At 34.6% G+C, this 65,806-nt stretch overlaps 2 protein-coding genes and 1 long non-coding RNA gene across 8 annotated transcripts; 2 read left to right on the forward strand and 1 right to left on the reverse strand.

Moving 5' to 3' along the window:
• Window positions 1-6,475: 6,475 nt before the first annotated feature.
• On the reverse strand, window positions 6,476-41,697 carry LOC120331872 (P-selectin-like). 4 transcript variants are annotated; one of them, XM_039399036.2, is made up of 17 exons: window positions 41,544-41,697; window positions 41,279-41,364; window positions 34,276-34,377; window positions 32,592-32,703; window positions 26,900-27,004; window positions 26,406-26,630; window positions 23,206-23,332; window positions 22,329-22,438; window positions 21,491-21,725; window positions 20,795-20,967; window positions 16,836-17,064; window positions 13,701-13,873; window positions 10,465-10,677; window positions 9,812-9,917; window positions 9,220-9,380; window positions 8,395-8,555; window positions 6,476-7,153 (listed from the first exon to the last, which is right to left on the reverse strand). In XM_039399036.2, the coding sequence occupies exons 1-17, from the start codon at window positions 41,611-41,613 to the stop codon at window positions 6,962-6,964; spliced, it is 2,580 nt and encodes an 859-aa protein (XP_039254970.2). In that variant the 5' UTR covers window positions 41,614-41,697; the 3' UTR covers window positions 6,476-6,961. The 4 variants fall into 4 exon arrangements, 3 of the variants coding, with proteins under 3 accessions (XP_039254970.2, XP_039254971.2, XP_039254973.2); XM_039399037.2 differs by lacking the exon at window positions 34,276-34,377; XR_005568027.2 differs by lacking the exon at window positions 9,220-9,380 and having other exon boundaries at window positions 7,014-7,153.
• On the forward strand, window positions 34,718-36,681 carry LOC144424620 (uncharacterized). 3 transcript variants are annotated; one of them, XR_013476845.1, is made up of 4 exons: window positions 34,718-35,450; window positions 35,772-35,920; window positions 36,054-36,175; window positions 36,356-36,681. It is a non-coding gene; the product is annotated as an uncharacterized LOC144424620 (long non-coding RNA). The 3 variants fall into 3 exon arrangements; XR_013476844.1 differs by having other exon boundaries at window positions 35,786-35,920; XR_013476843.1 differs by lacking the exon at window positions 34,718-35,450 and having other exon boundaries at window positions 35,471-35,920.
• A 2,609-nt stretch (window positions 41,698-44,306) lies between the features above and the next one.
• LOC120331119 (E-selectin-like) lies at window positions 44,307-58,153 on the forward strand. The gene is made up of 17 exons (XM_078113854.1): window positions 44,307-44,505; window positions 44,975-45,063; window positions 45,255-45,356; window positions 46,175-46,286; window positions 48,681-48,785; window positions 49,097-49,187; window positions 50,130-50,260; window positions 50,631-50,766; window positions 51,247-51,359; window positions 52,319-52,496; window positions 52,748-52,911; window positions 54,388-54,579; window positions 55,084-55,320; window positions 55,856-55,973; window positions 56,224-56,393; window positions 56,944-57,104; window positions 57,443-58,153. The coding sequence occupies exons 1-17, from the start codon at window positions 44,448-44,450 to the stop codon at window positions 57,668-57,670; spliced, it is 2,385 nt and encodes a 794-aa protein (XP_077969980.1). The 5' UTR covers window positions 44,307-44,447; the 3' UTR covers window positions 57,671-58,153.
• The last annotated feature ends 7,653 nt before the right edge of the window (window positions 58,154-65,806 follow it).

Consider the following 65,806-nt stretch of genomic DNA (forward strand, 5'->3'; position numbering starts at 1 on the left):
CAAGTTACGAGGGCGGATGAATCGAAACTGCAGTTTCTGTTTTGGGGGATCCCCTAACTATCGCTCGATAACTCTTCGGTTTCCAACCGATATTCTCGTTTACTATTTTTAAGCGTTTTAGCGGAGTTTTTGGTGTTTTTAGACGGTTTTTTTAACTGTTTTTAAGCGTTTTAGCAAGGTTTTCGGTGTTTTAGATGGTTTTTCACCGTTTTTTATCGTTTTAGCAGAGTAATTGGCGTTTTAGACGGTTTTTCACTGTTTGTAATCGTTTTAGTAGGGTTTTTGATGTTTATAGACGGCTCTTCACTGTTTTTAAGCGTTTTTGGTGTTTTTAGACGGTTTTTCACGATTTTTAAGCGTTTTAGCAGGGTTTTTGGTGCTTTTAGACGGTTTTTCACGGTTTTCAGGCGTTTTTGCAGGGTTTTTGGTGTTTTCACACGGTTTTTCACGGTTTTCAGGCGTTTTTGCAGGGTTTTGGTGTTTTCACACGGTTTTTCACTGTTTTTAAACATTTTAGAAGGGTTTTTGGTGTTTTTCGCTAGTTTTCCACTGTTTTTAAGCGATTTAGCAGGGGTTTTGGTGTTTTTAGACGGTTTTTCACTGTTTTTGAGCGTTTTAGTAGGCTTTATGGTGCCTTTAGACGTCTTTTCAGTGTTTTTAAGCGTTTTAGCAGGGTTTTTGGTGTTTTTAGACCCTTTTTTACTGTTATTAAGCGTTTTAGCAGGGTTTTCGGTGTTTTAGACGGTTTTTCACTGTTTGTAATCGTTTTAGCAGGGTTCTTGGTGTTTTTGGACGGTTTTCCACTGTTTTTAGGAGTTTTTGATGTTTTTAGACGGTTTTTATGCATTTTAGCAAGGTTTTTGGTGTTTTCACACGTTTTTCACTGTTTTTAAACATTTTAGAAGGGTGTTAGTGTTTTTTGACGGGTTTTCACTGTTTTCAAGCGTTTTAGCAGGGTTTTTGGTGTTTTTAGACTGTTTTAATCATTTTAGCAAAGTTTTTGGTGTTTTTAGACGGTTTTCCACTGTTTTTAAGGATTTTAGCAGGGTTTCTGGTGTTTTAGACGGTTTTCCACTGTTTTTAAGCGTTTTAGCAGGGATTTTGGTGTTTTTATACGGTTTTCCACTGTTTGCAAGCGTTTTAGCAGGGTTTTTGGGCAAATTATGTCGTAAAATTAGCGAGTTATCAATCAATTATTGATATAGTGATCTAGATTTTTGTAAAGCGAGAGAATTTTGGGGTCCCTCCGAGTGTGTGTGTGCGATGCGCAGTGCGCAAGTTACGAGGGCGGATGAATCGAAACTGCAGTTTCTGTTTTGGGGGATCCCCTAACTATCGCTCGATAACTCTTCGGTTTCCAACCGATATTCTCGTTTACTATTTTTAAGCGTTTTAGCGGAGTTTTTGGTGTTTTTAGACGGTTTTTTTAACTGTTTTTAAGCGTTTTAGCAAGGTTTTCGGTGTTTTAGATGGTTTTTCACCGTTTTTTATCGTTTTAGCAGAGTAATTGGCGTTTTAGACGGTTTTTCACTGTTTGTAATCGTTTTAGTAGGGTTTTTGATGTTTATAGACGGCTCTTCACTGTTTTTAAGCGTTTTTGGTGTTTTTAGACGGTTTTTCACGGTTTTTAAGCGTTTTAGCAGGGTTTTTGGTGTTTTTAGACGGTTTTTCACGGTTTTCAGGCGTTTTTGCAGGGTTTTTGGTGTTTTCACACGGTTTTTCACGGTTTTCAGGCGTTTTTGCAGGGTTTTGGTGTTTTCACACGGTTTTTCACTGTTTTTAAACATTTTAGAAGGGTTTTTGGTGTTTTTCGCTAGTTTTCCACTGTTTTTAAGCGATTTAGCAGGGGTTTTGGTGTTTTTAGACGGTTTTTCACTGTTTTTGAGCGTTTTAGTAGGCTTTATGGTGCCTTTAGACGTCTTTTCAGTGTTTTTAAGCGTTTTAGCAGGGTTTTTGGTGTTTTTAGACCCTTTTTTACTGTTATTAAGCGTTTTAGCAGGGTTTTCGGTGTTTTAGACGGTTTTTCACTGTTTGTAATCGTTTTAGCAGGGTTCTTGGTGTTTTTGGACGGTTTTCCACTGTTTTTAGGAGTTTTTGATGTTTTTAGACGGTTTTTATGCATTTTAGCAAGGTTTTTGGTGTTTTCACACGTTTTTCACTGTTTTTAAACATTTTAGAAGGGTGTTAGTGTTTTTTGACGGGTTTTCACTGTTTTCAAGCGTTTTAGCAGGGTTTTTGGTGTTTTTAGACTGTTTTAATCGTTTTAGCAAAGTTTTTGGTGTTTTTAGACGGTTTTCCACTGTTTTTAAGGATTTTAGCAGGGTTTCTGGTGTTTTAGACGGTTTTCCACTGTTTTTAAGCGTTTTAGCAGGGATTTTGGTGTTTTTATACGGTTTTCCACTGTTTGCAAGCGTTTTAGCAGGGTTTTTGGTGTTTTAGACGTTTTTCAGTGTTTTTAATCGTTTTAGCAGGGTTATTGGTGTTTTTAGACGGTTTTCCACTGTTTTTAAGCGTTTTAGCAGGTTTTTTGGTGTTTTTAGACGGCTTTTCACTGTTTTTAAGCGTTTTTGGTGTTTTTAGTCGGTTTCATACGGTTTTTAAACGTTTTAGCAGGGTTTTTTGTGTTTTTAAACGATAATGTTCTTTCACACTTGAGGACACCATTCCGCAATCTTTAGGTCGTTTTTTAGCGGTTTCACAATATTCTTGCACTTAGGGACACCATTCCACAAGATTTATATCGGTTTTTCGCGGTTTCAAAATGTTTTTGCACCTAAGAACACCATTACAAAAGCCCTAAATCGGTTTTTGTCGGTTTTACAATGTGCAAGAACATTGTAAAACCGTCGAACACCGATATAAAGCTTGTGGAATGGTGTCCCTAAGTGCAAAAACTTTGTAAAATCGCCAAAAACCGATTAAAAGCTTGTGGAATGGTGTCTCTAAGAGCAAAAACATTGTAAAACTACCAAAACCGATATAAAACTTGTGAAATGGTGTCCCTAAATGCAAGAACATTGTAAAACTACTAAAAAGCAATTTAAAGCTTGTGGAATGGTGTCCTTAAGTGCAAGAATATTGTAAAACTTAAAAACCGATTTGAATCTGGCGGAATATTGTCCGTAAATGCATGAACATTGTAAAACCGCCGAAACCCGATTTAAAGGTTGTTAAATGGTTTCCTTAAGTGCAGGATTATTGTGAAACCGTAAAAAAAATGATAAAAAACTTGTGGAATTGTGCCCTAAGTGCAAAAACATTGTAAATCTAATTCGTGCAAAAACAGTAAAAAAAGTTCAAAAAACACTAAAAACCTTACCAAAACGTACAAAAACGGTGCAAAACCGTCAAAAACTAATAAAAAACCTTGTCAAAACTTGCAAAAACGGTGGAAAACCTTAAACAAACACTTGAAACTTCGCCAAAACGTGCAATAACAGTGAAAATCCGTCGAAATACACTTGAAACTTTGCCAAAACGAGCAATAACAGTGTTTTTTGACATTATTGAACTGTTTTTGCACGTTTAAGAAAGGTTTCTGAGAGTTGTTCGACGGTTTTAATCGTTTTTGCACGTTTTGGCGAGGTTACTAATGTTTTAAGGTTTTTCACTGTTTTTTCCACGTTTTCCAGAATTTTGACAGATTTTCAGTGCTCTTGCAAGGTTTTAGGATTTTTTTCACTGTTTTCGCATGGTTTTTGTAACATTTTCAGGAGTTTATGAATGTTTTTGCAAGGTTTCAAATTGTTTTTATTGGGTTATTACGGGTTTTCACTGTTTCTTCACGTTATTTGTGTTTTTGCAGGATTTTGACGGTATTTCACTGGTTTTGCACTATTTTGGAAGGTTTTCGTTGGTTTGTTAATGTTTTTCATCATATTTGCCAAAATTTTGTTGAATTTTGACGGGTTTTTAATGTTTTTGAAGGTTTTAGTGGTTTCCACGGCTTTTAACTTTTTTTGCAAGGTTCTAGATGTATTTTCACAGATTTTCAATGATTTTGCACGTTTTTGTAAGGTTTTGACGGTTTTCTATGATTTGGCACTTTTTTGGAAGGTTTTTGTTGGTTTTTCAATGTTTTTCATTGTATTTACCAAAATTTTTGTTGAATTTTGACGGGTTTTTAATGTTTTTGAAGGTTTTTCACTGTTTTTTTGCAAGGTGTTTGGTGGTTTCCACGGTTTTTAATTTTTTCTGCAATGTCTTAGATGTTTTTCCGTAGATTTTCAATGATTTTGCACGTTTTTGTAAGGTTTTGACGGTTTTCACTATTTTTGCAAGGTGGTTTTCGAAGTTTTATACTGTTTTTTCAAGGTTTTTGGTGATTTTTGATGATTCTTCGCTGTTTTTGCAATATTGATGGTAGATTTGATGGTAGACAGTTAGATTTGTAGCGTTTAAGACAAAACGCCATATTGCGGGACAAAGATTTTTATCATTTCCTCATCTATTAAAACCATTTTCTGCCCATTTTAAACGGGGATTTTTCACCATTACACTGTTGAGTCTTGGACATCACGTTTTTGTATCTTACTACTTGCAATAGATGCTCCGCGTTTCGTTTATAAAAATGGCCGGTGTTTTCTAGATGTCCAGCACATGTCCATTCGAAAAACACAAATAGGGCAAACTTATACGATCTTAAGTTGAAGGGCATTGATTTATCATTCATATGAAGTTTATATTGACAAGAGGAACATACTTGGTATTCAAGAAATACAAGAAGTACGAAACGTTATTTCTTCTGGTGGTGCGTCGATTTAGAACAACGGAGAATGTATTTAGGGTTGTCACTTTTGGAACTTAAAATAGAATCAATAACGTTTTTATCGTCAGTCTGAATGAAAGGTTTTAATTAAAATACCAGCAAAACATGATTTTAAAAACTCAAAAAAAGTTTCATATTGTATCGTCTGCATTTTAATAGTCAACTACAGCAACACTTCTAACACCATGTTCGTGTTATTTAGACCTACATGCATTTTAAACAGATTTTCAGTGTGGCAAGTTTCAACAAATATAATCTTAGTTTGAAAATTACCAATGGATTCTGCTCGTTTCAGTTTTATTTTTTGTTTAATCCTAGAGACATGTACAGGATTAGGCAAAGTCAGAACAATGGTTCACTCAAATAGTAAAGACAGTAGCCTACATTGAAAACATAGATTATTGTGTATTATAAATGCAAATGAACAGGTTCTGTCTTTTGATTGTTTTTTATCAAACGCTGTGTCCGTGATTACTTGATCATTTTCAAATCACAAACAGGAAGTATTCAAACTTTACCAACACACAAGATTTACTGTTGTCATTATTCTGCAGTACCTTATAGATATATACTGTGACCATTCTATCTTGTCCTTCCTTTTTTGCAATACTATAAGGCGTGCTATTATATCAAGCTTGATGAGTGAATTGATAGAGTATCAAGAACGGCATGTGATCAAATCTTGATTGTTCATCGAAGTACCACGTTTTTTCATTAAGTACAAGTCTGGGACCAGAATGATGCACGACGGCTAATGGCCAGAAATGAATTCTTGCGATCTACTTGTTTTCTCATAATTCAGCAAACCTGACTTGAATCCAATTTACAACGAGGATGAGTATTTTGTCAAAATTACCGCATTTCTAGATATGAATGTGACTTGAATGGTTTCGACTGACATTATCTACCTGAGGAGTATGAACGTCTCAATATGTAGATTCTCTATTATTTATATTAATATTGACTGACACCGAACACCTTTGTCCACTTGACCCAAATCGGTTATTTCCCGTCTGTTCTTTATGCAGATGTACTACCGTCATTTTTACCAACAGTTAAACTCAAAGACACTAACTAACATTGATTTGGCCTGTCTAAATTATAATTCGAATTTTGTTATTTTGGCCTGTAGGCTATACACTTCTTTTTAAAGTCATTTTTTAGTCGAGTTTATTTACCCAAACTTTGATTGTATAGTCGAGTTTTGAAAAATTTTCGACCAATGACATACTACTCTTTCTTTGACAAATCACAAGATCAAGAAGATATGCATTTTCCTGTTTTCGTAGTTCAGTGAGTTATTTTTGATTAATCTGTAGTTTAGCACTTTTTGCTTTCTGATTGTAAATTGTTGGATTAAAATGCCTTGGGTTTACCACCGTAGTCGAGTTTCCAATTACTCAAAATTTGAATACGGCTTCGAGTTGACCAATGACATACTACATATATTTACGTTATGCGAATAATCGTATCCTGGAAATATAGGAATTTGGTCTCTCGCAAATGGAGATACTGTTTTAGTCGTGAATCTTAGCAATGAGATTTCTAGATTTTATATTTCAAACAAAACAAAGTGACATAGCTACCTATCTTGTTCATTCGACTGCCCATGTATAGTGCATTCATCTTAACAAAATTATGGCATTTCTTCGATACAGTCCTCAATATTTTACAATTCAATTTTTTGGGTATACGTTATACGATACGATTTTTAAACATTATGTTCCGCAAACTCTCCATATTATTTTCGAAAAAATGAGAAAAGTGTTTAATGCATGACATTTTTAAAAATTTATTTGATAGAGCAAAATTTTATTCTTTAAGTCAATTTACAAAAAAACACATTTTCATGCGCGTGCTATAACTATGGAACCAACGATAGACTTTCGTTGCAAACAACACGTAAAATCTAAAACGATATATGGATCGAACTCCATTTTTACCAATCTTTAAAACAGCGAGTTTCCAATTTTTTCGAACTACAAAATATTGGAAATCAGCGCGACAAAATTGGAACATTATTGGACATAGTGAGTACCTACTTGGCAGTATTGTTTGAAAAAAAGTACTTAGGTATTTTATATGAATATGTGGTTTCATAAATACTGAAATCAAAAACTATCTATTAGTTGAAATTATTTCGATTTAGAGTCTTCGAATTTCGTGCGTTATGATGATAAACATGCTCAAGTATTAACAAGTAGGAGTACGAATGTCACAATACGTATCATATGTTTTTATTCCTCTTGTGGCAACTTCATAAAAGTTTTCCACGGACTCGCTGTCGACAATTGAGTTTTCTTCACCCCCGGTTATTGCCTCAAATGCTGCCTTGTTTTTTCCTGGGTATGCAGTGTAGAAATCAGTGAATGGCACGATGCGAATCTATGAAAATAGCAATACAAGGTGGGTTTATTTTTTTAAATTGATAAATTTATTGAAGGTGCTCATTTGAATGGGAGTTGTTATATGTTGTGTTGCGTTTATAGCTTCTGTTACTATAATTAAATAAGAGCATTTCAAAAACGATGAAGTAAAGAGTAGGGACTTCCGGTTAGGGGCGTCACATACAATTTAAGCGCATTTATAGGAAAAGAAATTGAAAAATTGTATTGATATAATTTTTATGATGTAATTTTTGAAACAGTATGATAAATATGCGAGGGAAAATAAAAATCAAACCTCATTTATCGAGTCAGTGGGGACATGTGACGATTTAATTTCCTGCTTGTTTACTAACGCTTTTGGATTTAATTGTTACTACAGCTACAAAACGTTTCTATTTTCGTATTCTTCGAAACGTCACTGTATTTTTGGTACCATGAAGTTTTATTACAATCTTGGACTCCTTAATGTTTTACATTCAAGTTATTACCAACAATACTTGCTTATAACAGCATTCTAATAAGTTAAAAATTTCGAGAAAAACAAAATATTATATCGTATTATCACATTACAAATTTTTCAATGCCTACTCCTGTGTTCACCAATAGGCGGCCATTTTACGAACTTTGGTATGTTAACATTTTCAACAATGGTAAACACACGAATATACCATTACTCCATGAAAATAGCATTGAAAAAACACACTAAATTCTTCTGACTTTATTTAAAACATATGATTCATATTTCTCACCCAAGCTTTCTCAACTAGTTTGGTGATTTTTGCTACCGATTTGAATAATAGATGATTATTTTGAATAAAAAGCTCAATCAACTCGTGTTTTCTCGGCTGAGTTAAATACAAAATATGGCATCATATCGTTACAAAATCATGCGTACGCGTCCAATACCGTATGCATTGGTTTCAGAAGAAAATTAAACATGTATGTATTTCATCACGTATAGTAAGTAACGGACCCGCTATAAGTTTTCTAATCGTACGCCGAGATTTTTACCTAGCACCAAGGCACCTAGCCCATATGAAACGTCTGCTTTGAAGACGTCCAAAGTTAAAATGCTATTTTCGATACAAATGTTCAACAAAATAAACTGTTAGCACAAGTGAGTTTAATGACACGCCATTCGTCTGATTCACCAATATTCAATAAACAGCACAAATCAGAAGTAAAAAAAAACAAATTAAACCAAAAATTTTTACGCCGTTTCAAAAAATATTTTCTTACATGTCCTCTCTTGTCTCTTATTCGTTTGGATTCAGTGAGTGCTAGTTTACTGTCTACCGGTTGTTTATTGGACAGGATAACTATCAAAGGAACACTTCCCACTTCCAAGTTACCAATTAACACATCGTTTACAAATTGAAGAGCTTTTCCAGTATTTGAATCTAAAAAAGATTACAAAATATCACTTTTTGTATTGCAAATCATTAATATATTAATTATCGATAAATTTCATTGAACGATTGTCTCTTCGAGCTACCATATTTTACTCACGCAAGTATTAGTAATACGTTCTGAAAATATCAAATCGCTGAATATGCTAACAATATGTTTTTTTTCAATGTAGCCTTTTATTAACTTTTTTACTGATTTAAAGTATAATTTAGTTCTTACATTATTAAATATCATCGTAAAATGACAGCTGTCAAACGGCGCTTGATATTTTCTTGTTGTTTATTTGGTCGAGATAACTGATTACTTTGAATTTTGAAATATTTTGAGTAAAATTTGCGAACATTAAACGGCATTTGTTACCTGGCCATTTCATATGACACAAAGAATGCAAAAATTCGACCTTTTGTGCAGAGTCAAGTGTAAAATACGCGGTTTCAATGACAATGTACCACAACTAGCAGATTGGAATATACTAAAAATGTTCTAGTTTTTCGCAGTAGGGATACAAGGCTCGTTAAATATCATGATATTTTTGTATATCTCTGAATATATAACGGAATTCATTTTAAATACTGCTCCAGAAATGTCAATTTTTAATCGGTATACTTGTTAGGATTTAAAAATATCTCTATTAAACAAGATAGTTTGTTTTACCTCCACGGCCAGCAAATGGTATACTATCCACCAAATCATCCAGTATTTGATAGTTATCAAAATTAATGTTAGAGGCTTTGACCATACTTCGATTATCTACGGACGTAGCATATGGTACTACAATAAAGTTTAGTTCAAGTTTATAGTTCTCTGCAAGATACCTAAGAATAAAAACATTTTTGAAACGGAGAAAAAGATAAATTTACGTAATATCAAATGCCATGCATCGATGATGTATTGTAATTTTTATATTCAGAATGAAAAAAGATAACTGGCAGGATTCTAGGTTTTTATCAGACAACTCATTAAAAAACAATACACCAATATCAATTGAACCTCTTGTCGAGGGAAATTTTACCGGTAGTGAATAACCGGTAGTTTTGTGCTCTTCGTTCTGTATTTAATATGATATTCGATTTTATTCATTTTTCATTATTCGTGCAAACTGGGTTATTATATCTAAGTAGACTATCTGGATTACACATTTCAATTATGTAGTAATTTGTGGAACAACCACGTTATATATTTAATCACAGTATTGCGCGAAAAAAACATATTTTTTACTTCAAAACGCAAAATATAAAATACTCACAAGGCAAAATCTGCATTGAATGTTTTAGAAACTTCCCACAACTCGTAATCCACGTAGGAAGAATCCATCAATACAATAATGTCAAGTCTTCGAGTAGATAAGCATACTGGAAAGTATAATTGTAGTTTTGTAGGACATGAATTCTAATTTCGCTTTGACAATATGTTACTTCAATCAGCAGTAAAACTACTGTTTGAATATACTGCCTCTTATATTTCTTGATTATTATGAAATATATGATATATAAGAATAAATATTTATTGCCGATGTGAACAAGCACGTTTTGTTTATGAACTCGATTCCTCAAAATAAATTCATATCCAGTTGAGCAACATGAAACACAAAAAAAATCTAATCATAATGCATGAAATGCAATTGGCCGTCAACAACCGAAGCGCAGTTTGGTGGTGTTAATTTGTTTAAGTTTTGTTTATGTTTATTGCTGAGAGATATTTTTGTATAATCAGCATATATAAATGTTTTACTATAGTTCGGTAACAATATTACCTGTTACACGTTTAAAATTGCTACTTTGTGTTGAAAGTTTAAAATGTAAAAAGTCTCGATGAATAAAAACAAATATGTTATTTCATTTCTTTTTCATTGGGTTTATGAAGTACTGTTGACCAATACACAAATAACATGATGCTAACCATCGCAGCACAATTTTCCTATCCATATTCCTCCGCCACATTGGATTTTAGAGAATTCGCCGATGGGTGTAACGAATGAACCCGCACAAAATAATCTGCATGCACTTCCTTCCAACCAATGAGTCCCGTTGGTTGATGACATTGGTTCGCACCTGACTTCACCATTAGCGACAGAATTATAATTCAAGCAGGTAGAGGCGCCGAATTCAGACCCTGTAACGTGGAGTTATATTTTGTTAAAATAACAAATTTTATGCTATTTGCTGAAATGACTGTTTATTTTTTTATGTTATATTGCTGTTGATTCTAGTAAAATTAAAGTATAGTGGAATTGAAGTAAAAATGATTATTTTAGGTAATTCAAAAGTTTTTCTTACGGTTCAGTTATTTGAGAATTCTAGTGAACACTAGAGTTGTACAGATAACACTGTTTTGCCGATACCAATCTGAGACCAACGAATAAACGCCGATACCGACATGCGAGGATTTCAAAAAGCCGATAATATCTAATAATCGCCTTAAATGTAGGGGACAGACGGCATGAAATAGACATCTGTGACAGCTTGGAAAACGATAATTTTAGGTAAATCTAAAACATGGGGACAGAACATAAGAAAGTTAGGTTTGTGACTTGTATGTAATAAATACGCGTCACGAGACTCATTATCTTTTTAAACTAATACATTATGTTTTATGGGCAAGATTTTGTGCCAGTATAATGTCATATTGTGTATTTTATACATTGGAAAATCCACTATCCAAATCCATTCACAACGATTTGTATGTTACTTTGTACGCATGCAAAGATGGTTAAAGTCAGATGTCCCGAGACAAAAATATTCCAACCACAATTAGAAAACAGATCGCATAGTTATATAAACAATCGCGCTATGAGAATTAGGTATGTTAATTAAAAGATCAAAAAACATTGCATATCTATTTAACCGATAGGGCAGGGGTTCTCAAACTTTTGGTGTTGCGGAGCCCTTGAAAGGTTGAATATTACTCGCGGAGCCCCAAAATAAATGATAAAATTGTTACTTTCAGATTAATATTCTTGAGCAAGTTAAAAGTACTTTACTTTTTTTAAATGCTTGAACCTTTTTAATAGGGTTAACACAAGCCATAAATAAATCCAAATTTTATACTGAAGTGTAAATTTGACACTTGACGAACATATTAATAAATTAGGGGTCGAATCTGTTCTCTTTTGACATTTTTGGAAGACTTGAAAGGCCGCTAATAACGTGCGCGATTTCATTTTGTTACAACCGCCGATTTTTTTCGTCAGCATGGCGTGTTTTAAAATCTTTACGTCGGTGTTTATTCTCCTTAAATCAAAAATTTCCCTCGGCATATACATGTATTGTTACACAATGAAGACGTTAATTGCTCTTTTGTTCTCGTGGGGAATTATGAGTTCAATGTGAAAAACATGTTACCATATTATAGTCATCGCCGACGAAATGCTAAAAATAAGAATTAATAAAGAGATAAATCCTACAACTCAAATTTTTTGATTGAAAAACGGCATTCTAAAATATTAAAACTGAAACTTAAAATGGAAAATCACACGTTTGGTTTCAGCAGACTCACCTCAGATTGAAAACGCTTTTATGGACATTGTAAATCACAAAATTTGGTGTTATGTTAGGTTTTCGTCGTGGTAACGGCGAAATCGAAAAACAGTCAATTGTGCGCGCGATGTACCTTTTTTCCCATTTTGAAACTGCCGACGGAGACGCACGCAATCAATTGTGCGTGCGATCCGCGATTTACCTTTTTTTCATTCTGAAACTACCGACGGAGTCGAATGCAATAAAATAAATTTCAATTGTTCGTATTTTGCCCAGACATTAGTAACATTAGTAATTTTTTAGATGGTGATATCCTGCTTAAAAATAAGCTCAAGTGCGAAAGAACAAATCAAGTTTGACAAATCCCAAGATCGCAAAAATACGATTCCAGCTTTATTCTAGTTGGTAGTTCATCACATATTTTGTGTTATTATAGAATAGTATTCTTTCATTTTAGTAATCCTGATAGTAATCTCGAATCAAACGTGAGTAACGATGAGCACAATTACAATATAACGTTGAGACACGTTGAATGCTCCCATCGGTCATTGATTGAATGTTTTAGCAACAGAACTCTCGTTATCCGGTTTTTCAATCGCGAAGAATGTTGCGCGGGAATTTCCGATTCCAAATTTGAACCACCTCCTTCTTAAGAATCCTGGCTGCGCTCCTGCTTATAAATAATGTCATTTTTTAATTCCGCCTCTTTACCATATTTCGAGGCTATATTGTTGTCAGATTTTATCAAAGCTGTTATTGCTTCTTTGAAAAGTTACAAAATTTTGAGTCAGTATTTTGAAGAGTAATCGAATACCTCGCGGAGCCTAAAAATATTATTGATATTGATATTATTGATATTGATGGGTATTTGTCTTTAATCAATACAATACATGAACACACTAAACAATTAAAATATATTGTTTCGAAATATTCGTAAAAGTCAAGCAGGTCCCGTGATAACTACAATATAGCACCATTCATAACTGTTCTTGACATGTCTCGACTATGTATGTCCATCTCTGAGAACAAAAAATATATTTAAACGATGTAGTTTGCAGTAGAGTCATGATTTGATTTACGTAATTGATTCCTACCTAAATTTCATACGTTCTAAGGTTGTTGATGGAATGGGCTTCTTTATCTTTATTTTTATTGTATGCAAATGCTATCGAACTAGTTTTCCAATGCCTATACTAAAAAAGTCTGTAATTGAACTTCCCGGTGGAATGAATCTTTGCTTCCGATTCCGATCCTCCTAATACAATCGTTTAACACAACGATATTTTAAATTTATTCTGCTATGGAATGAACGAAAGACATCACTACTCTGGTGTACCGCACACCTCATATTGTAGACGAATACGACATATCGCAAAGGAATATGACATATCGAAGAGTAAAACCACACAACGCATAGGAATACCACATATCATACAAATGTTTATACGAATTTGTTCGAAATAGGTCACATCAAAGTGTTTCGACACAAGCATCATACTCAAGCTGTTTATGTCATTTTGAGGAGAAAGAGTCTTAATCGCGTTATCTATTTTTCACATGTTAAAATATCAACAAATCTGAAATAAAATAAAATAAGTTTGGCAATAAATGGTGTTGTATTTGAGGTGGATATTTTGGTTTTAATAGCATAACACTCACCACCTACACATTGTGGTTCCTTGACGCTCCACATCCCTTGTCCTGGTATTGAGCTTTTCACACATGTTACGGATCGACTGTCAGTTAACCGATAAGTTGGATTGCATGTGTAGATGCATTCTGACCCATACATAACGTCACGAGTGCAGATTCGATTTCCATTTTTAAATGATCTAAAACATAAGCATAATACCAATAACTGTCTGTAGCCATAACGACATAGACATGCATAATTCATCATAAACATTGCGGTGTATTTGTGAACCTGGGAAGAATAATCCCGGGATTTGGGTGTACGATAACACCATCGTTGTCATTACACAATCGAAACTGGTTCTTCAAATTGTTCATTATTTTGTGATCAAAGTATCAGTAGAGTACTTTATGCTATCATACTAACTTTCACTAGTAGACTTTAATAGACTAAAGTGTTGGTTCGACTTATACGAGATCAGAGGCCACATTCACAAAGCTTCGTTACCGTTTAACGTGTTAGTTAAACACCGACTTTCTCGTGAAAAGCAAAAATGATATTCACAGAGCTTCGTAAATATTCGAGAGAAATTATTCGCGAGAAATTTTTTGGCGCCAAATGAGACGTCTCGTAAAGTGCCTACTTCTCACATTTTACTCACAATCGGTATTCGCCAAAGTTCTCAAACGCGCTGAAGAGCTCGCTAGCTAACGAGGACAATCTACGCCTCGTTACCAGTTTGGATTGCTCTTAGCAGTGATTCAAGTTAAAATAGGCTCGTTGAGACGTTAGCATACTTTGTAATAATTGGCATAGTATCAAAAGGTTGCCGCATTTACAGATTAAACTAGGTTTGAGATTCAGTGATTGTTCAGTTGTTGAAGTCATTTTTTGTTTATTCTAGAATTGGCCTACAGTATTATAAACACAGAAGAAAAGCCCCAACAATCTCTCCATGTCGTATCCGAAAAAAAATCCGCTAGATGCAACTGAGGGGACTATATATAATAGAGGACTATAGACTCAATTAAAAATTAAAAATATGGAATCACAATAAGCTCTGGCAACTCACTAATTTTATTGTCTATTACACAAGTAGTTCACAATATGTAACTTCAGCATTTATTCCCTGTAACCTATGGATTACGCAACTGCTATATGAACAAAATTTCAAAACTAAGGCTGCAAAAGGTGAAGCAGAGAAAGCCGATAGGTTACCGTGAAACACGCTCGACCCGTTGGCGGCGACAACTGATACGGCTGAGTGATCAGTCAGTGCATTTTGTTCAACGGCGACCGTGTGTCAAGTGCGTACGAGGTCTTTGGTGAATCGCATTTAACGAGATTTTGCTATCATGATTCTGAGAAACACAGTTACGTGATCGTAAACCCGGCTTTTTACGAAGTTTAGTGAATGGCGCCCCAGGGACACAGATAATATTTCAACAAGGGCACGGTGATTCAAAATTGGAAATCCCCACGCAACACTTTCTGGAAGAGTCGCCGCAATGGTATAGATTAGTGGTTCCAATTGCCGGTCCGCAGACTGATCCCGTTACGCGAAGCGTTTTATTCGTTCCGCGAGAAGATTAGTTGCTCTGTTGTTTTTTCTGCCGGCGCAACCGCTTTGCTGAAACCGAAATAGCTAAGCTGAGTGGCTCAAAGCGATTTCACTTCCATCGTTAAATTGCTTGTTCGATATGTGTGGTATTAATTGACCCGCCGACGTTTTGGCGCCGAGTAATCACACGATTCGCTTTTCTGATTCTAATTCGTCGCGAAAGCACTCTGATAATGACAATTGTCAAAAACTGAAAAATTTAAACACGTGTTTATCGTAATTGGACAACAAAATGAATAACTCTCAAAACAAAAATACCAAGCGTGTTGCATTCGCATTTCTTTCTGCACAATACACCAAGTATTGAAAAACTTTCGAACATATATGAATAACTATTGTTTCAAAATTTATGATATCATTGAATGCAGATTGAGTTTCACGTTTGAACTGAACAAATATTGTTTAATTAATTACATTTTCATGCTTTGTGTTAGTTCAATATTGTGTTGCCGGACCGCAAAGTCATTTTATTTCATGTATAGGTAAGAAGGTTGCGAACCACTGGCATAGATTTCAATTGCAATTTGCATAATTTAAAAATTACATTGACTAAAGTAGCAGTTTTCAACTTTTTTGTTCTTGTGGAGCCAAATTATCAGGTAAAAAAATCACTACGCGCTTACACGAAAAAAAAGATCAATAATCTTATGATCGTTAACGTGTACTTTATGTCTTTTAGTTTTTGAAAGTGCAGGCCTAAAGAATAAAGGCAAAAGGTCAATTCTTCTTCCTCATCCCTGCCTGATATTCCTTTGAAATAGTAAAAAAAAATAATCATGTTCGCTAAACTGGTAAAATACAATATGTAAAATATTCAATCACATAAATGTTATGTTTAACACCTTTCTTTTAATTTTCGAAGCGCAAACCCAGTGCGCACCAGTGCGACGCGGCGCCAGCCTCCTGTCGGGAGCGCTGGTCTCCATTTTTTATCTGTCGCCGGCTTCTAAAACAAAATTATAGTGATTTTTAAGTTTGTTTCATTCTTAGTATTCACGCCTTTATTTTCAGTTAAAAATTTGAATTGAGGATTCACTTTTTTTTCCTTATTTTGTTTTCGATCCTTTAATTATCGTATCGTCGTCAATGATCGCACACTAACACGTTTTTCTATAACTGGACGCACAGTTCCAGCGAGAAAATAAAACCAATTATCGGGGAAATACCAGTTCGGGGGACGACCCCGAACCCAACCAGGCTGCATTGCCGTATCAAAATTAGAAAGCGACTTTTAAGAAATAGTTAGTATCCTCTTTTTAGCTTTTGTCATGCCAAATGCCACTTGCAATTTTTCCTGAATAATTTTTGTTGACTCTTTGTGGCCTAGATACTAAAGCATGTTCATGGAAAATCAAGTATGTCGTTTTTGTAATGGTTCAGAAAATATGTCACGAACTTGTCCGATAACTATAAAAAAGAGATAAAACTGTTGAGAATATTTGTAAGATTAAATTTAGTAGCTTACTTAATTTAAAACGACCATTGCAAGTGAAAAATTTTTAGGTTTTTTTTGTCAAGAATTAACAAAATTCAATCTTACTGGAGCAATGGAGGACACATAATTGGTCGACACACCGGAGGTTTATTGGACCATCCGATTCCTCTAACACAGGTCAACAATGCGATGCCACTTTCAACAACGCCGGCATCTTCTGATGACGTCATAATCTCGCCTTCTTCACATGAGTAAGTACAAATGCTTCCTTCATTATTTCTGTCAGTACATTCCTTATTTTCAGACTCAAAATTTATTGAGTCACATTGGTACACTGAAATAGAATAAAATTTAATATGTTTATAAATGCGATTTTTGGTTTTTATACGACAAACTCAACCCATATCTATCAAACATTACCATATTTCATTAGACGCAATAAACAAACAGCACCTAAATAATTTTCCTCTTTTGCACACAATCAAGAAGTAGTTACTCTTTTATCACTAGATATAAAAAAATTAGGCGATGTATGTCTTTGGAAATTGTGCGTAAAAAAGACATGGAGTACCAAGGCTAAGTAATACTCGAGGTAAAAGTTTACGCAGCGGTAAGTGGTTATTTAATTCCGCAATTCGTTGTAAGCTTTTGAAAACCTGAGCAGCGATGTATTGCGACCTAGACATCTCTAGTGGCATCTGAAAGCAAACATTCTTTCCAACAGAATAAAAAAAATTTTCGAAGCATCAAATAATCTAAGCCTCAATGTACTTGTTGAACTCAATACTCAACTGAACTCTCAGAACTGAAATAAAACGGTCTTGTCAATCAATCGTTATATTTATCTTGATACAGCTACAATTTCAAAGTCCGACGAAATCCTAGACGAATCATCTAAGTTTCGTCTAGAATAGATAGTTTAACCCTTTTCAAAGATTTCATTTGGAAGGAATAACCGAAATGATTTGAAATACTTCAATGAAAGATGAATTGAAGAACACTCATATATTAGTGCGTGGGAACTAGAAGTAGTTTTAAGACAAGATCACAACAATCTTGCTAGTACTTATAGTTACTATTCATCACCCAACTATCACTTAAAAAGCGCACAAATTGTTTTACATGTAGATAAACGTGTAAACGTGGTAATCGTTTTGTTCTTTAAATTACCGGACCACGGTAATTTTTAAGTTTTGTGTACGGACCTTTGGTGAAAATAGTTGAGTAGCCCTTCTCTAGATCAGTGATTTTCAACCGGTGTTCCGCGGAACACTGGTGTTTTGTGAAAGACATTCAGGTGTTCCCTGCGTCAAATTGTTATTATAATTATTTTCTGAATGACATATTTATGATAGCAAAAGCTAGGTAGAAACGGAGTACGCATCCGGTTTATGAGTCTGTTGCTTGAATATAAGAACCCACAGCGCGAACTCTAAATTCTATGAATCTTGCTTTGAGGTTTAATGACATCGTAACAGATATTTATATAACCATAATGATTGGTAAGTAGTGTCAACGATGTTCATAACACATAACACATCCTTTATTTCCGCTGGTCCTGAGCGACTTTTCATACCCCTTTTTTAATATGACATAACTAGTTAATCAAACGTGCGAGAAACTACCCGATATTTTGTAGGAAAGCTTATGTACGTCGCTTTATACTAAAACTTGCCCAAATTACGTAGCTCAAATACATCCTACCGTATGCCGATAAGAAAAGAGAAATTCCAAACATACTTAAGAAAAAAGTTTTTTCATAATTAGCGCTGTGGTGAACACGTGCTGGATAAAAGAGAAGAAGAGTACTTTTTTGGAGGAGCTTTACGTCGCCTCCCAAACAAGACAAGACTGAGCTTCTGAAGTGAAACGGTATTCGTTTTGTCGAATAGTATTTGATCACTTGTTTACGCGAGCTGTCTGGTACCCTTGTTTGTTATGCGCGGGAAACGGCTACTCGCTTGTTCAAAATACTTCTAATTCAAGTATTGACAAATTCCTTGTATATTTCTAAGCCTTGAAATACTTCCACAAATAAAATTTACCTTGTAGTAAAATAGAAAGTATACGAAAAAAAAACATAATGCGTTCACCGTGATTACGAACACTCGGATAAAGCATTGATCATAGTTGATTTCCCAAAATGATTTCAGATAGTGCGGAAATACTTCACAACATAAACGTAAAATAACATAATATTACCATGGTATGACCAAGTATGACAGGTGTCCCATTACATTGGCTATCGAAAAAACAAGATTGATAGATGAATATTTGAAAAAAAAAGTTAAATTAAAATACTTGTTCTCATCGAAGCATGCTCAGGTATCGCATTACAATGTCGCTTTTATTTCTAGCTATACTTCCCGTTGGTATTTTAGCATTTTGTGTCCTGATTTTATAAACTTACATTTGTGCTTCTGCTCATTGCGGCTATCAATTTCAATTTGTTATGTATTTATCCAATACCTCGAGTAAAAAGCTAGTGGAAGTTTTAATATTTCCTTTCTATGCTTCTATGCAAATTGATCTTGATTATTATAAGTTAATCTGATATTTCATGTCCGAAAATCTGAAATATTTATTTGGAGTTTCGCAAGCAATTTATGATATCAAAATTGTTCCACTGAACAAAAAAGGTTGAAAATCACTGATCTAGGTCAGCGGTGTCCAACCTGCGAATTTTTTTCTGCTGATTCCTAAGCTTATGATAAAACCCGCAACTTTTCCCGACTAACCTGAGTGTAGCTCAGATAAAAACCATTCTTGTGTATCGTACAATTGTGATGTGATATTATGTCAATTTGATTCAAAACAAGCACTTTATTTAAAATGTCCATGTGTTCAAACCACATTCCGATGCAAGAGGCTGCGGAACTTAGATGCACAACCATGGATTCGAGGTACTAATTGCTGAGGGGTAGAATATTTAAATAAACTTCGTTGTTGAAGATAAGTTTCTTTGTGAGTATTTTTTTTTATCAAAATTGAAAATTGTCAATCGGAGCAAGCTTAAGAACGATTAACTTTTTTCAGTATCAAAGATGTCAGTTGATATTAAAAAGTTGAGAAGTGACATTCAAAAACAGGTCCACCGCTATCCGGAGAAATGATATATATTATTACTGCTTGTAATCATTCATTCATTCCTCGTATTTGTCATATTTCTCAAAAATAAAACTGTAATTCATAGTGTGTGACATGTCATTAAATATACGACCAGTGGCAAAACTGAAGCATAACTTACGGCTCAGATGGCATTTGGGTTGAATATGACTGCTCTAAATCCAAACCCAACGAGATATATTTATGTGAATATCGGTGATTGTCGTAAGCATCTGGCCGACTATTACATGTAAAGCGTCTGAATTTATTTTTGCTTTACGTGGCAAAAATTATTGGTTGCTCGCCCAAAATACTTTTCTCAGCAAATAAACATAAATTCGTTGTATATTTTTAAACTTTCACAAAAACAAACGCGTTTTGCCATCTGGATGGTAAAAAAAAGATAGGCGCAAGAATAAACTGGTTGCAAAAACGCTTGGATCAAGCATGAATCACGGTTAGAAATCCAAACATTTTGAATGTTATTGTTAATTACGTTTTGGTGCAGACAACTATGAAATACTTTTGACACCAAAAAGCATGTAAATAAAACATTAGTGCCACATCATGACCCTGTAAAAATGTGACTACATCATATAAGCCTTATATTATAAGGTATGCTGAAAAACATCTGAGCGACAAACCCTGTGAAAAACTTGGTTACAAGATCAACGTAAAATAACGTTTGAAAAAAACATTACCAAATGTATTTCAATAAAAGATACCACAGTCCACAATTTTGCTCTTAATGAAACAAAAGAATTAATTGTAACTAAATGGAGTATTTTGGCTAGTATTTTGATAATGAAATACGTTTTCAAAAGGATAAATAGCTTTTTAAATATCTAAATGGCACACTGTGTAGTAAAAAAGACTGTTGTATTCAGACTAACAAATAAAATATGTAAATATTTTCAACATTTCCTAACTTTATTCAATATTTTACTACATTTTTATACCTGTCACACATTGAGGTTCAGCATTACTCCACTCGCCTTTCTTAGTAATTGTACTTTGTTCACAAGTAATTGAGTTCGGCGCAGATAAACGATATCCTTGGACACAAGTGTAACTGCATTCAGATAGGAACTTATCACCTTGGGTGCAAGTTCGCCCGCCGTTGCTGAATGTCCTTTGAAAAATTATCTGATCTTATTTGGTGCAATCTATCAATTTGGCCATGTGTTATATCTAATTTGGGTTCTTTACTCAAAAAACTTTAGAAATACTAAAATCTTTTTATATACAAGGTTTTGCTTCGCATGGTATAAGTCAGCATATCATATATACTTACTGTCCAATAAGAAACAAAAGGTTTCGATCATTTTACAAGATGAGCCCCCAGATCTCATTCAAACTCTCGGAGTCTCGACTGTAAGTATATATGCCTCAATAGTTCTGGCAGGAATTTTATCACAAAACGCATGCAACTTTTCGGCCGCCACACGGCACTTGTGTCGCTTTTTATCATGATTTACATCAGAACTTCAATAATGTTTTGCATTTTAATGTTGATATAAAAAAATATGTGATTATCGAAAATTCTTCAAAAAAAAAAATAAAGAAATCATTTTTCACGAGAACTCCTGTAACAATTAGTTTTGCTAAGCAGATTTCATAGAGGTGCTTGTCAATAAATGAAAATTGCATCTCACCGGTTTAGTCTTGGACAAGCGATCGGCCGACATACCGGTGGAATTCCAGACCATCCGGACTCAAGGTTACAAGTTATTATTGCCACGCCGCTATAGATAACATTAGATGGATCATCGTTTGACGTCATGTAATTTCCCTCATCACAGAAATATGTGCAAACACTACCAATGTTGTTTCCATCAGTACAAGTTTTATTCATTGCTGCGAATTCCCCAGGTTCTCCACAGCTACGCCCTAGTATAATTTGACACTACAAGTAATTTTCAAAATGCGAAATCTCATCACCCACGTGAAGTTGTGAGCCTACTTTTTGCTGGGGGTTGGAATTGAGCGTTGCAAAAACATTAAAGTCACAGCATCAGAACTTCTAAGTGTAGTTTATGAACTAATAATTTTTTTTTATTGCGTCAAAGTATATCATGTTGCTATATTTGTATTAATTTAAAATGACGTGTAATCATTTTATTACCGGTCTGATACGACTATGTCCAAATATTCAAAAAATATTGTTTCTTATTTCCTATGTATTCTTTTTGTTTACAGCTGGATGGATTGCTTTTGACAGTCGTTAGCAACAACTATCATGTCGATATTCATAGCAAATATTGAGATGGTTGCATCTCACCCTATTTATAGCATGTTACATTGCGTTGAAATATGATAGTATTCCTTCTTGCCTTCAAAAACTATTAGGCGAAAAGATAGGAATATTCTGACATTGAATAAATGTTCATAATCAAAAACAAAAGAATTCTGCAATTAATTTAAAATATTCTGTTCCGATTTGTTAGCTTGTGAGCAAGACAAATCTAACTAGGGTTGTTTGTCAATACTTACGAACACAAACTGGAAATTCTTTTGTCCACCGTCCATAAATATTTTTTATTGGTTCTCCACAAGTTATTTCATCAAAACCATAAACTTCAAAGTCAGCTGCACAGGTAAACCTAAAATATGTACAATTTTTTAAAACTTGGATCCAATGAAATAAATTATACCAGGCCCATAAGTAGTTAAAAACGTTCTACATGGCTTGTGGGGATTCTGTTTACACCCCGCTTGGGGTTTATAATAACTATTTTCTGTCGACTTCGCTTTTCGTTATGAATTTACAGTTTTTTTCCCACGGGTTTAAGTTGCTCTGCTTTCTATTTTAACCTTTCGAAAACCTGCAGTGTGTTACATAGCGCCCTATTTTCCACAAACCTATTGTAACGGGTTTCATTATAAAGAATCAAACCAGCAAGAGGGCCAACAAGAGGGTGTCTATCGCCCTCGCTAATACACTTGCAATCAATGGTAGATATCACGTAATCTGCGATGAAACGAAAAGTTGTAGCATTCAGTGGTAAATTTCATGAAATTAGCCGTAAATTGAATGGGATATTATATAAAGCAATGCTGCTATAAAAACATTGTTAGATATGTCAGTTCTAGAACTATGCATAAATTATGCAATATCAATCAATTAACTCTTTCACAATAAGGATCACAGCCTTCATAAGTCCATTTTCAGTACACCACTTGCTTTGATTAAAACAGTAAAAATTTGATTTGAACAATATATCTTTCGCAACAAGAAAACACACCTATATTGTATAAATATGATTTCTGGATTATAATTTTTATATATATTTATCACATGACTTCCTGGTCGATTATAAAAAAATGTTTAATGCAAAATTTTACGCCTATTTTAGTTGACAATTCTAACCTGCAATAACTTCCCAAATTGTTTCCATTAGAACATTCCATTTTCAAAATTTCATCCTCACTTTCAGGGAAACGACATATAACTTTGACACATTCTGGAACGGAATTTGACCATGTGCCAAGATGACCTGATAATGGCATGCCGATAAGAAAAGTTCATTCAATTGGTGATATGAGTATGTATATTATATAGTATATTTCAGTGATGACGAACCTGTTTTATTGAATGATGGGTCAAACATTAATTTTTTATCATATGAAAAAAATAATATTCATATTTAAGATATTTACTCAATGTCTGCATTAATGAGAAATTTATGGTTGCCTATTTTCGTCAAGTCTTATAATTTTCAGTTAGGCTTGTGTGAATTTGAACTTTACACAAGCAGCACTTTTATCAGTACTGAAGCGATATTATGAAATTCACGTGCCAAAGCTTATGCATATGAATTATCAAAAAACGTGCAAAAATCTCAGATAGTTTTTATTTTTTGAAAACTCCGAGGTAATTATATTTTTCAATCCGATTGAAATCATTACAATCCTGCTTCATTGTTGTTTCAGATTTCTGTAGTCGTTAATGCAAATTCAAATTTTGGTATTCAAACGTCATTGTACGCTAGAAACGAACAAAAGTTAGCACCCCAAAACCATTTTCTTCCCCCTACGACGCATGTAACTCCGAAAAAGTCGCAGTAACAAGAACCCGCGTTTTTTTGTGTCCGTTGATTTGTGGAGAAGCAATGCCAATAATACAACTAGAGCTGCGTGCAGCTTTAACAGGCTTCCCGCGTAAAAAAAACTGAAGACGCGTTTTGCTCACTGGAGCTTGAAAACGTGGTCAGTCATGCATAAAATTTGCAATTTATGATTGGGGACTTATTATCTGCATGTGATGTAAATTTCAAGTCTCTAAGTAGTGTCGTTCTCGAGAAGAAGATGAAAATGTAAAATCGTATATTGCTCACTGGAGCGTATCGCCGAGGTCACTCATGCGTATCCTTGACATGTCGTATCCGAAACATGTCCATTAATCATTGTTATTAATTTCAACCCAATAGCATGTATCAATTTTGAGAAATCGCAAAAAAACTGATGACGCGTTTTACTCACTGGAGCGTGAAAGCGTGGTCAGTCATACATAAAATTTGCATTTTATTGCTAGCTGGGAACTTCTGCACATTTGAGGTGAATATAAAGTTTGTAGGACCAATTTGAAAAAAAAATAATAAAAATAAATAAATAATAATAAATAAACGAGAATATCGGTTGGAAACCGAAGACTTATCGATCGATAGTTAGGGGATCCCCCAAAACAGAAACTGCAGTTTCGATTCATCCGCTCTTGTAACTTGCGCACTGCGCATCGCAAACACACACTCGGCGGGTTTCAAAATTCTCTCGCTTTACAAAAATCTAGATCACTATATCAATAATTGATTGATAACTCGCTAATTATACGACATAATTCACCCAAAATCAATAGGCTTCTGGTCCGAGATAAGATGAATGCACATGCAAAATCTGGAGCAGATTCAATCTCGCTTCCGTGAGATATCGCGTGCATCTAACAGACACACACACAGACAGACAGACAGACAGACAGACATACATACAAATACCTATCAATATACTTACCGATCTTAAGATCGATAAGTAATAACTAGAGCTGCGTGCAGCTTTAACAGGCTTCCCGCGTAAAAAAAGATGAAGACGCGTTTTGCTCACTGGAGCGTGAAAGCGTGGTCAGTCATGCATAAAATTTGCAGCTTATGATAGGGGACTTATTATCTGCATGTGATGTAAATTTCAAGTCTCTAAGTAGTGTCGTTCTCGAGAAAAAGATGAAAATGTAAAATCCTATATGGCTCACTGGAGCGTATCGCCGAGGTCACTCATGCTTATCCTTGATATGTCGTATCTGGAACATGTCCATTAATCATTGTTATGAATTTCAACCCAATAGCATGTATCAATTTTGAGAAATCGCGAAAAAACTGAAAACGAGTTTTGCTCACTGGAGCGTGAAAGCGTGTTCAGTCATGCATAAAATTTGCAATTTATGATGGGGGACTTATTATCTGCATGTGATGTGAATTTCAAGTCTCTTAGTAGTGTCGTTCTCGAGGAGAAGATGAAAATGTAAAATCCTATATTGCTCACTGGAGCGTATCGCCGAGGTCACTCATGCGTATCCTTGACATATCGTATCCGGAACATGTCCATTAATCATTGTTATGAATTTCAACCCAATAGCATGTATCAATTTTGAGAAATCGCAAAAAAACTGAAGACGCGTTTTGCTCACTGGAGCGTGAAAGCGTGGTCAGTCATGCATAAAATTTGCAATTTATGATGGGGGACTTAATATCTGCATGTGATGTAAATTTTTTTGACATTAACTTCACAATGAACTAAGCACGGAATACACCTTACTGATGAAAATCTGCAAGACCCGCTCAGAGTTACAGTGTCAAGTTACACGCCGGAGTACAATACACTGAAGAAGAGCATTAGACCAGATTTGTTCGATTTTGGTTTTCTCCTTGTTGAAACAAGATATTCATAATTAGTTAAATGTGTTTGTAAATTTAACATTCGGCAATACAACTGTTAAGTTTATTTCATCTTAGGGTTATGCAGGGTGTTTGTAAAAAAGTAGGTACATTGTGGACCTGTCATATCATTTTAAAATCAATTTGAAAAACAGTCAGTTTGAAAATGGAAGTGTCATTGCTAGTAATTTATTTGCTACGTTGTGATAATCGTTTGATTTTCCGAAGAATCCTAAAGTTTATCAGTGTTTTTACGTGACTAAATACAACTAATTATCAATAATTGAAAGTTAATCGAGCAAATAGACTTTGTTAAAAGTGCGCATTGAACTGGTAGCCCTCGGCTTAATCGGTACCTAGAAAGTAGCCCACGGCTTCGAAAAGGTTGTTGACCCCTGGTTTAGACCGACTCTGAACGGCTGTAACCCAGTTACCACAGTTCCCTGTCGCTACAAAAGCATACCCATATTACGCGATTGAAACCACGAATTGGCGTTCGGGTGCCATAAAAATGTGTTTTTATAAAGAAGAAAAAAAACGAAATATTTTGATCAACACTAATCAATGTGTTTATTCCTATGTAATAAAATATTCGTTTTTGCTGTCGATTTACCAATGGTGAAAATCATGACATAATATTACTCACTACAAACTGTTGTCCTATCTCCGATCAAAACCAAATCTCGACTGCATGTAAATTCACAAATACTGTACACAGAATTTCCCTTTGAGCAAAATACGGATCCATGTTTTGGTGGATTGGGTATTGAATTACAAATAACGGGTTCACAGGTCGGAGGAGAGGATGACCATGTTGCAGTAAACCTTGTTCGGACGCATGTTGTTCTAGATGTTCCAACCATATCGTAACCTGGTTTCGAAAAACAGAAAGAAAAAAGCAATATATTTAACTTTTCTGCTCATACCTGCCTTAAGATTTGTTCTCTGAAATATATGAAATATAGTATAATATTTATAGCGTTTAGGCAATAACCTACATATATATATGTCAAACTATATGAAGAATATTAATAAAAACAATTGATCTCAAATTAATTTTTCTACTTTTACAGTAGATCTTTATTTTGCTTACCATAATTTATTACATTATACCATATAAACATCTGGAATTTTACGTACCTGGAAGACATCTATAGACACAATTTGTACCTAAAGAGGTATCGTTTCTTTGACATCTAACAATACCATTCAAGGGCGCGATTATCGACTTACACCTGGGATTAACTGAAATGAAAAAAAAATCCTATTCATTAAGCTCTGAAGTGATACAATGAAAAATGCAATAAACTGATAATTTATTTCATCATTTGAAATTTAAATATATAGAGCATTAGCAAAAAATTACAAACCAAAATTAGTTTATGTTAGATTGCTAAGCAAGTGGTCGGTATTGTCATGGTACGTCTTTACATATACTGGTATGAATATCCATCAATGTTCGAACTTATTGGTCGCCGTAAATAAGCTAGAGGGCACGACTTCAATGAGTTTGCAACTTGAAATATGGTGTTTTGGCATAGTTTGGTTGAAATCTAATTGTTGATGACTGTCAGATTTCAACTTAACATGCAACCATCAAACTACTATTGAAAAAATTTTCTTTTCTTCATTTACTTGTAATTGACTGCTGAGGATGGCTATTAAGTACTTTTCTCTTCATGCAACATCGACTTTGAGTGAATGCGTTTTACACTGCGAGTAATACTTCATGCATAAAATTTGCATTTTATTGCTAGCTGAGAACTTCTGCACATTTGAGGTGAATTTCAAGTTTGTAGGACCAATTTAAAAAAAAAAAATAATAATAATAAATAATAATAATAAAACACAGGAATACAATAGGTTCCCTGCTGACAAGCAGCGGGAAGCCTAATTATTATCCGCTTGCTAGCAAAAAGTGGTCATGCTGCCTTTTTTTGAATAGCAATATTATCAACGCTCAATCGAACTTACTAGCAAACTCGCGACAGACTGAATCCAATTAAATCTAGTGTAATTTATCATTTTGACTTTATGCACTTTCATCTATTTGGTACAATCGACTGTAAACAGGCCTACCATTACACACGTTTAATATTGCGTTATTATTGCGTTGGCTTTTGAGACATGGAGATACAGATATTCTGAAATATGCATATACAGCAATTTGATGTAATTGTGGTATCATACTGTGGCTGTACCAGCATGTTTCATGCGTGGAAGGATATGTCAACATTTGCTGAGATGGACACATGCGTATACAAAAAAACATACGAGCACTAAAAAAACACGAAGATATAACAATTCTACAATGTTGCAATTACTTCGACGTCGATGAATTCATAACAGCAGGTAAGAGCTGGTAACAATTGCACTGGATGTTTTACATTCTCGGGACACATAGCAAAATGTAACGCCAATTAATCGCATGCCACGTCAGTCTGTTTTGTGTCAAATTTTTTCTGCATCTTTCCTATTTTTCTTGAAACACCCCTCCCATCGCCGTGAAACAACGCCAGAATGTTGCGTTGAAATAATAATTTCAAAAATGTAAGAAGATATTTTTGGTTCAACTTTCAGCGCGTAACATTTATCGCCAAATTTGTACCTACACAAAAGTCATTAAAAGATTTTAACAGGAATGTTGAGACGTTTTGAGTAAGAAAGGCAATAAAAATCATGAAACATAGCTCGAGCGGGCCTACTACAATCCAAAAGAATTTGGAGCAAGGGCCGTCTAAATTTGGCGAAACAAGTGCGTTACAATAATACATAATATACTTACATCTGCGGCTACCTACGCACGGTTGGAATCAGAGCCGGATTTAGAAGATGGGACATCCTAGCCAAGGGTTTGCTAATTGTGAGGCCCTCTGATATAATGACGTCACAACCAGTCTAGTTTATATATTATGGTATCACAAGTCTATTTTTAAATTGCGTGAATTACAAAATTTCAGCTACAGGCAGGATACATACATACAAAACGTCATGGCACCAGAAAAACAGACATCGTAATTTTTAGAGATCTGGCACAGTAAATATTATAATAATGCTAACATTCTTTGTTGCATGGATGAATTGGTATATATAATATAAAGCTATCTATCGATATTTTTCATAAAATAAAGACATTATTACGGTTAAAACTGTTCAGGTAATTTAAATCACCATACTTTGTTTTCGTGGTTAAAGGGATAGCGTTTTTCAAAGTTATACAAACTAATTTATGCGGCCGTATTTCATTTTTTTAATCTCTAGAACGGTAAATATTAGAAACAAGAATTATCAACTTCAATAAAAAAAATATGAGATCTATGAGAAGCTTTAAATTGGCAATATTCTGGAATAAGCCATTACAATTTTAAATTAATTAAAATGAATAATAGTACAAAATTGATTGTCAAGGCCCTCGTGGTTTGGGCCCCTAGACTTTAACCTACCTTGCCTAATGGTAAATCCAGCCCTGGTTCGCATGAATCCGCCTCGTCGCAGGGTGGTTCACGTAATGGCTTATTGGTTACGTCTCCCTCCGCAAACCACGTTTGCGGACGCATTGAGCTACAGCTTGAGAAGTCGTATATGGGCAAATAGTCAATCTTTGAGGCGTTTCAAATTGTTTATTGCAAATGATAAGCAATTGGCAAGTTTATACATCCATTTTCTTGTTTTATAATGCAGCCATTTAAAATAAAACAGGCGAAAAAAATGATTAAAATAATTGTTTTAAAACAATTATTTTTCAACAAATGCCTACTTTAAAATATTTATTTCACTGGGTTCCGCTACCACAAAGGTTGAAATCAAGGCTTCAAACACCACCGAGTAGGTTGATTCATTCTCACGAGTCTATGAATGTGAGTTTCAGAATTTCCAGCGAATCGAATCAACATCAATTTCCGACGGCATGTGATACGGCTAAGTGCTCAGTATACGTTCTGTTCAATGATGACCGTGCGTACGTTTGATAGAGGATGTGTGTGAATGTGGTTCGAGTGTTTATGGGCTTTAGGAGAAAATACCGATGCGATAGATGAAATGCGATAGATGAATATTTTTTTCTTATTTTTCGACGTTTCGAGAGACTTCACTACCACAGCTGTGGCCTAACAGTTCAATAGTCAGAATACCATTTTAAAGGTTATGCATTTTTGATTTTAAGAATTGAATCGATTCGAATCACATCTTTTTCGAAGCGATTCGAATCAGATTTATGAGATTCGGAAAAGGAGATCGATTTACCGAAAAAAATAAACATTGAACTTCTGTTCACCGTTGTTATCGGCGGCTTCAAATATGCCGAATGCGTTACTCCAAATAGCATTAAATTACGGGACGGAGATAAAAATGAATTTATCGTGATTGACTTTCACTGATCTGCCCGTGATGCTGTGTAGCTTAATTTCCCCAAACTGTCAGTTTAGTATTCCACTGAATAGCCTAAGTTTATATTAAACAAGAATTTAAATGAATCGTATACCTGAAAATTCGTTACAATTTTGATGAAAATTTACAACATCACACCTGCGCTGCGACTAAATTATGGTACGCCCTGGCATGGCTGGATCAAGAATCAGCTACCGATTTCTAGTAAATATTTAATTTTGATTGAAATTTAATTTAAACTTCGTTCAGAGTGAATTATTTTGCGTATATTAGAGGAGAACTATTACTGAATAAGTCCATTGGCCAGCCATGCTAATTGACACCTAACGTATATATTTATCTATTTTGCTCGCATTTGTTGTGCCTCCACTCGAGTGGCAGTAAACGAAAGAAGGGTAAACATAATGTAATAGAACATATACGTTTATCATTCCAGCTGTTACATATAAAGAAATGTGGTATTTTCTTTAAATTTTTGTAGCGCGATACAAACGGGGAATAAAACATTTCGGGGTAATTGAGCAAGTGTCCTGACGGACATGCGGGAATAGATAATACGCGAGGAATGGCAACTTGTGCTTTGTTTTACATTAAAACGCGACAGATTTTATACCAGACCAAGCATAATATGCAAATGTCGTCTTAATTTAGTTTCAACGAGCATGTTTGATCTGGATACAGCGTCGGACTACGTTTGGACTTTCTGAATTACGAAATTAAACGTAATCCAAGATAATAATAAAGCCCATGTTTAGTAATAACGGTTTTAGCCAGACATATTCTTCCACAGTCGTAGTCGGTTGAAAGATTATTCTTATCGAAATTAATTTAATCGTGGTTAATTTTTTCATGACGGAAATATCATATTATTTTTTTGGGAGTTTAGGAAACCTTCGCATGCAAGAAGATACAAAATGTTTACCGGATTCAGTTTCGGGAAGATTCGATTCGAAAATTTTTTATTTGAGATTCGATTCCAAAAAATGTATCCAGAAGTGGCAATCCTAGTAATGACTAATGAATGAGTGATATATTGTAGGGGAAAGTGGGGAAGGTTGGGACACTTTTTTTCTTTTGCATATTTTGAGCCGTTAATTCTGCATATTCTCTTAAGTTTGCGGGACTAATGCATAGAGGGGTAAATGTAGTTTTTATTCAGCAACAAAGAAATTCCCTTGCGACACACATCTTACTACCAAAATGCTTTGAAAAATGTCTGTCAAGTGTCCCACTGTACCCCACTTGTGGGGCACAATCGGACAGACCCTGGGGCACAATGGGTCAGTCTGTCAAAATTCAACGAAGTATGCCCTTAAAAATAAGCAATTAATCAGCATAATCGTCTAAAGTACGGGGAGACTTCGAATTTGAAGATTTAATATTTTCAAAATCAATGTTCAACTGAAATAGTTCAGATATTTTGACAAAACATTTTGCAAAAAAATTTGATTATTTCCTTCCTCGAATCTAAATCTGGAAATATTATTGATTCTGGAATATATTCCATATTGGGCCATGGGTCGAAAGAAACCATTATATTACACAAAATATAACACATCTCTAAGTCTCTAAGCACTTATTGTATCAAACACTGTCGAATTGTGCCCTGTAGAGCATGTCCCACTGAACCCCGGTCCATTGTTCCCCATAGGAAACAAATATTTTCAGACCATCCCACGGCAAAATTCGGAAGGCACAGCCACTCGCTAACGTTAGGAATATTTTACAGTGGGCTGACGCTAAAGAATATCAAACGATGGTTTGTCTCGTTGGAAAGGCTAAACTAAAAAAAAGAAAAAACTGGAACGGTGAATTTTTTTTTTCAACCTCCCAAAACCAATTTCACCCCATAGCTTGCGCCGCTCTACCCGTCCGTTGTCCGTTCGCGGGGACGTTGTAACTCACCTAAGGGCGGATTGGAACATCGAGCCGCGGACAGGATTGCGGATATAGTATCAGTGTGATAGCTGATTTTCCAGTGTGCCCCATGTCCCAACGTACCCCACCTTCCCCTATACATCTTCCGAGCCGTATTGCATGGATAAAATAAGCACATTTCATTGATCATGGTGTTTGATTTACATTCAGCAAACGGTTTATTCTATTGAAACTATTATGTTGGATGAATTCCTGTTATTTGTTCCTGCCTTAACCTAATGTTTGAGTAAACGAGTGATTTGACTGACTTGCTAATTATCGGTAGGAGGATATAATATGACAAAAATCTTTTAATACGTTGGTTAAAACCAATTTCTACCAATTGTAGAAATGAATCTCTATAAAAAAATAAATAAGAGTAGTAAATTTTATATAAACGATTTCGAATAACTATAACTGAAATCAAACTTATGTCATTTGTTTTCTAGGTTTTCTTTGCCTGAGGAAAAATCTGACAGCTTATCTGTATAGTCACTTATAGATGGCATATGTTGGGCAAGTAACTCACTTTTTTTACAATAAACTTCATGTCCATTACAATTATCTCCAGTGCAACAGCACCAACACACGTCAACTGTATCACGTTTTTCACATCGATAGGAATTCGTGAGAAGCTCATTCTAAAATAAAAAGAAATAAATTTATTTCCTGAGTTTTTTTCTTGTGCGCTGCTGGTCAAAAACGCTCTAGAACAGTGGTTTTCAGCCTTTTTCAGTTTGCGGACCAATATTTTCAGAACCAATGAACCTTCAAAATCAACCTGAAATGTCGAAAACCTAAAATGTAATTAAAAAATTGTAATAACAACAACGGTATGCAATTTAAGGCACACATTTCAATTCAATGGGAAATCTGCTGCTGTCTTTTGAATATCATACGTGTTAAGCGCGGTGCTAATGAGATTTCTGCAAGGCGAAGTAGAGCATTAACTTCCAAACGATTTCTTCGTTTGGTCTTGATGAGAGATAACGATGATAAGCTTTTCTCACATTAGTAAGCGGTACAAAAAATCAGCAGTAATTTGATGACTTTGTCACTGAGCACAGGATATTATTTTCAATTGATATCCAAAACTGTGAAAATGGCATCCATCCGTTCAGGGTTTAAAATGGGCCTTGAACCACTGATAGTTTACTCAACATCAACAATAGGATTTGAAACTTACAAAATAAATGGACAGGTGATCAATGCCTTACTTTTTGCAATTGAGATATAGTATTGGAATATATTTGACGGACCGTCAAGAAGGTTGACTCGGAACGGCGCCGTCCGCGGATCGGCGGTTAAGGAGATAGCAAGAAGATACGCTCACAAAATGATCTTTAACTTAGTTTATTGCATGATTTTAAGTAGTTTAGTGAGTTGTTTAAATTAGCGCATTCGAAGCTTGGTATTAAAATTTTCATTATTGACGATATCAATATTAAAAAGGTTATACTTACAATACATACCTATACCGTATTTCCCGGCAAATAAGTCTGACCGGTAAATAGGACGAGGCCCGTTTTTACGCTTGAAAAAATGTATTTTTGCACACAACCTCCCAATAAGACGGGTAGTAAAATCACATCATATCGGAATCTCAATATACCACACGAAGGCTTTTGAAGGGTCGCCACGTTTGCGCATTGGTAAAATAGCCTATAATGACTTTTCTTGTAGCGTAATATTCAATCCATAACAACTACGGGAATTCAAATTGTCTTTCAATCTAATTGTGCTCAACGTAACTCGCGATTGCGTCCATCATATAGGAACATTACCTATCTAATATGACACTGCAATCTGCGGACATAATAATGTGTCCTCGTGGCAAACTTGTGACCTAGGGAGAATAAATGCTGAAATGAAAGATGTTTATGGCTCAAATAAGTCATCACGCTGACAATAACAATTGTCTCCCCCCCCCCCCAAAAAAAAAAAAATCAAGCCAGAAATTTGGGTCTGAATAAGCGACTTTTTCGCCGGGAAATACGCTAATTAATTAAGGACGATTAAGGTTAATAAATAAGTTAAGGTTAATAAATAAGTTAATGTTAATCTCCTGCATATATGCATTTTGGGTGCTATAAGGATCTAGATAACATCGGATGAGATAGCAAGGTAGTGATGGCATAGGGTATCCTAGTAAATTCAGGCGATGCAATACCCTTCTTTTTTGTTATGTGAGAAGAACAGACCAAAAAACGAACCTGTTTTCGATTGTTGTCGCATCCGATATCTTGTTTACATCTCTTGGTTATTTTGAAATATCTATCATTTGCAATAGATCTAATTTCGTTTTGGCATTCAAGCTATAGAAACAAAAAAATAATATTAAGATTTGTGTGGCAATGAATTGTAAAAATACTTTTTCACCAGAGTGTTAACCGTATATGAGTGTTAACCGTATATCTTGTTGATCAACTACAAGTATCAAAGGCAGTTTCACAATTTGGAATCTCGACGAAATCATTTTCTCATAATTTAAACAACTGGTAAATCAAGACAACACCATCATCTACGCTGAAACTGACCTCAAATTTTTGGAACGGGCGGATTTCTGCTGATACACCTCTATAATATTTTTGAAATCCATCATTTATTATCCATCAATGTTGGGCGCGCACACTGGTAAAGAAGAGCAGTCAATCAGACGCTATATTTCAAACGCGTAATTTATCACGCGCGGTTTTTTGTTGCTTTACTCCTTAATTTGTCCGTTTGATTTGACGAATTCCAGACTTTTGGACTTCGATATTTGGTCAGCCGACATTTATATCTTGGTCGCTTTTGTTATTACTGCAGTAATGCGTTGGCAGTATTTCTCTAAGCCTAAGGCAATGCATCTTGGATTCAATAATGTCAGTGCAGGTGTTGTGTTATTTAGTGCTGGTTATTAATGTATTGTTCAGTGTGATTATGGGGCAGTCTGGAAGTAGGGTAAGATCTATACCGTACCAATTACTGAATTAATATATATATGAATACATACAGACATACTGCAGTACTGGCTATAACAGTCTGACAGTACAGTAGTATACGATACTGGTATAAGGTTGATTGGATGCAGATCCATGTTACGCCTGTCGATACTTAACACAGCCAGAGCTTAATTCGTATTACCAAGTCTGAATTTTTTTTTGTCAGTAGACTGGCAAATGTCAGAATGTTGAAATGACAATACAATATCTGAATATGCCCTCTTTACAGCTCTAGACTTGAAATGTTAACATCTAATTACTGAATCAAGATAAACCGTCAAATTACCAACAGCTTTATGATGATCGCAAACCCAGACTGGACTACAGGGAACACATGAACAGGCAGACAGGGGAAGGGGTAACGTTGCTCTACACCCAGAAACCGTGGCTTGAAGAATATACAGGTATCAATTACATATACTCATATATTTATATACTGATTCAGTGATTGAAAATCATCTACAGACAGACATATTTGATAATGATATTTTAAATTATTGAATTTGAAAAACAGCAATTCACATTTAACTGTCATAAAAACACTAGATTTCCCTTTAACTTATGACACTATAAATAGAAAATTAAAACAACATTTATCTACCTTATTCTGCATATTTACTAAAACCAATTCTATAAATTTGGTTGAATTTCTCCTTTGAATAAGACCGAATTTGAACATATTACATATAATGAAGTTGGGGAATGAATACATTCCTTTTTAACAGTGTTTTCGCTTTAGAAACTGAAGAATCTGATTATGCAGGCATGAACAAATTGTCTGCCCCAACTCTGAACTGTGAAAAATTCAATGTCATAGGCTTCAAAATATTTGAGATTCTTACTAACATGTTATTTCAAGGAAGAAGTATTTGAGGTTAGTTATAATGTTAATTTTAAATTGCTAAAAGAGGAACTTTGTCATCTGCTCTGGCAATAAAGTATTAGGAGTCTACTTTTTATTATTTAGGAACTTTTAAATAATTTATTCCATTTAAATACTATTTCAGGTACCTCTTCCATCTGATCTACAAAGTTTGGTAATACTGGAAAAGTCTGTATCGATTGATTGCCCACAGATTTTTGTCCTTGAACTCCAAGAGGAAAAGAAAATATAAAAGTTTATAGAAAGGTGGGATATTGTAATGTATGCTAGTACATGCAATTAAATATTTTTCAGATATTTCTCACTTGCAAAAGAATTAGATTGGTTGATTGAATACTACAAAATGTTAAATCTTATTCGAAAATTAGGTAATATTTTTAAATTTTGGAGTTGTTTGGGTAAAACTCTTTGTACATTCCATTTCAGATAACTTGAAGTTATGAAGAAGAAAATACCAGTTCGTAAGAGTTCGTAAAAGCAAATGGATGATGCAATACAATCAGCATGGGCAACACTAACCCGGAAAGACTCCCCTTCTGCCATAGACTATTCTCTCACAAGGACTGTCTATAGAGACTTGTTTAAAGAAACTATGTGAACGGATACCCTGCGAGCATAAACTTCTTCAACAAGAAGTTTCTGTTTACCTCGCATTTCTAACTTTTCACTATACAATTTCTCATTTTTCCAAGTTTAATCATTCATTTCACGTTCACATTTATTTTTTGAATAAACCTTGTTTCATAGAATAATAGTCTGTGATTTTTACTGATCATGTCCTGTAAAATGTAATGCCAGGATATTTACGGTAATTTTTACCGTGTTCTGAATGTAAATTCACCGAATTTGTAATGTAAATTCACAGGCTAGCGTCGGTAAATATTTCTACGAATTGTCGGTGAAAATTACCGTAAAAAAATTGTAAGGATTACTAGGGAAATCCTGTAAAATTTACAGGTGATCAACAGCGATTTTACCGAAAATTCTTGTGATATTCACCTTAAAATCGCATTAAAATTTCACAACTATATTCCAGTAATATGTAATGCCAGGCGATTGCCGGTAAATATTTCTTAGAGTGTATATATTTCAGCATCAGGAAAGACTCGATTATATAATTTGATCAATCTATCGCCATGCATACTGGCCTTCGGTGGCCCGCTGTTTATCTGTAACGGCGCACAATTCATTAGCAGATAAGGCTGGAATTTGAATACGTTAAAGTAGTGAAACCTGATAAGTCATTTCTTTGAGCATTCCATTAGCTGACTTGTCTGCAGCAAACTTGGTAATATAGTCTTGCTCTTTTTGATGTAAACACGGAACGGTTCCTTGGAATCCCTCTGCCAACCTGACAGTATCTCTTCATCAGCGATTTAATTTACCAGTTTATTCTTGATAATCTTGTTGCTACGTCAAACGTGTTGCCACAACCTGTATGCCTGCATTTAGTTGCATATTACAGCTTGCCTGGAAGATTGGCCGAGAAGATGCTAGTTTCAGGTGAATAAATCATCTTGCTGAATTTTAACCTGCGAACGAGCGTTCTCTGGTCTTTCACGGCTAGACAGTTATTTGCATCCAGTAGATTGACTTCTGTCATGCTGGCAACATCTTGTATGTTCCACATAATCGACTCGATTATATAATTTAATCAATCTATTGCCATGCATACTGGCCTTCGGTGGCCCGCTGTTTATCTGTAATGGCGCACAATTCATTAGCAGATTAGGCTGGAATTTGAATACGTTAAAGTAGTGAAACCTGATCTCTGTCCCTGTTCGCAGCAATAAAACATAGCTGTTTGGATCATGTTGTCGGTGATCCTAATCTTATACATATACCATTTTTTCTAAACACACAACACTGTTGGATATTGATTCATTTATAGCTTCGGTTTAGGTGTTGCAAACGCTGGCGAGCTGTTAGCTATCTTACTGTCCATGCTGTCATTTCTGCAAGAGTAACTTCCGTGGGGATCTCTGGTTCTCAGACATACATAGTTCAACTACCATTACCAATATTTTTTTATAACAAATGTTTCGTGTTTACGTGTTATGAATTTGTACTTTTTACTGTGTCATACATAATACCCAATATGATCGTGTCTGATATAGTGCACTGATGTCACAAGTTGGCGTTATTTTCTTTATCTGTACGTACTATGTTCGCTTTGTGATAACATATTGTTGTTGTAATATTTCACAAAGTTTGTAAATCATTTAGGACTCTGTTCAGCCTCAAAATATTCATGCTCACTGAAACAAGCAATTGCGCAGTGTAATATTTTCCTAGAGGGAACACTGATTGTAACCCTAACCACCTGACGTTATCTGGAATACGCGACCGACTCGGTTAGTAACGTGGTATACAGCAAAAACTTTGCGTATACCGCCCATCATATATAGCCAATATCATACCCGTATACATGCAACTCAATATTTATATACAGAGTATACTGGCAGTAATGTACATTTACAACCAATCGATTTTATATGCATATATGATTATATGGCCATCATGTGTTTGATATCAAAGCGTTGTAATTTGTTCAATTAGCGAGACATCGCGTCAGTGTTACCATTACACAATTTGACTATTGTTAGTGTGTGACTGTGTTCTTTTGCATACAATAAATTTTCCATAACGATTGATTATTATAATATCATAATTCACAAGTGAATTATCAAACTTGTGAAGTGGAAGTAATAAATCGCAATGATCCGAGAATCATTCAATGGTTGCCTCTACATGTTACATGTTTGTAACGAAACATGCAGTATTAGACGTTAGTGGTGCATGATACGCTTAACAATAGACTAATTACGCTAATATTGCCTAACAACAGGTGATCGTGAGGATCAATTATGACAGTTTCAACATTGATATCGTCTTTTTTCCTAAAAAACTCATGCTAAGCCATTAGTAATAAGCTCGCCTCAAACTAATCAAATTAAAGATTTTTTAGTTTAAAAATCTATCAAAACATCATTACATGATGTTGTTTGATTTAAGAAGTATCGCGGCAATAATATTATCAAATTAGATCAATTTGTATTTACTCGCAGTAAGTAATAATATGAATGATAATTTCAAATAATTCAGAACCTTCGATTTTATTTCAGCAATGTCATATAATCAACCATTTCTTTTCAGCAAAACAAGTTATTCCAAAAATATAATTTTCAAGCAATTTTTAAAATTGATTCTATTAACATCTTTGTAGTGTTATCTACCCCTTTTCAAAATTGGGTTAAATTCCAAAGTCAACTATTATCAACAATTGGAGAATTTTTACTGTTTACTGATAACCAAGTTTTACTTGTTTTACTCTACAATCATTCGAAAATTATGAATGAGTTTATGTTGAGTATATAACAAAATTGCTGCGTATTCCGTAACAGCAAAAGCACCAAAACCCGTATGTTCCCCAGCTTTTCATTTTGGGGGGTGTTTCGAAAATTAGGGGATGGTAAATAATTTGTTATTAGCGAGAAAAATATTTGTATTTTTAAAAATTGGTATGTATTTAAGTAATGATGTACATGAGGGGTCTCCGAAGTTGATTTACGGCGAGCCAAAATAAATAGCAGAATAAAATTGTAGGGCCAGAAAAGGGGAGCGAGGAAAAGTGCGCGACGACACGGCTGGGGTTCAGGGCGTGCTTAAGTGCCTTGAGAAAATTTCGAAAAATATGCACCGAAATAGTCCCTAAGCTTGATTTTAGATACACCTAGCATCGCAGTTTGTTACGTAATGAAATTAATAATTATAATATTTAGCTGATAAAATTTCAGAAAAATAAATAACAAGCACGGCTTTCAGCAAGTAATTTGCAATTGATAGTGACTAATGAAGTTACTTGCTCATCCAGCATATGGCATAGTATGAATGGCTACTTATGGCTTGTTTTGTTACAGATTTCACATTTTTTTGAACATGTTTGTTTGACTTTTGTATGGATTAAGCAATGAATTAAATTTTGAAATACGCGCGTCAACTGATCATAATGGCGCATAATTTTGTATTCCTTCGGAACTGAAATATTTTGTTGGCAAGGAAGACAAATCGCTGAAGTTTGATTCTTTTCAAAAAAGAAATAAAAACGCTGCCATTCATCTGAAACGTCTGTTTTCAGTACCTAGTTTTCGTTTTGTGACATCTTTAAGCTTTCTTAGTATACGGCTGATATCTAAAATACTGCAGTGTGTAATATACGTATACATAAGATACCGGTATAATTCAATTGTTACAAAATAAACGTGCTTAAACTGTAATAATGATGTAACGATAAACGGTATCTAAAACTCAAAAGGTACCACATGGAGTGTTAAACTATTTCACTCAAGTTTGGCGGGCCATTTTAAATCGTTACGCGGGCCGTAATTGGCCTGCAGACTGCAGTTTGGAACCCCTCATCTACACTGATAAATATGCCATAGTCGTTATTGGACACGTTTAGTGGCCATAACGATCGTTTCAAAATTTTGTTGTTATTGTTATTGTTATTTGTATCCGTCTCCATTTTTAAAAAATCGCTTTTCTCTTCGAATACTGGACCAATTGCTTTGATATTTTTAGTGGTTAAAGATAAAATTTTTCTCCAGAAGGCTATTACTTTTTTTTTCGCTATGACGTCATCAAAATTATTGCCACTGGCTGGCGCTACGTGTCCATATATTTGAGCATAGCTCTCTTGTATTCGAATACAATTATATTTGAGTTGGGAATTACAGTGCGCACTTCAAAATTAGGGGGGGGGGTGTAGGGAAAATCACTGACCAAAACCAATGAGAAAATTAAATAAAAAAAATATTACGAAGGATGTGGGAAATCACTGACCAAAACAAATGAGAAAATTAAATAATAAAAATATTACGAAAAATGTGGGAAATCACTGACCAAAACAAATGAGAAAATTAAATAAAAAAAATATTACGAAGGATGTGCGAAATCACTGACCAAAACAAATGAGAAAATTAAATAATAAAAATATTACGAAGGATGTGGGAAATCACTGACCAAAACCAATGAGAAAATTAAATAAAAAAAACATTACGAAGGATGTGGGAAATCACTGACCAAAACAAATGAGAAAATTAAATAATAAAAATATTACGAAGGATGTGCGCTTTCGCAACAACAAGTGCTTTTTCATTACATTATAAGCATATTTAAAAGATTAGAAAAAATTTATAAAGCACTACACAAAAGAAATTTATTCTGCAGTGAAAAGTTACGTTCTTTAAAAAAAAACATGTGACCAAATCTTCATATGGATAGGTGAAGTTCACATTAATTTATATTCAATGAGTGGAATATCATTTATTTATATAATGTATAATTTACCTGGCTCGGTTGGCATTGTTGTAGCTTCCCATTCAACATACAATCCCAATTATTGTTTTCATTTTCACAATGCCAACATCTCAATCCTGGAAGTACATTTCAGCAATTATTTTCAAAAGGTAGTGTATCACATCATTAACTAACTGTAAATAACTTAACAAAATACTTTTCTAGTTAAACTGGAAAAACTCTCAGTTGAATATAACTTGCCCCAATGGAACTTCTTATAGACTGTTTATACATGAGAAGAAATAAGAATATTTACCATTGCACTCTGATAGTATCGTTGCTGCGAATATTATAAACTGCGTGAATAAAATCGTATTTGTAGGCATCACAAATCGTCTGTATATATTTCCTTAACCTTTTCTATTACAACTTTGAAAATTAAGCATTGCAAATTAATTGTAAATCATAGTTTCTAGTTTTTAAAATAAACTTCATATATCCAGTATAGTTTTAATATACGCCTAACTTATTTAAACAAATACTCTGTGATATTCCAAAAATCGTTTGACGTATATGCGGTTTAAGAAGATTTCAGCAAATAAATCACGCAAAAACGCTCGAGGACAATTATTAATCGGAACGATTTCGTCGATAAAAATGAAATAAATTTGAAAAAAATAATTAAATTACTCGTATTATTAGACGATACATTGCGCTCTTCAGAGGAGAAACAAATTCAAAGCAAAAATAAGAGTTAAATTCAAAAGTTATTGTTATTTATTTCAAAAACAATATCTTCCATGTGTTTACCGTTTATCAAGCGATTGAATTTTGGCGAGGTTCGTTAACGTTTTTTAAAATTAGCTCCAGTAGGACAAGTTATACAATGTGTTAATATTTCAGCTATAAATGACAAATACATGTCAGCACATTTACCATATTAACAACGAACTTAGATTATAGAAGACTAGTCAATAATATATTCCTGCAATATATTTGTAATCCAGGCGCATTAACGTTTGCCGTGGCATTACTTTTTTCAAAATAATTTCCATCAGCTGATGATACTACCAAGTGTCATCGACCCTTATCATTGCAAAGCAATTCTCTTTATAATGTAATTACACAGTGACGTTTTTTGCCGTTTCCGAATAATTTCTATTTATCAGGTAAAAATGAGAAGGTAATACTCAATTAAACGAATACCTTTTCAGCGAAGTTTAATAGGCAATATTCTTCGAAGGCGTATTCTTTGCTTTGTGGTAATTTTGTCACAAGTCGTTTGACAGGTTCTTCAACAAAGCATATTATTTTTAGGCAAAGATACTAGCTCTAAGATTTTGTATAATCAAGAAACTATTTTGGAAAACATATTCACTTATTGGGCGTTAAAATATTCAGTCTTAGGTTTTAGCGGCCGTTGTTAATTTAAAGTTTTGGATTTTGCTTGAATAGTATATTATTATTATTATTATTCACTTTTCATTGAAAGAATATTAGGTACGATTCTCAGAAAACACTCTCCGAAAAAAATGCTTTATTTGGATAAGTGAGTATTTTATGACCAAATAGATGCCCCAGGAAACATGAAGTAATTTTAATTTTTCAAGCAAAGTTGTATGATGACTGGAACTGGTATTCGTCGTTTGGTTTGGTGTGGTGAAGTAATGTTTTTTTTAATTATTAAGTCGCCCGGTAAGAAACAATTCACATATTCTGAAGTCAGAAGAAATATTTACTATAGGCATTTGACAGTCATTGGTAAAACAAAATAAAAAAAATATATTAATATGTTGATGTTTACACATTTAATCACTCTTTAAGTGGTCTTCTACCATGTACATAGCCATTTCAGTCATTCGGGCGTATGAAAGACTAGACTTCAGAAGTTTAATGAACAAATAGCAAATACCACGGTAACCCGAGTTTTTGAATGGAGGGATAATTCTGAGTGTGAGGGCCTGTAAACCTGTAATATCTGCAGTGTGGATACAAAATACCACAGTGTATAGGAAAGCAATTTAACATCGAGTGGTATGACTGAAATCTGAGCAACAAAAATTCTATCAAAATACATATCAAAGTTTGCAAGAGAACTTGCAACGATAATCATTTTAGATTCTACCATTTAAACGCACGTTGATGATCTCGCAAGATTTTCAGTTTCTCGAAAAAATTGAAGATTTATGGAATGGCCTTTCTTTGCCATCCTGTACGACGAGACTAATAATATGGCACTTTTATCGTGTGCTAGTCCATGTTCATTTTGTGTGAAAACTCGGAACAACTTGTGAAGTTGAAGGTATATATTAAAACTTGTTCCGTAACTTTGGAAAAGAATGAAATGGAATTCAAGATACTATTATATATGCGCTTTATCGCCAGAATGAGCAGGGAAAATCGCCCAATATTATGTTTAGGCCACAAGTCAAGTTTAGACTCAACATTCGGAAACAGTAAATAAATGTAGATAAAAATTTCATAAAAGTAATACAAGTCCAAAAGTTACCATAACCGTTTGTAGGCTAAATAATGTTCCGAGTATTGATCCCTTATTATTACAAAGTGTGGGCACTCCAAATTGTTTTTCGTGTTTGCAACGGCGTAAGTTATAACGCTCGAGGCTATTGAGGAAAATGGAAACATTTATTATACTCAATTCCACTTAAAACTCGTTTTGTTGCTTCAAACAGGTTTTGAAACGGGTTACCTGGTTTTGTACGTTTCGTCGCGTTTCTTTTCATTATAACTTTTTGAGATCGCGTATTGCGCTTAATCGTTGAAATATTGAGTGGCAGGCGAAAGTAAGCTATGGTAGAAAGCGACATAAACGGTAATTTGGATCTGAAGAGCAACCTAAACAGAAAACTTTGATAGAAATATTTACTCGTGCAATAAAGAATAAATTTGTTAAACCACAGCAAGTATCTCAAATTCAGATTATATATTACACTTTTTTATCGTGAAGGCGCATGAAAACCCAAGCCCCATATCCAACTGAGAAAGTGATATCATTCTAGTTGGTTTCGTATAGAGATAGATGAAGCAAGAGAAGCTACTTTAAAACAACGCAAAATAAACAGCACTATCGGTTGAACTCAAGTTAATTAGCAGCAAGATTATCCAAATATTCATTATTAATATGATAAAATCAATATATATATAAATTTAAAACAATTGATATCGCATATAATAGATTGCTAGTTCAGATTGTTTAAGAATGTTGAAATTAAGCGTCATTCTATGTTTGGTTGTGATTACTCCGAATCCCTCACAAGGTAAGGTTATTTGTTTCGGTCTTTACCCTTCATGCAAACCATTTTCTTCTTTGGTGTGGGTTCGATGTACCGATATAATTATTTAGATACATTTTATAATATGGTCACTATATCATTTAGTGGCAACGATTCAAGTGGTATAAAAACAAGTATTAAATATTTTCAAAAATCTGATTTATTCACTTCTGTATCGAATCATGTATCCTATTTTGTCGAACCCACTCAGTTATTTGAACCAGTATCGGTCTGAGGTAAAACAGATATCGTTATTCCTCTTATTCTCGAGTTTGAGCCTTGCTAAAAATAAATTATACCAAAATATTCTTATATATCTCATTGTATAAGTTAAAAAATAAAATTGTAGTATTTGGAAACTGAAAAGGGGTTTCTGGTTAATGGCCACAAAATTACTATTATTTCTCAAGTTAGTTCCAAGCCAATAATATAATATATATTTATTTTATTTTAGCGTTACGGAAATGTTGGCATTGTCTGAATGCAAAAAGTCAATCAGAATGCATAGCCAAAGGTCGTTTGGAAGTATGCTTAGTGAATGAGGTATATTTAATTACGATAAAGCTTGTTGTCAGAGTTTGACAAATCTAGTCATCTCAAAATCAGTCGGTCCAATCAGGGTTTTTGCTAGTGTCCGTTTTTTAATAGTCAATAGTGAATTATACCCAGTTGGAGTACCTCGGATTAGTCCAAAGTAATTTTATCATGATGATATGTTGTTGTCTTATTCTCAGCATTTTTGTCAAAACACTATAAGAGCAATTGGAGGAGGCATCTATTACGAAGTCACCAAACGTTGCAAACAAACTGTAGGATGTGATAACAACCAACGACAGGTATGAACAAATGGTGATATACAAATGGCGACTTTTCAAATAGAGATAGCACTGGTCCTCCAACCGGTTTCGCTATTGCCTCTGTAATATCCAATTAGGTGTAGAGTTGTGTCAAAGCCCTTCGGCTATCACGTTTCACTTTGCTCGTTTTACCATAATATTTTTCGTAGTTTAATAAATGCAGTGGTTTCAGCATGTTTAATAACATTTGAGATTCGAGGGATTCACTTGAAAACCCATGTCATCGAGTTGGATGAATACGAATAAATAATGTCAAATTTGAAAATTTTCAGCGTAAAATACTCGGCGTAAGTTAGAATCAAATGAAATCATAGGTTGTACGCATTCGGCATTGTATAACACAGATTAGTCTTTAATTGTGAAGTTAATGAACAATTAGTTTACATCTATTTTCAAAAGGGAATTCTCTGTTTAATGATTTAATGCAATTAAATAAATTTAACATTTTTGTAAAATATCACGTTTCGTTATCTTTATAAAATCGCACAACAAAATTCTTTGACATTGTAACTGAGTGTGTTGAGCTTTTCAAAATCATTTCCGAAAATTCGTAATTGCCTTGGTTGTTACTCATCATTCACATTAATATTCATCATGGCGAGATTGTGTTATATCTCGTTTTTCGAGCGACTCTAGTGTACGAATGCAGATTGTCATGTATCAGTTTTATTCTTGATGTTTGCTCGTGTAACGGATGGTATAAAGAACTAATAATGCTCGCTTTGCATACAAATATTTCTTTCCTCTGCGTATGGTTGGAAGTCTGTTATAGCAATCAATATTTCATCTCATTGCAGAACATATCGGGAACTTATCCATTCCAATGTGATACTGAATTGCCTCACTCCGTATGCAGATGCTGTTGTGGTTTCGACAACTGTAATGGTCCCGGCATTGATTGCATGCAAAGTACGTAGAGAATGACTGATGTTTATTTTTGTAGAATGTAGAATTTATCGAATGCGAATGTCTCGTCTGAACATTTCCATTTAATGTGAATGCTATTGTAATCATTTCTGATTCTTGTTGTATTGGTGCACCTTTTACAATTATTGATCATTTTCATAAAAAAGTACTGTGTGCAGGAAACACAATTTTCATCTGAAGCCGGTTGTAGATGAGCACGCTGCATATCTACATTGCCTGAAGAATTAGTCCAACGTTTAAACCAGGGGTCTCCAACACGCGAGCTGCATTCGGCCCTCCAAGCATTTCTTTGCGGCCCGCGTCATGGTTTGGATTTTTCCACAAAAAACTAAAATATTACAATGTCAACTATTAGTACGGTAAGTTTTATCGTGTCATCTATCATTAAAAGTCCGACCCGAAAACTGTAAAAAGTGAAGCAAAAATTTTCGCCTGTTATTCCACTTTACCTCGTTCATGTTTGTTGTTATAATTCAATTATCAATACATTAATTTCATTTCGCATGTTCATTGTGACGAAATCAACGAGTTCCGGTCAGTCCATTGTGTACGAAGAAAGGTTTGCAAAGCTAATTGCACATTCACGTTGCATACCTGCGATGTTTGGCAGATCTTATATTTGCGAGAAGTTTTTTCAACTATGAAAATTAGCAAATCAGCCCTCCGCACACGACTAACGGACGAGCATTTGCATGCTGTTTTAAGACTAGAAACCAACATTAAATAAGGCCAAACATCAAAACCATATATGCAGCACAAGTAAATGAAATGTTTCATGTCTCGTTTGCTGTTAGATTCAAGTGTAATTTCAACATAATACATTCAGATACCCATTTTTAATTGGTTTGCGGCCTGCGTGATCAATAAATTTCAAAAAGTGGCCCGCGACATGTTTTGAGTTGGAGACCCCTGGTTTAAACCAACGTTTAACGTCCAGCAGGTTGAGAACCACTGGTCTAACCCTCAATGTGATATTTGAGTCTTGTCAATGTATTAAATAATTATTGCTGCAATATTCAAAAAAAGGACTGTGTATGTTATTTATGTTATATATGTTATTTAAAACACTAGTGCCGTAATAAAAAGTGCGCCTGTGAAAAAAGTGAATCGCCTGTCTCACTATCAAAATGTTGGGAAAATTTACTATGATTAATAATGATAGAAACGCAACAACTTCTCAATTATAATATAACATGAAAGCAAAACTTAAATATATATAAACACGAAAGTTCAATAACTAACCACAATGCCGGTAACTTACGAGACACACACTGAAATGTGTCAAAGCACCGGGTTTGCAAAATAAAAAGGGAGGATAGCCTTGGCGAATGTTGTCACGCTTGAAGTAATAAAAACGGTTTTTTCAATAATAAAAATGAAACAGCAAAATTTTGGATAAAACTTTAGATTTCATAGGATTCATAGGGATATATGGGAACAAATAGGAATAATAGCCTCTACAACAACAACAATCTTTACCCACTGAAACTTATAAAGCGATTGGTTTAGTAGTTAAAGGTGCGATATCACGGAAAAAAACATTTTTTTGATGAATTTGGTTGTATATAATTTTTTAGAATTTTTCACCTAATATTTACATAAAGTCGACTTAGTTTTATACTTATGAATTTTTAAAAACCGCTTCATCGAAAATCGACCGCGGCCTTTTATGACGTAGCAACAGTCTTCGAGGGCATAGTACTGAGAACTCGCTCCAGACGTCTGGAAATCGGAAGTCATTGGGTAGCATTTTTACGTACAATATTCTGAACGGAAGAACAGATCTATCAACGTTTTTTGTCGATGATGGCAAAAGTCAAAGACAATTCTAGTTGCGGAACCTTGATAAAAGATATTGCTCTCCATCACACCTGGTTCTGTGCGCAATGAGGCATATACAGTAATAAAAATTCAAACTGAATCTCCAGGGCGGTTGGGAACAAATCACATCAACAGTTGACATTTCAATATGCTAATATTCCAGTTACATGATGCACACGTATTGAATAGACGCTTCCGCCATAAAGTTATGAAAAATATACTGCATTCTATTTGGATCGGAAACAGAATCTGAACCCATCATTGTCCTTTTTTTTTATAATCAGTAATATCATATTTTAACTATTTATTACACTTTCTTGGTGCCTAACCATTGAGTACCTATATTCTATTGAACACCAAAATTGTACCCGATCTGAAATTGGTTAACTGGTAAACTATTCCTAGCCTTAGACATATCTATACAAAAATAGACAAATAGAACTTCATTTCTTGCTAAATCCTTACTTTCTGGTTCTTTCAATCCAATTCAAGTCTAAGTTCAACAGTTTGAGATTGTATTGTAAGAAATATCACACTTTTTATCAATAATTTTAGAAAAACCAGAATGTGAGGAACCTGAAGAACCAATAAATGGTGATGTATTTTGTCCAAGTTATCCGTTGGTTTCTGGGACCACATGCTACTACAGATGCAAGCCAGGTACCTGTTTACTCGTTTGATATTTCTTAATATAAAAGGTAGCAAAACAATAAATAACATTTACCTGTTTTTCAAGCCAGAGAGTCGTGATATTTCAACACCAAATTTAAAAATTTTCTATCAACTATGGAAAACATTTTTCCGAGGCGACATTATTTTCATTTAGAACTAAGGCATTTTCTTCTCTTTAGGTTTTTAATACGTACATTTGAATATACTGTTTCTTATGATGTAAATTCAGGAACAGTATAAACAAACAAGATAATCCATCTTTCAAAAGCTTTATTCACTTGCTCACTATGTCATTTCAGGATTCCAGCTTGAAGGTAGCACTTCAACAACTTGTGAAGTTGCAACGACGGTAGCGGCGTGGTCTAATGGGCCACCATCATGTGTAGGCAAGTTTAATTAAATAATTTATTATAATATTCTAAAATTTATTTTTTGACAATGAAATATTTGTAATTGTTTTAATCATTTTGTTCAGTTTTCCATTAATGTTGTTGCAAATCCATTAATAAAGTTCATTTGTAATGAGGTTCAAATGAAATGCTATAGTTTAAAGAACGCATATTCGTGGAAGAACACAATACATGTAACAGGAATAATTTTATCATAATGAACACAAATATGCTACTTGAACTTGAAAAATCCACAGTGAAGAACGATATCAGGACGATAACAATGACACTTGATTTTATTAAAGTTTATTTTTTCAATGAAGTGATAAATAAAGAACAAAATTTAATAGGAATTTAAAAAGAGAATTAGGTTCAAATTAAGCTTCATCTGTAGAAAATTTACATATCATACTAATTATAAATATAAAAAGGCTTCATTCATCTGATACAGAAAAAACGATCAGTCTGCTAACAAATAAAAAGTTTTTGCTAATTTTTAATCAATTGTGAATCAATTTCTTTTAAATATTTCTGAAGTATGAATATTAATTAAGCTTCGTAATCATAATAGCATGAAATTTTATTTCACGAAAACTTGTTTGTGAATGAGTTTCTCATTTGCTGGGAAAATGTAATTGATATGTTATTTATTCCAGTTAATTTTACATTGTTCCAGTGTATGACACTCATGACTCATGACACTTTAAAATTCGCAAAAATCCCACAGGAACATAGGGGACAGACTTCCCTTAAGTTGATCGATACTTGGATATTTAGGTATAGTGATAGTTTTATCAAAGCATCTCCGTTTAATGCAGAATTTCAATGGCTCAAATGTATGTCTTTCTCTCAGACTCCAGACATATTTTATTGTAGATTCACATACTATTTTTGAATTCTCACAGCTGTATTTGACATCAATGTTTTTTTTATTAACAGTCAGGCCCTGTAGACCGCTCATTGCACCGGAGTCCGGAAGCTTCGATTGCAGCGATGAATGGGATATTGGAAGTGAATGTGAATTCGAATGCGAACAAGGAAGGGTTCTCGTAGGGCGAAAACTTCTTAAATGCTGTAAGAAATACAGTTTAAAGAATTTGAGTTCATAGTTTTAGTAAAATGGAAAATATTCGATTGAAAAGTGCAAATATTAGGTGAACTCGTTCATTATAGGAGATTATTATTTCAGAGACTTATCAGCAGTTTTCATCCTAATCTGGATAGAATATGGCAAATAGCCAGAACGAACACAAATATGATCCTGATAGTACTCTTACTATAACTTTTGAACAGTTCTTCTAACCCCCTTACCCTACTGCATTGCCAGCTGGCTTAGTGATTACGATTTGGCAAAAACAACTTGCAACAGGGTTGAACTAGTATAAGATTAGTAATTATACGTAATAATAATTAGTAATACATGATACGAAATTATGACTTCCAGCACATTTGTCGATATGGGATCACAAGGAACCAACGTGTGAGCTTGTTACTTGCTTTCCTCCAAGGCCTCTCGATCCAAACCTGCTCCCCGCTGAACCTAGCTGTACAGACCGGTATAATTATGAAAGTGTTTGCAAGTGAGTGTCGAAATATTTAGATTTGTACCAGTAAATCAATCTTTAATTGAACATACGCAATGGTTTTTGGCTACAATGAATGGATAGTAAGGTATTGATCACATCGTGGCATATATTGGTAAATTTAACAATATTTTCGTCAGAATGGAACAGTGTATATATCATACTAAGAAAAATGAGGTGAAAATGAAAAATTTCGCTTCAATGATGATACATTTTGTACACTTTATATAGGTGTCATTTGATTGAAAGCCGACTTTTCAAGTCATCAATTTTACAAGACGTTACTTTTTATATTCTAAATCAGTTCGTTTCATTTATTTTTGTCTATATTCATTCTAACCCCAATCATGAACGTACCGAATGGAATCTCGTACATAAGGAAACGTTATGTTTTAAATCAAATAGTCGCGTTTCAAACTGCTGTATTGAGCAACAGCGTTCATACTGCTAATTATGCTTAGTATTAAATTTTTCCAGTTTCTCTTGTCACCCTGACTACGATCTCATTGGAGCAGACCAATTGATCTGTGGACCACCAATTGGGTCCAACAATAAGGCTAGTTGGGATAATCAAACTCCAAGGTGTCAAAGTATGTAGAAGAAGAATTAATTTAATAGTTTGGATATAGTCTAGTTCGGGATTTTATCATGTGAACTTTTGGTTTGGTATTGGTACGAACTAGATTGTACACAAAAGATACAACGTTACAAAAGGTACAGTGCCGATTACCTGTTTAAAATGAAATATCAAAGGATGTCATGACAATTATTCAAGCTAGCGAACTTTAACTTGGTGCAAAGTGGTAATTCGAATTTTGAGTAATTTACAATCAAAAGATAGAACATTTTTAAACACATTTATTCAATCCTAAGCGTTCACATAAAACCAAACGATACGTCCCGGCAAATAGTATTTGGCGTTCTGACGAGATTCGAGACGGTGGTATGGAGCTGTTGCATGATTTCAAAATAAATCGGGTGCTCTGTTAGCTAATTGGTTATGGTTGAGACGTTCCAGAAAGCAGTGATGACTTAAACAAGATTTCCGAAAAACTCGAAAACTAGGGGAAATTCTTAAACTCTACATAAATACGTCAACAGCTTCAACATAGAATGATGATGCAAGTCGGATCTAGATTTGGAGATCCGATTTTGGACTGTACCAAAATAAACCTTCTAATCATATCCGTGATTTATCCATATATAACATTGGTTATTTCGTATTAATATAGATACAGTGTTCTAGGTAACCTTTTAGATATATAATGCAAAAGTTATATACTGCAATATAATAAATATTAATGAAGTTACCTGGCGTGTTTATTGCATACAAATTATTAAAAAAATCGATGTGCCCATAAACCTTCAACGTCGCGACAAATTCACTTTCTCACAAATGTTTTGGGGTATCAACTTGAAATTTTGCCGATTTAATGTATTTGGTGAATCTTTGTAATTTGAAATTTTTTAAAAATTTAAAATGATCTTAACATAATGGTATCAATTGCAAAACAGGCAATTTTATTACACATATTCTATTTACTTGTAGTCAAGAAATGTCTTCCCAACTATCCTGGATGTTCGGAAAAGGTAGTTGGAGACGAATGTTCATTCAGTTGTGAAGAATGTAACAGATTAGAAGGAAATGGCAATATCACTTGCACCAGAGATGGATGGACTGGAGTTCCAGGAACTTGCGTGCTAATCACCTGTAACTCAAGACCAAGGTAGTAAAGGACTATGCAATTATTACATTGGAATATTGGTTGAGGCAATGAGTCAAATTTTTTAATTACTAGACGAAAATTTCTTATACTTGCCATTTCATGTTTAGTTTCACAAAACAAAAATACTCGGGATTTCACTTCTTTTGGAAAAACTACTAAAATACCGAATTTAATTAGCCTCGAAACAATTTACGAAATTGGAAAAATTAGACTGTTTATTTCCTATGTAATCATATTAATCAATTTTACAGCGCACCAGAAAATGGATTCATCGAATGTAGTGAAATTAATAACAATTGCGGAAACGACTGCGATATTTCATGTTTTAGTGGTTTCAAATTAGTCGGATCCAGCAATATTGTTTGTCAGGAGAATGGAGAATGGAGTGGTGGCACTATCCCAGCGGTGTGCGAACGTAAGTTTGAAGCATAGACTAGACTACATCGAAAACATATTTAGAGTAGCATATTGTAGCAGTCGAGAACTCGATTTCAACAGAAAATTTGACATAAAAATCTTACCCTACTGGATATTATCACAATATACGATAGCAACGTACACAATGATAATTATATTTCTGTTTGTCTAGCTAGGGCATTGCTCTGAGCGAAGGTATAAAACCCTTTATGAAAAATGTGTCATGAATTGCGGGCAGCGAAATGAAAGTTTTTACAAGTGTGGTACCATACTTCACTCTTCGCTATATCTATGTCAATAAGCTCGTTTCCGCTAATTTAGTGCATTAATAAAATTAAATCGTAGAACGCCTTAAGCTTCAAATTTTTCACTCAATGCTTGATATAAAACAATTAGTCGATGTGTGTGTGATTCTCATATACATTGCACCCATCGCTATTAAAAATTTTAGTTGCCGTTCACCCTCCGCCGTTGTACATATATATTTACCTACGAATTTATGCTCAGGTTTATTTTGAGCCCTATCAAATAATTCCGAGACATAGAGAGCATGAATATGTATCGTTGCGTGTAAGGTTACGTCCACCGTAAAGTGCACGCACGATTTAAGTCAACCACCTGCATATTTTGGCGGTCAGAAGCGGCAATGATATACGCCGAAATTGATGGGTCATAGCCTCTAGAAGAATTTTTGACACTACCATATTAAACAAATATTACAGTGCGATATTTTTACGCAACCAGGAAAATTACATATCAGCCGCTTAAAACAGGTCCCATATAAAAGAGAAATAACCGGCAAAAAGAGGTCGTCATAAAATTATATAGGAGTTTATAGGCGTATTTACGAATACCTCTAAACGACGAAACATTCCACATGGCGGGGAAAAGAATGTATGCTAACAAAGATAAATATATACGTTATTCGGTTTGCAGCTGACATCACTGACTATAACAACACGCATTCGACAAGTATTATTTCTGTGTAATTTTTCATTAAACATTAATATTTATGAATTATCATAACATGTAACGTTGCTGCTGTGCAAATCGCTCAGATTGGGTCCAATACAACTTCGTGGTTGATACATTACAATTGTTGATCACCACATGTATATTCTCAATAAATGTATTGCTGCAGCTGATGATAGGTACCTATCGATTAAATTAGTGAATATTTTTCTAACATGTATAACAGAAACGGGCTTGTATAAAAGGGATTGTTAGCGCCACCGAAGCAAATACCAGAATAAATCTTTGGATCAAGAAATTGAGCATTGTAGACGTGTTATTTTTCAAAATATGTATTTTTGTTTATACCAACATTTTGTTTATTACATCTAAATGTGATCAGTGTACACAAAAAGTGGTTAGAGCCTGATATACGCAACAAAATTTTATTTAGTCTAATCCCACAGTCTAGTTTCATACCAAACTAATATTTTAATTTTTAATAGTTTAATTTTTTCGATAGCTGACGAATGTGACCCCATCAATGTTCCGGGTATCATAGCCACCTGTCCCAACGGCAGAACCGTTGGAGATTCTTGTACTCTTCGCTGCGCTGGTGCCAATAAAGAATTTATTGGAACACAAACTGTCACTTGTGAGAAACAGCTTGCTGGCAAACCAGACTGGGGACCGAATCTTAATCAGTATTGTCGAGGTATTTATTTTCATGCATGTAACGTAACTTTCATGTGATAAATCTAAGTTACAAATTGTTGCATAAAATACCCCATACCCGTAAATAGGTAATTGGAAATTTAACTGTCAAAATTTCGTCTAAAACTAAACTAATCCGTCACATTATTATTTATTTAATATTTAAATGAATATTTAACGAATAATTTTGTTAATATTAAGTTTTCAAGTTGTAAGCGATTGTCATGTTCAAGCACTGCATTCCAGTTGATCTTATAACAAAACTTTGACTTTAGATATAGCAGTATGTTACCTTTCCATCAAATGTTTTCATGAACATATATGTTTTTTCCACATCGCTTCGCTGCATGCTGTCAAATAAACTAGTGGAAACCAGGCGTGCCTCTGGAAAAATACATAGACGATTTTGCAACCCTGTAATTTATTTTTCTGCTGTCCAATGAAAATATTTTGAGGGTGAAAGAGTTATCTCTTGCCTGTTCTAACCAAAAATATGTTTCTTCAGATATTCTCTGTTCGAACTTTCCTCGTCTGAATGAGCGGCCACGCTCAGACGTAGGATCACTAACGTGTAATCCTCTTGCAAATCGAGTAGAAAGTGACAGGGACGGACGAGAAGGATGGAAAGTTACTACACAGTGCGAAATAAGTTGTAACGATAACTATCAGGCACGCCAACTGGTGAATTCAAGCACGTGTAACGATGAAGGCCGCTGGACAGTCGGTCAATTATGTTGCGTGGGTACGTCACATTTGTGTGCAGTGAAAGTTGCTCCAAGTTTCACTTGTTTATCGATCTGTTTGTTTCAGCTTGCCTATTAGAAGTTACTTAAGTGCTGTCACAAGATAACTCTGTAAACATTATTGTAAACAAATGACATTATTGGGTTCTCGTGGTGTATTCTTCGCCACCCTGACAAGCAAACCCTGTTAATTCTGCTAAATTATTTGGGTTCATATTCACAGTTGCTACTCAACTATAATATTATCATTACTTCAACTGGGACTCATAGAGCATAGCATAATTTTCGATAGCCATCAATCAATTATCGAAATATAATAAACTGCACTTCTAATGACAGCATGTAAGTATTGCCGATCGCATATGATTGCGACATTTTGCAACTCAGGCATTTATACTTATACAATATTATTTACTTTGAATTGAACGTGAAAATATAGCTTGGTATCTACGGACATTCTTAATGAGTATTTACCATAGTAAAAATGCTTTTAAGAATGAGGAGACTTCATATGCAAATATTTTGTTTACTTAGAATGTGTACAAAACACTGCGCTCGACGTTGTTGTTCTTATGGATAAGACTGAAATTACGTCAAGCAATGGAGAAAATTTATGGAACATAAGGATGGATTTCTTAGCCAATTTTCTTGAGTAAGTTGGAATTTACTTGGACGTGTACTTTTAATATAAAGAAAGATCTACATTAACAGTATTTCTCGAGCGTAGGGTTAGCATTTCCTGATTTTCTTATTATTCTCTGGTGGTCTAGCAAGAATGCATAAAAGGATCTTGATGACAGTACAGCAAGGTTGCAAGAAATTACAACATCCGTGAACTTGCTCATCAATATTCGACTTTTCATAAATCTTTTAATCACAATTAAATGCAATTTTTATTTCAGTTTCATCGTTTTTGAATACGGATTTAATTTGAATATAACGTTTGTTCCTTATTCAAATGATGTCGACTTAGCCAACTCCATTGATTTCATGACCATTGACGACTTCGACTTTCCAGTTGATGACGCATTAAGGGAACGTTTGAAAGATATTCCGGTTGGGCCATCAACAGGTAAAAAAATAGACTTGATTTGATTAAAAAATCTAAATAAATATAATTATTGAAAGAGTAACCGCCGTGTCATGTAGTGATTTTCCGACTTATTTATGTTAAAATGGGTATGTACTATTTTTTAAATTTAAACAAATTTATTTATTAGATCCAAGTTGACTTTTTTTTACCTTTTAAACGGAGAATATTGGAAAAACATTATTAAATTAAAAATCTAGCTTGGCTTGACGAAGAGAGCTTGGTTATACCAGTTATTTGCCGTTCAAGTCAGCTATAGTTTATATCGGTAATATCTTGTTTACAGCGGCTATTACTTAGCTATATCTTATCGACCATTATTTATAACAATTACTTATAACAATTTATTTATATATTTATATTACAACAATTATTTATAAAAATTCCAAGACAAAACTAGACATAGCGCATTTTGCTAGAAACTACTGTCTGAAAGGACCATTAAATGATAGCTTGTGCAGTCAAACTATTCATGCCTCGGAATAACAGTATACGTTCAAGTTTACTTTTCGTGGTGTATTAATATAAACAGATTCTTCAAATGCCGGTTTGGCGATGAAGTATGTTGCAGATGAGATTTTTGGATTTCATAACTTCCGTGTTCCAATGATATTTCTTCTCACGACCAGACCACCAAGCGACCTATCTCTTGCTAGATCCGTGAGCCGGGACTTACAAGACAGAAATATCCACGTGCGTAAACTACTTCTATCGTTACTTGCATCAAAATGAGATATATACATTTAAATGCAAATCTACAGATGTAGGTGTTCCTAAAAAACGGGGCTTTGTACAAAAGATTCCTTTTTTCTTTGTTAGTTGACTGGAGGATTAGTGTCTTTTTTGGGGCGGGGGCTTTATTCAAAAGATTTGAGAAAAGATATGTTATAAAACGAACGGTAATTGTTGTTCATTGATAAGTCATGTTAAATTTGGGATGACAGGTGTTGATAGCCACGTCTTAATTACGGAAGATTTGATTTAAATGTAAAGGTAAATTGATTTTATTCTAAATACCATTTTCTATTCAGGTGAGAATTTTTCCAATCGTAGACTCATTCAAATCAGATCCAGGAATAAATGAGAGAGTTTTTGAGTCTTTGACTGAGAATCCGAAATACGTGATTGACGCTGAAGGATCCATTGATACAGAAACCAATTTTTATATTAGTGCTTCGGAAGAGTTGATTACGGTTACAATCAAACTGTGCAACGAAAGAGCACAGGCTCTACAACCTTGCCTTTTCCAGAGACTCTAGTTTATGTTAACTGCAGTTCAAATCTGATGCGAGGACGTTACATAATATTATATACTTTCTATAATCCGTGGTAATCGTATAATTTTAATACATTTACAGTCAGCAATTTATTATAGCCTAAAATTTATCATAAACATTCTTTTCATCTGTTAGAATATGGAAGTATTGGGCTATCTACTCACCTTTATCACTTATATTTTTTGTCATTTGGGATATTTTTTGGTGATCTGGGTTGTTTTCTTTTTCGAATCTGGCTGTTGAAATGTTAAAATAAAACAGTAATGATCAATAGCTAAAACCTTGAACATTTGTAAATTAATTCAAATCTGAAGACATTTGTTAAAATTTAACTTGAGATTTCAAATTGACTAATCAAATATTGAAAACGTTGAATACTCTGTGGTGTAATTCAAATTTATAGTAAAGTTTAGTTGGTGTTATGCATTAAAATACATGAACATGCTAAGTTCTCTTAACATCTGAGTCGTTGTATATATAGGCGATCAGCTTTTTGATGTCTGTTGGATAGGATAGGATTTACATATTTATCCCGGGGGAGAGGAAAGCCGATAGGACGGCTTATCCATATGGCGAACCACGGCCTCTCGTCCGGTTACCATTCCAAGTCGGGTATGGGATTAGTTTTACTGTATTGTTTGTTTTTTCGGAAGCATGGACTTGGTGGTGGAGGAAGCCGTAACCGACCAGCGGTTACGTAAACCACCCAACGACGGCGAGGAGTCCAGCAATTCTCTCGCACATAATCATCCCTGCATGAGATTCGAACCTGCGAACCCACGCAGAGTAATTAGAGGTGCGGTGGCGAGCGTATTCCTAACGATTGTTGATTAAAGCGACATACATTTTTCCATTCTTTTTAACATAAACTAGGGTTCCTTCAGGCAATTACATCATGAAGTTATAATTAAAAGCAAACCTTATAAGTAATCCTATTTAAATCAAACTTGTATATATATTTATTGTTGGCAATAGGTATATATATACGTTTGTTGTAAAAAAATTTACATTAATTTGTATGTCGGAAAAAATGGCAAACTTTCAAAGTTTCTGTTACCCCATATCATATAAGATAGTATTATTTTGTTGTTGTTACTACCTTTAACATATTTTTGAAATATACTTTTACATAATTTTCGAAAAATAAAATACCAAATTATTTATCCGAACATACGACGCTATCATCAATTAGTTGCTTCACCTGTTGGTGGACCAATCAGAATATCATTCAAACGTCCCATCAACAGAAAATTACAGGTCGTTAATGATTATGAAATCAATGGAGTTTGCTAAGTCGACATCATTTGAGTAAGGAACAATCGTTATATTCAAGTTTATTCCGTATACAAATACGATGAAACTGAAATAATAATTACAGTTAATTGTTATTTAAAGATTTTTGAAAATTCGAATATAGATGAGCAATTAATTTCTTGCAACATTGTCTTCACGATCCTTTTATACATTCTTGCTCGACCACCATGAAAGAATATTAAAAAACTCAGAGGATGATAACCCTATGCTCTAAAAACACTGTCAATGTATAGATCTTTTTTTAGATATAATTCCAGTAAACGTTAAAGTGAATTCCAACTTACTCAAGAAAATTGGCTGAAAAAAACATTCTTGTATTCCACAAATTTCAGTCTTATCCACACGTTCAACGACATCGAGCGCAGTTTTTGTACAGATTCTAAGTAAACAAAGTATATGCATATGTAGTCTCCTCGCGCTTATAGCCTCCTTACTATGTTACAGCCTCATTTTAAGAATGTCCGTAGATATCAGACTATTCAGATCAGCACGTTCAATTCAAAGAAAATACTATTGTATAAGGATAAACTGCACGGAGTTACCAAAATGTCGCAATTATATACGATCGGCAATACTTACGTGCTGTCATTAGGAGTGGAGTTTATTAAATTTCGATGATTGAAATACGCGATTGAAAATTATGCTATGCACTATGAGTCCTAGTTGATGTAATAATATTAAAAAAGAACTGAGGTTTGAGTTGTTGGAGTCCTGTTTCATTTAATCCTTTATTCAAAATGAACCTTAGAAATTAGATAGTCTGAGTTGAATTAGAAATAAATATTAGCCTATGTGTCCCGACCCAAAATTGGGTCGCCTGGAAATTTTTTTGGCTCGCTCGATTTTCCAACAAAAACCTAAAAGTTCTAATTCTATTTTCTAGTGAATTTTATCGTTTATTTTATATTTGGTATGGAAGTGTTGCCCAATAGTGATTGCACATGTGAGAAGTATCACTACATAATAACTTGGCGGTTATAATTTTGCTTCAATAAAACCACGCCACGATTCCAAACACTCGCTGATGGCAAACACGCGTAGTTTTGTATGTCTGGGGAAATAAATATTGAGAACAATGATTTGTTTTATATTAGTCATTTAATTTTGCCAGTCGCAAGATCTTATAAACTTTTTTTTTTAAATTTGGGTTGCATGAAAAAGAGGTTGGGAACTACTGGCCTAGAAAACGCCACAAGCAATTAGGATCGATAAACAAGTGAAACTTTGAACAATTTTCACTCTACACAAATTTGAACATACCCACACAACATAATTAAACAACTGTCCAGCGACCTTCACGTGCTTAAATTCACCAGTTGACGTGTCCGATAATTATCGTTACTTATTTCGCATTGTGCAGTACCTTTCCATCCTTTTCGTTCGTTCCTGTCACTTTCAACTCGATTTGCAGGTGGATTAGACGTTAGTGATCCTACTTATGAGCGTAGCCGCCCTTTCAGACGAGGAAAGAGCGGCTTCAAACAAAGAATATCTGAAGAAACATATTTTTTGGTCAGAAGAAGCGAGAGATAACTCTTGCTCTCTCAAAATATTTTATTGGACAGCAGGAAAATAAATTACAGAGTATGTTAAACAACATAAATAGAAAACATGTTGTAAAATCGTATATGTATTTTTTCGGAGGCACGCCTGATTTCCCCTAGTGTATTTGACAGCATGCAGCGAAGCGTTGTAAAAAAACATAAATGTTCATGAGAAATTTGATTAAAAGGTAACATACTGCCCCTAAAATAAGCCCGTTTCTGCCATACATTAGAAAGATATTCACTTTAATCGATAGGGACCTATCGATTGGGTCGCTTATAGCATAGGTTCTCAAAGTGCTCCGTACGGAGCCCCAGGGCTCCGCGAGAGAAACCCAGGGGCTCCGCGAGCTATTCGATTACTTTTCAAAATACTGACTAGTTTTGTAACTGTTCTAATAAGAAGCAATAACAGCTTTGATAAAATCTGACAATAAAATAGCCTCGAAATATGGCAAAGAGGCGGAATTAAAAAATGACATTATTTATAAGCATGAGCGCAACCAGGATTCATAAGAGGGAGGTGGTTCAAAATTGAAATCGGAAATTTCCGCGCAACATTCTTCACGATTAAAAAAACGGATAACGAAATTTCTATTGCGTAAAATATTTAATCCATGACCGATGCGAGCATTTAACGAACAATTGAAATGTATTTTATTGCGTGCGGCTCCGTCGGTAGTTTCATAATGGGGGAAAAGGTACATCGCGCGCACAATTGACTTTGTTTCGATTTCGCAGTTACTACGATGAAAACCTAACATAACACCAAATTTTGTGATTTACAATGTCTATAAAAACGTTTTCAATCTGAGGTGAGTCTGCTGAAACCAAACCTGTGATCTTCCATTTTAAGTTTCTGTTTTAATATTTTAGAATGCCACTTTTCAATCAAGAAATTTGAGTTGCGGATTTACCTCTTTATTAATTATTATTTTTAGCATTTCGTCACCTATGACTATTATATGGTAACATGTTTTTCACATTGACCTCATAATTCCCCACGAGAAGAAAAAAGGAAATAACGTCGTCATTGTGTAACAATACATGTATATATATGCCAAGGGAAATTTTTGATTTAGGGAGAACAGGCCATGCTGACGAAAAAAATCGGCGATTGTAACAAAATGCAACCGCGCACGTTATTAGCGCCTTTTAAGTCTTCCAAAAATGTCAAAAGGAAAAGATTCGACCCCTTATTTATTAATATGTTTGTCAAGTGACAAATTTACAGCTTTAGTGTATTTAGTGTATATAATTTTCTTTATTTAGTGTATAATTTATGTTTGAAATTTAGATTTATGTATGACTTGTATTAACCCTAAGGTTCAGCATTTAAATTAAGTAAAGTACTTTTAACTTGCTCAGTAATATTATTCTGAAAGTAACAATTTTAACATTTATTTTGGGGCTCCGTGAATAATAGTCAACCTTTTCAAGGGCTCCGCAACACCAAAAGTTTGAAAACCCCTGGCTTATAGGAATCCTGCTTAACCAAATATAGCAGAACCCAATCAGAATACTAATAGATCAAATCGAAAAGACATCGAGACTGCTGTGCCCATCCATGCTCCCCACATTTCCAATTCCTATCCTAACGTATACCCCACTCTTTCTTCTTAATTTTTTGCCTCTCTTGGTGATTTATGTTAGTTTTTATTCGTGTTTTCATAAATTTTGTTTCTGTATTCAAATGTATATGTACTTAAAAAAAATAAATGCATAAAAAAAATTATCTAATTTTTCGTTTATACAATATGTCTTTATATTTTCGTCAATGATAATGTAACAACATCTTAAAATATCGTAACAGACAATACAAATTTGTTTTACTATATTTGCAGTAGACTAGATTTTTAATGTTTTTGCATGTTTTTTAAACTTTGCAATTTTTTTCTTGCTTCGAAATTTTCAATGTTTTAATTTTATTTTTAGAGCTTATAGGCACGATAATTGTGTCTAAAACCCCAAAAATCCAGTCCTAAAAAAGGGAGTATTTAAACCTAAACAGAGCAGACATCTGCACTTCATTAGCCAATTTACATATGATATTCGATACATAGCTGGATTATCAAACATAGTAGCAGATGCGTTATCAAGGTCTACAATAGCAGCAATCTTTGATCTTTTTCCTTCTCTTTCTCTTGCTTCACTCGCTCAGAAACAGAACCAGGATCCAGAGATACAAGCATTACTAACTAACCAAATGAGTCTACAATTAGATTTTTTGGATATTTCGGGACCAGGTTTAAATTCGATTTGTGTAGTACACACGAGTACACACTGGGACGTTCCTATTTCAGAGCAATCCTAATTGATTTAAATAAACAACTAGCAAAATGCCACGTAAAAGGAAAAGAAAAACCTCCATAGGACAGATCGATCCATTGGTAATGAAGAGAGCAGCGGAGCTGGTGATTCATGAAGGCAAAAAACTGCGTACAACTGCAAGAGAAAATGCCATTCCCAAAACAACCCTATCAAGGTACGTCAAAAAACTGAAGTTTATGTCAGAAAGTTCTGTGTCCGACTCAGCGCCCTCAGATAGCCTCGAGTATTTTTGTCCTAACTACACGGTAAGAAGAATATTTTCGGATGAGGAAGAAAGTGAGCTTTTGAGTTATCTGCTACAGGCATCCTGACACCACTACGGGCTTCGAAAAGACGAGGTTCGAGAGCTAGCGTATAAAATGGCAGTTAAAAATGGAACAAACATTCCGCGGTCATGGGTTGAGAACAGTAGGGCAGGAAGCGACTGGCTGTACGGATTCATGCAGCGTCATTCTAAACTCTCTCTGCGCAAACCAGAAGCCACAAGTTTGTCGAGAGCTACCAGTTTCAACAGGAAAAATGTTGGCGAATTTTTTGATAACCTTGATTCCGTAATAAAGCGTAACAAGTTTGAGCCAAATTCCATATATAACATGGACGAAACCGGGTTAACTACCGTTCAAGTGCCGTCCAAGATCATTGCCGAAACAGGTATAAAGCAAGTGGGAAAGATTACTTCGGCCGAAAGGGGACTTCTTGTGACAATGATAGGAGCAGTCAATGCACTAGAAAACTCCATACCTCCGTGCTTCATTTTTCCTAGAGTCAACTTCAGAGAACATATGCTGAAAGGTGCGCCACTTGGTGCAGCTGGGTTTGCAAACAAATCTGGTTGGATAAATTCAGAAATATTTCTTTCATGGATGAAACATTTCGTAAAACATGCAAACTGCACACCTTCAACTCCCGCACTATTACTAATGGACAACCACAAGAGTCACATCACGATTGATTCTCTCAATTACGCAAAGGAAAATGGTCTGGTTCTCCTCACATTTCCACCCCACTGTAGTCACAAACTACAGCCTCTGGACAGGTCAGTATACGGGCCGCTAAAACATTACTACAATAACGCCGTTGATGCGTGGCTAACTCTTCCAGAACATGCAGGCAAAACTCTAACGATATACGATATCGCCGGAGTTGCTAAAACAGCATACATTCGCGCGTTCACGCCTGAAAATATTCAGTCGGGATTTCGGGTGTCTGGAATATTTCCGTTTGATCGAGATATATTTGGCGACCATGAGTTCTTGTCTTCCTTTGTTACAGATCGCCCAGAACCAAAAGAAGATGATAGCCAAGAGTGTCAGGCTGCGCCAAGAAACGCCGATGTAAGCTCTTTGCCTGGGACCTCCGGCGCTACTGCACATTTCTCACCAGAAGATGTCAGACCGTTCAACAAAGTCTGTCCGCGAAGAAAAAAGTGTGGGAGACAGAGCTCAAAGACGCTTGTTCTCACGGATACGCCGGTGAAAGAGGCTTTAACAGCTAAATTGACTAACTCACAATCCAAAATCAAAAGCTCTAAGAAGAACCCCAAGCGAAAGAAGGCTGCGGCACCTGCTGAAACGAGCAGTGATGAATCATCTGTCCCCTTGAATGACGATAGCAATCTGGAAAGTGAAATTGATTCGCGTGTAGACGATATTGTAGATCGGGTGGCAGCTGCCGTGGGGGATTTTGCCATTATTAAATTCAGTAGAAGGCGTGGTGGAAACGCGTTGCATTACGTCGGTAAAATTCTTGACAAGGACGACGACTAGAAGGAATTTGAAGTTATATTTATGCAAAGAATCCCGTCGAAAGCAACAAATTCCGCTTTTGTTTTCCCCGAAGATGAAGAAAGCACATTCGGGCTGGATGAAGAAGATGTAGTCTGTCGCCTTGAAGCTCCAGTTAAAGTTGGCGGCACGGCAAGAGCTTCCAGACACTACCGATTTAGTGAAGATCTCACACAATGGAATATCCAGTAGCTTTGAAGGACGAATAAGGGCTCGATATTTTAGCAAAATTTCTTTCCTGATGGTGTTTTGTTCTTTATAAATTATTTCCTCCTCAGTGTCCCACTGTGACCCAACCACCGTCCCACTGTATACCGACGTCGGGGCACAGTGGGACAAAATTTTTTTTTTAAAAACCTGGCTCACAGGAAAAATATTCCCATTGAGCAAATTCTTTGGTAAGAAATAAAAAGTTCGTTTCTCTTACAATGTAGTCATATGCTTCAGAAGTTGAAATAGCGTAGTAAATAGTTCGAAAATCGCCAAAGAAAAAAAAATGAGGGCCACTGTGCCCCACTCTCCCCTACATTAAATCATACAAATGCCCACATTAAAGCATTGGGGCAAACATGGAAAGCAATAAAAGAGACTTTTAAACCATCGGAATATGAGATTACATTTCAAAATATGCCTCATGCGGGACATTCAGGCTTTGGGAATTTCAATATTAATATATCCTAAAATCGATTAATCATTTAAACTTGGTCAGAGAAAAGATATTATTGGAACACAAGCCTCCTTCAAAGCAAGCAAAAACAACGATTATGTTATTGCCAAAAACGAAGTTGAAGATAACTTCGTGAATGCTTTGTCGTTCATCAATCATCCCATTTTATCAGCGCCGTAGGCCTATGTTAGCTTTTCACTTAGGAATGTTTTGGAACGTTGTATGAACCATATGCTACATAAAGCGTGTGATTCCAATGCTTAGAGACAAATCAATACCGTATTCTCAAACAATAAGACAACATTGGGTCGATTATAGGAATCCTGCTCAACCAAATATAGCAGAACCCACCCTCTCGAATACTAATAGATATAAATCGGGAAGACATCGAGAATGTTGTCATGCCCCCCACGTTTCCAATTCCCATCCGAACGTATACCCCATTCTTTATTCCTAATTTTTGGGCTCTCTTGGTGAT

This window comes from Styela clava, chromosome 6 (assembly GCF_964204865.1).
Source record: "Styela clava chromosome 6, kaStyClav1.hap1.2, whole genome shotgun sequence".
Classification (NCBI taxonomy): domain Eukaryota; kingdom Metazoa; phylum Chordata; class Ascidiacea; order Stolidobranchia; family Styelidae; genus Styela; species Styela clava.

Coding starts and splice junctions, on each gene's coding strand:
- LOC120331872 (XM_039399036.2), bottom strand. CDS start 41,613: ATGCCTACAAATACGATTTTATTCACGCAGTTTATAATATTCGCAGCA. Junction 26,631..26,899: donor TGTCTATAGATGTCTTCCAG/GTACGTAAAATT, acceptor TTTCGAAACCAG/GTTACGATATGGTTGGAACA. Junction 21,726..22,328: donor AGAATTTCCAGTTTGTGTTC/GTAAGTATTGAC, acceptor AAATTATACTAG/GGCGTAGCTGTGGAGAACCT.
- LOC120331119 (XM_078113854.1), top strand. CDS start 44,448: ATGTTGAAATTAAGCGTCATTCTATGTTTGGTTGTGATTACTCCGAAT. Junction 44,506..44,974: donor TACTCCGAATCCCTCACAAG/GTAAGGTTATTT, acceptor ATTTTATTTTAG/CGTTACGGAAATGTTGGCAT. Junction 56,394..56,943: donor TCCGGTTGGGCCATCAACAG/GTAAAAAAATAG, acceptor TAATATAAACAG/ATTCTTCAAATGCCGGTTTG.